Source organism: Harpia harpyja, unplaced genomic scaffold (assembly GCF_026419915.1).
Source record: "Harpia harpyja isolate bHarHar1 unplaced genomic scaffold, bHarHar1 primary haplotype scaffold_52, whole genome shotgun sequence".
Lineage (NCBI taxonomy): Eukaryota > Metazoa > Chordata > Aves > Accipitriformes > Accipitridae > Harpia > Harpia harpyja.
Window position 1 is genome coordinate 715,705 of NW_026293413.1, and position 70,244 is coordinate 785,948.

General features: G+C 51.4%; 1 protein-coding gene and 1 long non-coding RNA gene across 2 annotated transcripts; one reads left to right on the forward strand and one right to left on the reverse strand.

Annotated features, from left to right (window-relative positions):
* Positions 1 to 1,739: 1,739 nt before the first annotated feature.
* LOC128138510 (uncharacterized) lies at positions 1,740 to 3,909 on the forward strand. Its single transcript, XR_008234048.1, has 3 exons — positions 1,740 to 1,917; positions 3,195 to 3,393; positions 3,824 to 3,909. It is a non-coding gene; the product is annotated as an uncharacterized LOC128138510 (long non-coding RNA).
* A 19,755-nt stretch (positions 3,910 to 23,664) lies between these two features.
* LOC128138503 (adenylate cyclase type 10-like) lies at positions 23,665 to 43,598 on the reverse strand. Its single transcript, XM_052779742.1, has 23 exons — positions 43,498 to 43,598; positions 42,848 to 42,978; positions 42,143 to 42,267; positions 38,547 to 38,651; positions 37,387 to 37,425; positions 36,596 to 36,739; positions 35,661 to 35,866; positions 35,130 to 35,223; positions 34,724 to 34,812; positions 33,962 to 34,153; positions 33,726 to 33,847; positions 33,013 to 33,089; positions 32,520 to 32,709; positions 31,556 to 31,608; positions 29,976 to 30,128; positions 29,787 to 29,869; positions 29,062 to 29,628; positions 28,448 to 28,534; positions 27,728 to 28,005; positions 26,973 to 27,109; positions 25,976 to 26,092; positions 24,686 to 24,940; positions 23,665 to 23,987 (listed from the first exon to the last, which is right to left on the reverse strand). Exons 3-23 carry the CDS (start codon positions 42,258 to 42,260, stop codon positions 23,665 to 23,667), a joined length of 3,429 nt encoding a protein of 1,142 aa, XP_052635702.1. The 5' UTR covers positions 42,261 to 42,267; positions 42,848 to 42,978; positions 43,498 to 43,598.
* Positions 43,599 to 70,244: the final 26,646 nt, after the last annotated feature.

The following is a 70,244-nucleotide window of genomic DNA, read 5'->3' on the forward strand; positions in this document are numbered from 1 at the left end:
GCTCGCTGGGAAAAATCAGGCAGGGGCGACCCTGAAAACCCACACACGTACCCAGGCCCGGGATTTGACAACCCGTTCCTTTGCCCATCGCCGCCACGGGATCCAGAAAGCAGTGCCACTGGCCCTGGCATGGTCCTGAGCCATCTCTCCATGGAGGAGTCTTTAACCCAGCCTAGAAAGAAGAAAAATTGACCAGAATTCAGCTGTGCTCAAGTTTTTGCAGGCAGCGCGGTTTTTAAGCTGCCTGGTGCTGCCGTGCCTGGGGAATGTTCAAGAAACAGGGCGGCTGCCTGTACCTGCAGGCAGGCGGTGGAGTGTGTGCAGCAGGAGCCAGTGGTGGTTGGTGCAGCTGTTGAATGGGTTCAGGCTTTAAATGTGTCCAGACTGGTACGCCTGGTTCCTTTTTCCTTGCAGTGTGTATTTAGAGCTTAAACAGTATTCTTTTTAAAAGCAAAAACATCAAGCAAAAAAAAACCAACCCAAAACCAGCTGGGTAATTTTTTACCCCCAGCTGTCCTTTTTTGCCCTCAGTCCTGGCCACTATGCAAGGCAATGCTCACCACCAATATTAGGGCACAGGACTGGGCTTTGGCAGGCAGCACATTCCTCGAGGCTCCCGGTGATGCAGTTCCTGGGGAGTGCTCAAGAAACGGGGGCAGTTGCCCAGAATTGCCATTTTGGGTCTCTCCCCATCGTGCTCTGTCTGGCTCCCTGCCCCCATTTTTTAATTCCTCCCTCTCTCTCTTTAACCCATCACTATTTTCTTCTTTCTCTTTCTTTCTCTGTCTCGCTCCCTGTCTGTATTTCCTCATTCCTCTCTCTCCCGCAGCCTGGCCCCTCATTCCTGCCTGTATCCCCTGCTCAGCTGGCTGGGCCTTCTCTCTTCTCTCTGGGCCTCCGTCCTGCTCCCCATCCCCTTCCGCTCCTCCGCCGTCTCCATCCTGGAGGCCATCGCTGTTCTGTCCTTCTGCCCCTCCTTGTCCTGATCCGCATCCCTCTCTTTCTCACTCTCTCTGGGCTGTTTCCCGTCCTTCCCTTGCTCTCTGTCCCTGCCTCTCCCTTTCTTTCTCTCTTCCCTGCCTTTCTCCTCTCACCCTTCCCCTCCGTCCCACTCTCCTGCTCCCTGTCCCACCTCTCTCTGCCGCTCTGTCCCCCCTTCTTCTCTTTCTCTTTCTCTTTCTCTTTCTCTTTCTCTCTTTCTCTTTCTTCTCGTCCTCGTCCTCCCCCGGGGAGGCGGCCATGGGGCCTGCGGGGGGCGGGGCCGGGCCGGGGATGGTGTCCCTGCAGGGTCAGGCAGCAGGAAGGCGTGCCCCGGGGCATGCTGGGAGCTGTAGTCCTGGGGCCTGCGGGGCTGCCAGGCGGCCATGTAGGTTCCCGGGGCATGCTGGGAGCTGTAGTCCTGGGGCACGGGGCTGCCGGGCGGCCATTTTGGTCTCTGCAGTCGCGGCTGAGGGGAGGGCTGGGGCTGCCCGTGAGGCGAGCGAGGCCCTTGGGCGGGCGTGGGGGTGTCTCCTGCCTGCTGGCTGCCCGGGGGGGGCTCCAAGCTGGAGCCGGGCCCGGCTGAGGGAAGGAGAGAAGGGACAGGGTGAGGGGGGTCGCAGTCCTGGGTTTGCAGGTTTCACGCAGACGCCCTCTTCAGAAAACACAGCCTCTGTGTGGGTCAGCGGTCCCTGCAGAGTTTTATTATTTATAGCCATTTTTATAAATACAGGACTTCGCACAGCAGGCTCACACGGTGCTGTGCTTCTTGTAAACTGAATCGCTTTTATCCCGGCTACAGTCTGGAGGGAGCAAGTGCCAGCCGATAGATTAAGATGGAGATGAAAGCACGCGATACGCTTGCGATGGTGATCCTGCCACAAGGCATGCTGCTTATTGATCTGGGAAGACACTGCAGTGACTCTGTCAGAGGACAAGGTTTTCAGTGCTATTTCTGTATGTGACACCCAAGGGATTTTTTCCCTCTGCGTGTATTTCTGTGCAGGCATGTGCATGAAACGTAGGTGTTTCTCTGTGCCGTAACGGGCACTGATGACAGCTGGGTGGGTGGCAAGGTGTGCAATCACGGCAGAAACTTCCTGCAGCTGCCCTGCCATGTGCTTCAGGATAAAACAGCTCTTCTGGTTGTTTGCTGCCATTGAGAGCTACTGAGGGCATGGGAAGGTATTGGGTTCTTCCTCCCTGCAGTCAGCACTGGTCCTTACTGGGTCGCTTCCCACAGCAGCCAGCGCTGTGCTCCCCTCTCAGTTGTTAGGCAAACAGCTGTAGCAGGAAAGTGTGGCATGTTCCTCTGATTCATGCATTCTCCGCCTTGCACAGCAACACACTTGAAAACACTGAAATGTGCTCTTTTTATTGCCGTTAACATTCAAAAATCTTGTCTTGGTCTGGTCAGCAAGGAATTTGGAAAACATCAGGGTTGCATTTTGAGAATAAAATAGGTTCTCATCCTTCCCCCTCCCCCCGAAACCGTGTAGGATCCAGACCTTCTCCCCCTACCCCCCTATGTGTAGCCTGGCTTTGTTCATTTTGCTGCCTCATACCAAGAATATAGCAAACAACAGAGATGTGTGCTGTGTGCTCCAGGCCAAAGACAGTTTTAAGTGTTCCCAGTTTACTTCGTGCAGCTGTGCAGCATGGCACATTTTGGAAGGCACACTGGGATGATGTATCAGAAGTTGCTGCAAATGAGGTGATACTGGTAGTGGTTTATTTTCAGTGCCTGGTTTGGGAAAGAATATACTCAAATTTTCTAAGATACAGATCTATTAGAGAAAAAGGAGTGCAAGGTAAGAAGCATCATGCTGCCTTTATTGCTAAATGTCTGCTTTCATTTCATTCAAACTAGAAAGTAAACAAAGATTGTACCTGCAACAGAATTTGTTTCCCAGAGTGAGCATTCAAGCACTGGGGAGCAGTTTGCAGGATCAGAACTTCAGCCTGCTCTGGGTGATAAACCCTCAGGAGAGGAAAGAGAAACCCCACTTTTTAAAATACAGCTCTACTTATCTTAAGATTTCTTCGTGTTAGGTTGTGTTGGCGGTCATACTCTAAGCACGTGACGAAACTGTTAAAAAAATCAAGATATTTAATTATTATTTACTGTATTAAGTCCTCTTACAAGCAGTGCACTCCATTGCCCTGTGGATAGTATAATGACTGGCATGACTGGCAATTTTCCTTTTCTTTTCTAGTACAAGGATGCATGTATGAAGGCAAATCAAGGGTACAAGTGGTGCCTCACAGCAAACCAAGCTGCGAAAACGCAGACATCTGCTGTTACAAACAGGAAAAAGCTATGGGCCTTTGCCTCGGACTCTGCAAAAGATTTACCAAGCCTGAGGAAAGTGACAAGAGGTGACGAAATGCCACAGCGTAACTTCGGGATGGCAGGTGAGATTTCCATCCATGTTCCTCAAACGTAGCAGCCTCATTTTGTTTGTGGATGCGGCGTTGGAATCAAACTGCAAGGCCAGTTTCCTTTACTGCACCTGGTACTGTAGTGCAAATACCTTTCATGTCCCAAATTAAGGTGCCAAGACTCTAGTTAAACCTCTGCATAACAACCTCAAATCTTCTTAAGTGCATGATTGCTTTCAAGAGTCAAGTCCAGACATGTGACATATCATAAGCCATACCCCATTTGGGGTCCAGATTTGATTGATGTTTAGTTCAGGCTTATCTGCTGTTAGAGATTTTAATTTTCTAGTCAAAAAGGGAACTGCTGATTATGTGCATTCTTTTTCTCTTTCATAGAGTGTTGTACTATGTTTAGGAATTTGCTATTGACAGAAATAATTTATGGTTGTCTATGAAGTTGGAGGTGTTAACGTTCTTGTGGATGAATGTACCAGTGGAGCTAACTTCTTGTATTTAACTCAAGAGAAGCATAATGATAGCTTGGAGGGGTGGATTCTAACCATTTTAAACATACCCCCCCCCTAAAAAACCTCAAGAAGTGGATTGCCTGAGCAGGTTGAAGGCAGATAATCTCAAACTGATATCCACAAATAGCAGAACTGTAGCAATCATGACCTTGAAATGGAAATATTAATGTTAAATACTGGCAGCTTAGGAGCCTAACAGTCAAGGTAGAAACTAATTTTTAGCCCACCACCCCTTTTTCCTTTTTTTTTTCTTTTCTGCATTTTGATGTTTCTAATTTTATGAGTACTGATGTATTTGAAACTTTGTCATATCCTACCTAGGTTATGTCAAGTGTGTGGCAGATAGGACTTTTCTGCTTAGAGAGATCGTGAGCTGGAGAGTGGAAAATGGTTTTATGGAACAAGTATAAGAGGAGAAGAAGGGATAAAAAGGCTTGTATGCCTTTTTGCCAGTTTAGTGGTATGAAAATTCCTGTAATGAAATTTCTTCTGGCTATGAAGGAAATGTGAAATGGGATCAAAAGAAAGTGTTTCCTGCTACATCGTTATGATATATGGGAGACCAGTTCTAAAAACCTCAAGCCCCTTCATCCCGTTCTGTTTTTGCTATCAGAGGAGTCACTTTTATGCTCCTTCAGGTTTATTGACTTAACAGAGAGAACAAGGAGTAGGTCTTGGTCTAGCTGGCTGCTGTCCCCCACTGCTCCTGCCGGGATATCCAACTGTAGAGCTTCTGAGTAGAGAGTGATTTTGAATCAACACCTGTCAGAACAGAGGACAGAGAACTTAAGAGTTAATGAGAAGCTGATCTAATCCATTGTTTTATCTATAGAGCCATTAATTTCTGAAGAAGGCCCTCTTTTGTGCTACATGTGATTTGAAAATTTATTTATTTATTTATTTATTTATTTATTTATTTTCTGCTGGCTGAGTCAGTGAGCACAGGGGTCTCACTCCAGTCCTCATGCAAGTGAAAGCTGGCTGGTTCATGAGTATAACGATAGCCCATAAAATAACGACAGCCTCTGACAGAGATGTTAGCAGAAGCATCTAAACCATGGCAAGTCTGCCGTGCCAAGTGGATTACTGTTTTGTCAACTATATTCCAGTTTGTGGTAAATATGTGTTGTTGTATTCCTCTCCCCTCGACTTCACGTGAGAGCTCCATTCAGCTCTGACTCTTCTAGCCAGTGCAACGTCTTTTAAAAGCCAGGCTGCATGCTAACTGATGAACTAAAATGTAGCTGAGCAACTGTAGAAATGCCACTGACTGTCTCGCATCTTCAAGGTGGATAGCTTCCTTTGGACAGGGATTATATGATTCCAGAACAATTCCAGGAAATCTGTTTGCTTGTTGGTAGCTGTTAATCCTGTCTTGATTGCTTTTTACATACTAGATGTCATTTTTGAAAATGTAACATAGAGAGAGTGAGATCTTCCTTTCTTTTTCTGAAGTCCCCCACAGGCCATAGCTCTCCTTTATTTTTGGCATTCCGACAGTAACCACCGCACATTTTAAGTTTTGCATATTGACCTACCATTGTGTCAAGAGCCCGAGGTGTGGCACCAGCGTTGGGCTTCTGACCTGCAGACCCACTAGTGGTGTCCTTGCTCATCCAGCTGGGAAGTTGTAATGGAGTACGTTTTTGTCATGACATGGCTCACCTGCAAAGACAACTGCTGTTTGCAGGGGAACGTGACCATTGCAGCGCCTACCGTCACAGCTACAGAGCTAAGTGGGCAACAGCTTTCCTATACAAATGTGCCAGATTCCTGATACTTCCACATTTCTGCATCAGGAGAAAACCAGCTGGGCCAAAAAGCTTTTTAGTGAAGTAAAGGATGGAAAAAAGACGCTTCCCAGCCTAGCCAATATCCTGATAGAGATGCAATTTTTGTTTTTAGAAAGAAGCTTCTTTCTGCACCCGGGTGAAAGGTAGTTGAAACTGGTACCTTCCGGCCTTCATTCTGCTTCGTTCTTCCTCAGTTCTTTCTTTCCTCTGATTGAAAAATTGCAGTGATGAACAAGCCAGCCTGCTGAGTTTCTAACTGGACCAATACTAACAAAGAATGTCATTCCCAAATAGTGAGCTAGTGGTAAGCTTCATCAATAGTAAAAGCTGTTGAGAAAGTAATGAATCAGAATGGGAGACAGTTCTGCAAGTCAAATTCTTGACTATTTTCTAACTACTGTTGATTTAACTGTAAATTGCTTTAAAATAGCACTTAAAATTTGTAATTTTTCATACCAGTAAGTTCTTGGTGCTGTGAGAGAAATGTTGTGCTGAGAAGGCACTATAAACAAACGGCAATGTTTGTGTATATACATTTTGTCTTCCCTTAGATGAAGTTATCTTGTAATTTGAAGCAATAGTGGAAGGATTTTTTGTTTTATTATGATCAGACACCTGTGTGCCAGCCCTCTGCTACAGCTGCAAAATAAGTATTCAAGTTGCTTCAGCACCAATTTAAACTTTCACTTTCCACTTTGCTGTCAATTTTTTTCTTCCTCTTCATTTTTATATTTAAATAAACCGTTTAACTGTTTGCTTACTTGGGAAGAAAACAGTGCTACCCTTGTCCTGTTGTGATAAGCTACGTAGCTGAAGGGCAGCAAGCCGAGACCCCCAAGAAGATATTTAGAAGTGGGGGAAGAAGGGGGCCTACAAGAAAGCCAGAGAGGCACTTTTGACAAGGGCATGTAGTGATAGGACAAGGGGTAATAGCTTTAAACTAGAAGAGGGTAGATTTAGATTAGATATAAGGAAGAAATTCTTCCCTCTGAGGGTGGTGAGGCACTGGAACAGGTTACGCAGAGAAGTTGTGGACGCCCCCTCCCTGGAAGTGTTCAAGGCCAGGTTGGATGGGGCTTTGATCAACCTGGTCTAGTGGAGGGTGTCCCTGTCGATGGCAGGGGGGTTGGACCTAGATGCTCTTGAAGGTTGCTTCCAACCCAACCCATTCTATGATTCCGTGATTCTATGATTCCCTTCTAAGTTCTTCAGCTGGCCAAAACTGAGGAGGGGGAAGAAGAACTACAGGTAGCTAAAGGGAAGGACAGGAGAGCAGCTGGGAGCCAGCAGTGTGATGTGGGCATAAGAAAGTGCTGCACTGCAGGGTGTCAGGCCAAGTATTTTCAGGAAGTGTAGAGAAGAGTTAATGCCACTGAACAGAGCACAGCTCATCTGACGTGGCTGCCCTGCTGGTCCTTCATGTACAAGAAAGATGACTTCCTTCTGGAATAACTGGAGAAGAGAGCTGCAGGGATTGCTGGGACATGGGCAATGGACATGCGTGATGACATCAGGAGTTCTTGATTTGCTAAGGCTAGAAAAACAGGTGGAAGAAGAGTGGGGTGACTCCTGTAAATGCAGGAGAGGGAAATACCATTTAGGGAGAACAGTTTTTAGGCTTAAAGCTGTGCGCACCAGAAAACATGTGTACCACCTGGTCCTGAGTAAATTTAAGCTGTAAACTGGAAGAAAACTCTAAATGCTTAGAAGATTTGGGTTCTGCAACAGCCTTCTGATGGAAGGAAAGCAAGCAGAAAGCAACCAGTCAACCCCTTATTGCTTAATATGGAGTTCAGTAAGTTTATGGTGGGCCTGGAGATCTCTTCCAGTCTCTCCTTCATCCAAATCAACTGCCTCTTCAGGCATTGTCTTTCAGGGTATGTGTTGCCTTTTCACATTTTAATTGCTCTGACGTCCTCTTGTTTGAAGGACTGAACTGTTGCTGATCAAGCATTTTGGTGGCAAAAAGGGCTCTGCTGACAGGATCGCTTCACTTGTGAATTGTGCCTAGGTACTTGCTGACCCGTCCCATTTTCTGTCTCCATTTCTTCAGTCACTTCTTGTGGCTAGATCCTACACTTCTGATAGTACCTTGTCTCTTTGTAGATGCTTAATACCTTTTGTTCCCCTTTTTATTTAAAAGTAAGTTTAAAAACAAAAAACACAACCAGCCCCCCCACCCCTTCTACCTGTTCATCACAGGAACGGAAAAAATGATTCCAATTGAACATTGCGTTTGAAGCCAGATGCTCTTTAGGCTGTATTCTTAAGATAATGAGCCACTCTTCTATCCCTGAGATAGTGGATGAGCTTGGTTTATTCCCATTGCTTTCCTCTGCTTCTGTTTACTGGTGTTTTAAGAGAGTATTGAAAAAACCTACCCTGTGTACGTTAGCGTGAGGTGCTGTCTGAGGGAGAATTTTTGGCAGCATCTGTGGTATTGAATTAAACAGCAGCAGTGAGTGATCCCGTGAACTGGACCTTGATCATCTGTAGTGCTAAATCGTTTGGAGGTTTACAGGTCCAGGTTTGGCCCATGTTGGCTGAAAAGCTCAACAACTTCCTTGGCACTGCTCACAAGTGGGAGTGGGCCAGGGGATTTCCCAGCGGGCATTTTGAATGCAGCTATTCTGCATCCAAATTTTGCATAACAAAATGCAACCAAATGGCCAAGGGTAATTGTGCCAGTTGGCCTCCATTTCAGGGAATGGTCCTGGGCACGTGTAATTTATTGATGCAGAGAGAGGTTTTGTGTAGTTCAGTGAAAGGAAATTGGAAAACGTGAGTGCATGCTTAGTGAGACCTGGGGAAAGTTACTTACCTTTGGTGTCTCATCATTACTGAAGTTGGTGTCTCAGCAATACAGCAAGGATAATGCTTCTCTGTTCTCCCGCTGTGGCTGTTGAGTGAGGCATTTGGGCCACAAACTGTCTCCCTCTCTCTAGATGACACTGTTAAATTGGGCCCCTGCATTGCTTCCAAGGCACTCCCCCAAAGCCAGACAATTAGTCTTCATGATGATGAAGAGCAACCACTGTTCTGAGTGGAAAAGCCACTCTGTGAGTAATGAAGTGCCAGTGTTCATTGCTTTCACTTGTCATTTTCCAAGCTGCTGAGGTGCAGGAAGGCTGGAGGCGAGAAGCTGTCAGCATCAAAGACTTGGAGAAAATACATTTCTATCTCTATTTTACTTTCCTTAATTATATATTGTATTGGCAGGGCAAGAAGTAGGCAGGCAGCTTGCCTGGCCAGTGCCTGTGTGGTTCTGGCGCAGAGGATCAAGCGCTTCATGCTTCAGAGCTGTCAGGCTGGCACTTTTCACCACTAAATGCAGCTCTAAATTAAAGCTAAATGAAAAGGGAAATTTTTCTTCAGAGCTTGATCATTTCATTTTGTTCCATCCTTTTACTTGTTCAGTGGCTAGGGAAAGGAACCACTCCCTTGGTAGGAGCATCCATTGAGTTATAAACATGGGTGATATTAGAGCATCTTTGTGTATATTTATGCATGAGATCATTACAGTTGCTGTTTTAAAGGTATCCATCTCTGTAGTACCTAAACCCTTTGGCAGTAAAACTGTAGATCCACGCAATGGGGTGAGAAGCAGACAAATCCAATGAAATCCTTCAGACAGCTTTGAAAGCCTCTCCCAGAGGGTACAGAAATGGTTATTTGTGATTCTCTTGAATTGCCTTTTATGCACTAGTCTGCAGTCTCACGTCTTTCACTGAACTGTGAAATACAATCTAGTGTTAAGTTTTTGTTGCTAACCCTCTTTTGACATAGCAGTGGGCAAATAAAAGCCCTTCAGAAAAGCCTCAGCCTGTTCTATTGATCCTAGAAAAGACTCACCTTGTGAAAAACTATTCAAGATCACTATTTCACAGATCACCCATTTCCCTGTCTCCTGCGAAGGCAGGTACTGTTCCTTGTACAGGTGTGCTGGGACTCATCTGCATGTTCTTAGGTCCCAGGAGTCTTTCTGCACGCTGGATGAGAAATTTAGCATGTTGAAGTTTGATACTGAAACTGAAACTGAAGAGTTAGGTGATACAAACAGAATTGTTTTCCTGACAGATCTCCTCAAGCACATCACAGCCTGGAGTCCCGGGAGCTGCAAAACAAACCGAGGAGTCTGCATTGTTTCAGTTTGCTGAGGTGTAATGGCTGAAATATGGTGGGGGAGGATGGGGGGGAAGCAAGGCACCAGTAAGAGTTGTCACTGAATGGCTAAGCACCCTATCTGATAAGGGATTCCCATCAGTAGATGTTTACCTTCATGGCAGCATTATGTTGAGAAAATCAGGGGGGACAAGGGGCAGTGACTGGGTGAGATGTTGGCCAGTTCTACCAGCTGTAGCGCACGCAAAGGGCACTGGGCTTGTGAACATTACCTGGCCTTCCATACCAAAGGCCCACTGAAGATGTTTTTTTCCAAATGGCCTTCTAATTTGAATCTAGGAAAACAACAAATAAAAGGCATTCTGAAATGACACTATGCACTGCCTGTGGAAGAGGCGGCAGCAGTGCGAAATGGCAACTGCCCTGGAGGCAGGGATCCTGTGTGTCCTGGTTTCAGCTGGGACAGAGTTAATTGTCTTCCTAGTAGCTGGTACGGTGCTATGTTTTGAGTTCAGTATGCGGAGACTGTTGGTAACACTGATGTTTTCAGTTGTTGCTAAGTAGTGTTTGGACTAATGTCAAGGATTTTTCAGCTTCTCATGCCCAGCTGGAGGGGCACAAGAAGTTGGCACAGGACACAGCCAGGGCAGCTGACCCAAACTGGCCAATGGGGTATGCCATACCATGCAACACCACATCTAGTATAGAAACTGGGGGGAGTGGGGGCGGGGGATCGCCGCTCGGGGACTAGCTGGGTGTCGGTCGGCGGGTGGTGAGCAATTGCACTGCGCATCATTTGTACATTCGAATCCTTTTATTATTACTGTTGTCATTTTATTAGTGTTACCTTTATCATTATTAGTTTCTTCTTTTCTGTTCTATTAAACCGTTCTTATCTCAACCCACGAGTTTTACTTCTTTTCCCGATTTTCTCCCCCATCCCACGGGGGGCGGGGGGGGGAGTGAGTGAGCGGCTGCGTGGTGCTTAGTTGCTGGCTGGGGTTAAACCACGACACTGTGAAAAATAAACTTGCAGGTCAAAGGAAGCTTATCCCAACAGCTGCAAGGATAGGTAGCAGCATTGTTAGGTGGTGACTTCTAAAGCTTATAAATTACCTTTAAGTATGTAAGTTCTCCTCCTTTCCCAGTGTATTGGAAATGTGGAGTTCTTAAAGATTGCTTTGACTAATTTCTTCTCCCATGTGTTTAGTGTGCCTCTAGGAATTGGTTTTCCACACCTATACCCTTCTTGCCCATTTGGGGGAGTCTGGTACTGCTTACAGAACCAGTTAGGCTAAATGGATCTTCAGGGTGTGTCTGAGAAGACTGGGAGTGGGCCGGGTGCTAGCATGGAGGAGCGTAACAAGATGAGAAGATACCCAGTTTGTCATTCATTGTACTTGCAGAGGTTTGACTCCATTCAACATGCTTTCTTCTGTTAAATGTTAAGCTAATTGTGTACTGTGTGTTTTTAACTTGGCTAGGACGGGCCTTTATGTATTTCTTGGGAGGTTCAGTGAAGAAAAAAACGATTTACTGCTTCAGGTGCTATAAAATACCTGAATGCATTACTGCATTTAGTAAGCTAAATTATGGTAAGCAAGTTGCAGTAGGCTGCTGTCAGCAATGTACTGTATTACAGCTGAAACCAGGACACAAAGGAAAAGAGGGAGGGAAACAAAATAGTTATTTAGCCAGTAGGCAAGTAGACCTGTGAAGAAATGTGGAGTGTGCTGTGGTCTGATGTGCCTGGAGACTTTTGGCAGCCGTCCCAGCTCGGTTCTGGTTCTGGCTGTGTGTTCTTCATAGGTTCCCTTCCTCTTTGCCGCCTTTGCGGCAGGGTGAGTAGGAGTGCCTCTTTGTGAAGACAGCGATCCCGCTGAGTAGATTTGTCATTTAAAATGGACACCTTTACTCCCGGAGTACAAGTCTCCTGTCACTCAGAAACAGCTTGTTATATGTAGATGTAGCATGGGATTCTTTCTTCCTTACAGCCTTGGCTAGCCTGTCATTTGTTTGTCTGTCCCAAGGGCTACAGTCATCAATTAAAGCTGTTGAGGATATGGCTAACGAGGCCTGCCCAGTGGCTTGCCACAACGGGTGATGAAAATCTCAGGAGTAAGAATTGTTGGGTCCTGTTGGCGCCCAGGCAAGTGCACTGGTCTTCCAAGACGATGTGACATCCTCGCAAGAAGTTGTTTGTTTTTTTTTTTTCATTTTGGAGTGTTGCAAGTTATGCTCTTGGCTTTCTCATTCTGCTCTGATCTTGCAGATACTTGGTCCTTCTTTTCTCTTTCTCATTAGTACCTTTATGGAAAGCCCTTATATAGGCCAGTGATTTCTGAGCAGTGGGCTGCGTTCCTTAGCGCGGTGGCTGTTGGCAAGCTGTCTGCTCCCACAGGCGGGTTGCTGTCCTCCTCCTTGCCACGCAAGGGAAACGGAGCAGATGGGAGCCCTTGCTCTCTTGGTCTTACTGGATGTGTGTTTGGCAAGCGCGAACAGATGGTGACGACTGCTTCGTTGAGAAGAAACAAGAGTACCTCTTGGATTTACTTAGCTAAACTCTCATCTGTTATTAAACAAAGAAAATGCTTCCGGAGAGTGGAAGCAATAAAATTGCTTGTTTAACCACCTTAAAACCAAAATGAAGCCAAAACCCCCAAACTGTTCACTTTCATCTGCTTTTCTGAGGTTTTTCTCGAAGTGATTTAATCAAAAAAATAATCAGATGCAGCATGCAGCAAGGTAGAACTTTCCTTGCTAATCCAGCAGGTTATTAGCATTTAAGAAAAATGCGTGCTTGAGAATGGTTTTGCTGTGTTCTCACATACTCTCTTTGAGCAGGCAACAGGCAACCCTTTCTATTTATTTCTGTGCTGACTAGAAGGTTTGAATCCAAACCTTTTGGTCAGAATGCCTTGAAGTTGGGCGTGTGAGAGCTAGTCAGTATCTTCTCTTCCAACCTGCCCTTAGGTGAAGCTGTACTCTTCCCAGGTAAAGCCATTACGTAAAGTAGATGAATACCTTTGATGTTTGCCTGTATGCTGAAGTTACAAAATGTCTGTGTTGAAGTGAAACGCCTGTTCTGGGGCGGGGTGTGGGGGGGGAAGTGGCAAAGTACCGTGGCACACGCTTCTTAGGCAAACTAGAAAGTAATATAGTAGATAAAATGCTGACCTGCATTGTAAAAAAAGATAGTAACTTGATCCTAATGATCTCCAAGTTAAACCTCTACATAAGAAGGGGCTCTTTGTGGTTGTTCTTCTGCACGTTCTGATGATTCGGACTGAAACTAGCAGATGATGTTAAGACAGGGAATGAGATCTGTAATCTCCCTGAGAGCGGAAGGTATTGTTTATACTGGGATCACTGCATAAAGGCTATATAGGTCGTACTGGGAGTGCCAGGTCTTACTGGGAGCCAGGAATGACAGTTCCTGGTGTTACTGGGAGCTGGGAACGACAGCTGCTGGGTATACTTGGAGCTGGGAGTGTCATGTACTGGGCATGCTAGGAACTGGGAGTGCTGTGTAAGGGCTATACTGTGAATAGGGAACGGTGGATAATGGTGTTTATTGGAGCTAAGAGTGAGAGATACTGGGTATACTGGGAGTGACAGGTGTTGCTATACTGGGAATACTGGGGCTGAGGAATGATGCCCTGTCTTACTGGCAGCTACTGGGTATACTGGGAAATGGGAGCCAGAGTGGAGAAGGGAGTACTGGGAGTGGAGAGGGACAGGTATTGGGAGAACTGGGTGTACTGGGAGCGAGGGGTAATGGGTATGCCAGTAGGGACAGGTGTTGGCTGTAGTGGGAGCTGGGAACAGCAGGTACTGGTCGTACTGGGGATACTGGAGATACTGTGCCAGGTACTGGGAGTACTGGGAATGGAAGTGACTGGTAATGGCTGTACTAGAGCTGGGACTGTCAGGTACTGCTCATACTGGCAGCACTGGGAATGGAAATGGCAGGTAACGGCCATACTGCGAGCTGGGTATGGCAGGCACTGGTCACACTGGAGATACTGGGAGCATGAGTGACAGCTGACAGCCATGCTGGGAGCACCAGTACTGGTCATACTGGGGGCACTGGAAGTAGCACCCCCAGTTCATACTGGGTTCCTGCTCTACTGGGCCTAGTATGGGACTGCGGGGCAGAGGGACGGGGGGCTCCAGTGCCTCTCAGTAACCATCTGTCCGTTCCCCCCGCTCCCCTGCTCCAGGCCATGGCTCGTGCATAGCCCCTTCCCCTGCACCAGTGCTGGACCTGCCGCCGTGTGAGTGCCCCCGTGCGCAGGGAGGGGGGCGACACACAAGAGGCGTGTGCGGGTGTGCACACATGAGTGCACACATGGGGTTGTGTTGTGGGCATGTCCGTACACATATGTGTGTGCACTGGGCTGGAGCGCATGTGCCGGTGGTGATGTCACGCGTGTGGCTGTGCTGGACACTGCACACGTGTTCACATGCATGTTCACATACACATGGCTTCAGGAGCTGATGCTGACCTGTGTGTAGGGGTAGGTACAGAGCTGCCCATGTGGGGTCGCGTGTGTATGTGTGTGTGCACACACGTGTACACCAGGCTGTATGTGCACACACGTATGCCAGGCTCTGACATGGTGCCACGCACATGTGTGTACACATGTGTAAATGGCAGATGTTAGAACACGCATATGGGTGTCCTTGTGCCTGTGTACACATGTCACAGTGCACATGTGTGTTACAACATGCATTACAACATGTACATGGGAGTACTTGTGCCTGTGCACATTTGCCAGGCTGTACACACACATGTAACAACATGCGTTAAGAGCACACATGTGGGTGTACTCATGCCTGTGTGCACATGCCAGGCTGTACACACATGTAAACAGGCATTACAACATGTATATATGGGTACTTGTCTGTGCACACGTGTCAGGGTGTACATGTGTGTTACAACAGGCGTTACAACATGCAGATGGGTGTAATTGTGCCCACATACACGTTAGGCTGTACACGTGTTACAACATGCACACAGGTGTACCTGTGCCTGTTTACACGTTAGGCTGTGCACGTGTTACAGCAGGTACAGGTGTGCCTGTGCATACGTCAGGGTGCACACATGTATTACAACACACACACTTGTGGCCCTGTGCATGTGTTAGCGTGCACATGTGTTACAACAGGCGTTACACCACGCCCATGGGTGTACCTGTGCCTGTGTGCACACGCATAACACACAGGTGACCACACACAGACATGGGGTCACTGTGTGTGCACACGTGCCTGTTGGTGTGCAAAAACCTGCTGGCCCATGCACACTCGTGGCCATAATGAAAATGATGGGTGGTTCGGCAGAAGTGTTTTCAACATGCACATTTCACTGCCTTAACTACAAAAAGCATTATTAAAGCATGCTTCTGGAACTTTTTTTTTAATAAGCATATAGGCTTCTTTTTTTGTTTTGCGAGCTTTTCCTACTACTTTTTTGTGTCTCCAAACACAAAGGATGAGACACAATGACACTACCAGTAGAAATATCAATAGCTAGAAATCCTGCTCTCTAGTGTCCTCTGTAAGGTTGACCTGAGCAATATGACCTGACTTCTCTTGTCCCGACTACTGTGGTAGTGGGATTGCCCTGTAACAATAAAGCTGTTGATCACAAATAGACTTGGACCATCGGAGTTGGAGGGACAGGGAGACAGAAGTTGGATTTGATCTTTACAAGGTGGTGAATGTCTTCAGCCTCTTGTGAGGGTGTGGTTAAAACTCTAAGCAGACTGAGCATTACTTATTATCTGGCGGTGGCTCTTCTTCAATCTGACGAGTTGGGGATGGCTTTAGAAGCTCTTGAAAATATGTTACATAAGAACATCTCAAATGTGTTTATCCCAATTGGAGAGAAAAAAATCAGCGGGTAATACTAATTCGAAAATAAATACAGTAAAAGACATGGAGAAAAAAAAAATTCTTAACGTGTCCATTAAGTCCAAGAATAAGGCTGAACAAGAGAAAATGTAAGTATTCATACCTTGCCTCTGTGACAAGGTATTTGATTGTCCAATGGCAATCAAAATCTCCCTGGATGGGTGGCTGTGAAGCTGGAGATGACATGCATGTAAATAACCTTATAACAAGCTACCCTTTATAGAATTGTTTTCTCCTGTTCAATTGTCCTGATTTTTAAATTTGTTTGAGGGTTTGTTCCTCACAATGCACATTTTTCTACTTTTGATCTAGGAGAGATGACCCTTGTACCGTATATGCGCGTTAGTAGACTGGCACCAGATTACAGATCTGATGCTGCTATGGGATGAGTAAAGAAGCCAAGCTTTCAGGATGCAGAAGCTCTTAGTGAAATGCTAAAATAGCCAATGATTAACGCCAATGTACCAGTAACCTGTTTTTTTCCTTCCTTATTAATTCAAAAATTGGCATCAGTAAAAGGCTTCCTGAAGTTACTTCAGAAATACTAGTAAAAATGAACTTTCATTTCTAGTTCTAGAAATTATTTAAGCTGTTTAGAAAGTAAAACACTCTTGCATGTTTTAAAGTCTTTTTTCCTCTTTGCAGAGTTCGTTCCCTTAGACTGCTACTGTAATGTTAGAATTCTATTGTGAAAAGAGACTGGGTGTTTTTCATCATGTACCAGACTTTATGGGTCTAGTTGTTTAAAAAAGAGAGATTATGATCATTAATTTAACCTTTGACAAGATGGAAGTAAGAAGACTGAAAAGTGCTTGTGTGTAAACTCTTGTTTTGATTGGGCTGGCAGGAGGAAGGTGAATGGTGCTTAGTGCAATGGATGGTTTTGAAGCAGTGATTACTGGGGACCAAAGCAAAATTAACTGTTTTTTTCATTATTAGATTTTCTAGTATCAATAATGTAGATTTGACTGCATGTTTAAGGTAGTTCTAGGTAACTCTATAGGAGCCGGTATTTTCATGAAGGTATTCAAGATGTTTCCCAAGCTGATAAATAATTTTTACTTTTTCCAGTGATCCTTTGAATATCTCTTTGCTAATACCCAATACAGTACAGGAGGCCACCTACACAACCTCTGCCATCACCTCTTCCAGTCTAACCTGCTCATCCCAGAGCACTAGCCCAGGAACAACAACTTCCTCCTATGAGCAGACTTCTATGCATAGTAGGATAGGGTACCAAAGCTCTGTGGCTCCGTCTGAATCAAGCCCTGTTGCAGTTATGGTGAATGAATTTCAGAAAGACAACCTTGAAAAAGGTGAAATAGTCTTACCCGTGTTCGACTTGTATTACCCTGCTAGGTTAATACTTTTAACCAAGCCAAGTGGTATTGTTGATTCCCAAGCCCACCCTGTTCTTTGGTTTTCTTTTTCCTATTGTGTAGCCATTTTTGGCCCTACTGTATTTGGGATATAAGGGCCTCTGATTTTGGGGGGGTTGACATCTTAAATTGCTGTTGGACCTTTTTTTCTTAGTAACACTTAACATTCTACTTGAGTGTCCTTCCCTGAAGCTGACCTTTTAAAAAAGGACCTATCTCTGTATGTAAATATTAGTTATGGTATTTTGCTGTAACTTGACAGGTTTTCTCCAAAGGTGTATTATTTATTAAATTTATGTGGCACCTTGCAAATGGATCCCAAACTGTTTGTGGCCCTTCCAGCATTACTATTCTGTTGGATATAGACACCAGTGGGAATTAGTTTCATGTTTTATTTTAAAAAGCATAGGGAGAGGTCTAATCTAGGACAGAGAGGATCTCTCTTGGGAGATTCAAAAGCACCTCCTCTCTTTGTGCATGGAATGTATGTTTGTTTGAAGAGAACTTAATTGATTAAATGTTTCAGGAACTTGTGAGAGTCTGTAAGTTTATTTATTTCTGGCCTTTGTTATGTGACGGCTCAGTCACACTTTGTCTTCTGCACTAGCTCCTATGTTCTAGTGAGGATCAAGCGTAGACTATCCACTTCTGTACTCCAGCATTACCCCAAAAACCCCTGGTGCTTCCCAAGTCTTACCTTTCAAGGGAAAAAAAAAATGGGCGTCTCTGTGTAACTTGAATAGTTAAAATGGTGAGTTGCATTAGATCAAAAGCCCAACCACTTCCTATAGGTTAATGCAATTCTTTCTTTCCTAGCGGTGTGAACCTGAAGTTGATGTTCTGTACAGTACATGGGAAGGTCTCCTGCCGATGGGTGTAGCATGGGCAGTGTGGGATTCTGTATGTTGAGGACGCCTTGCACTTGAGACAACTGCTCTGTGGTTTTGTTAAAGGTAGTAAAAAGTTAACGTTCTGCCTTTTTTGTCTTTCACTTTAGAATGAATATAGAATTTTGCATGAAGCGTGTTTGATGTCCAATTCCGTCTGAAAACTTAATACACCTCTAAGATGATTCATTCAATCCTTTCTCCTTCATAACTATGTTTCTGTTTGTTACTTGAATTTACTTCTGTGTTGTCAGTTACCCTCAAACTTCTTGCCAAGGCCAAGACCTCTTGGTTTCTGTTTGCATAGCACCCAATCCAGTGACCTGACTTGGGTCATTTCGCGAGGAAACCAAACCAATAACATGAACAAACTGTGATGCGTAACTTCCAAGCGTATGCCTGACTTTTGTTTGGTGACCATTCTAAAACTGTCTTCACGTGCATTGCCAGTTTGTGATGAGCCACTGGGTAGTGGTCTCTGGTGTGGTATGTAAGCGTAGCCCAGCAGAAGGCAGGGCTCAGGTCTCTTTCTGAGTTCTACTGGTGGGTGAGTGCCTCTAATTTTTTCTATTATTATCTTTGCAGGACAAGAGTTAAGTGTAGAAACAGCTGGGAATGATGTTGGGCAGTAGAGTTGTTCATTGTCTTACTACAGTATAGTGATCCTTTGGAAAAGCACATCTGTCGTAAACAAGTTTTACTCTGTGTAGCCTAAAAAGTAATATTAAAGCTTAACACTTTCTGTTATCTAGGTCAAATAAAAAGTAAGTCAGTATTTGACAAGTCTTTAGCCATTAAAAATGCTTAATGTTGTGCTCAATTGTGGCTTTTTCCTTGTAGCTTCTTCTATTCTACTGTATTACAGGTTTGACCGAGTACTCCAAACCGATAAGTTATATGTACCCTTGTACTCCAGCAATCTCAGTCTCAATCGTCAAAGGTGCTGTGTAGGTTGGAATGAAGAAGCAGAGCTGTAGGTAAAAGGAGGTTTGTACAGTGCCTTGAAAAGTGCAAATGACTTTTGTTTGCAGAAACAAGTACAAGAAATTTTAAAATGAGTGTTGACTTGTGAGCAAAAGCTAGTGATCCAGAAGGTGGGAGGTGAAGTGCAGAAGACTGCAGTTTACTGCAGGTGTAGCAGTGAAAATTATCAATTGACTGAGGTGAAGAGCTCAAGAAGGGAAATAATGATAGTTCTGTTGCTGTTTGAATTTTCCTTAATAGCCAGCTGCATGGTGCCTAGTCGCTGGCTGGGGTTAAACCACGATAGGATGGCAGCCCTGCCCTCTAGTGTAGTGCCTACTCTCTTCAACATGGTATAATCGACAAATGCTATGAAAAAGCAAACCACTCTCTCATCTCAGCTGGATCATTAAAAGCACATTAAACAGGGCAGATTGCAGGACAGGCACCTTCAGGACCCGACTGCCTAGATGTCTCCAGGCAGAGTATGACACATTGACAAGATTCCCCTGAGTCAAACTGTCCAGGTTTTTTTTTTACCCATCTACTTTGCCATCCCTGCTGACTATAATATCCTATCTCAGACACAAGGATATTGTGGGGGATGGTGAGGAAGGCCTTGCTGACTTCCCAGTAAAAGACAACCACTGCTCTGCCTGGCACCAGCAATCCTGAAAAAGTACAGTTTTGGGGTTTTCATCGGGATGTATTTCAAAATGGCAGACCTTTTGTTCAGTATCGAGACAAATGTCTTGGGCTTTGATGGTATTACTTTCACAGACAAATCCTCGTTGGTTTCGTGCAACACAGGCATCAGTATCACCTGTTTGCCACCAATATCAACTGTTTGCCACTTGTTCCTGGTGTATTGGGGCCATACTCTATGTTCTAATGAATGGAGGACAGTTCCGTTGTGATTTAACCCTGACGCCATGATTGGGTATATGGTGTACACTGAAGCACTGTGTGTCGTTAAGACAAAGGCAGTGGCCCTATTGTTGATGGGGTCATAAGTAAAATTGGCTAAATACCACCAGGATTGGAATTCTCTGTTGAATTTAGTTGCATTGTCCCAAATCACTTTTCAAATCTCTGTGGGTAAGATGCTTTCTTCACCTTCTCTTACAATTGCTGCTACTGCAGATTGCGTCCACAGTGGAGCTTGGATACAGCTACGGGCTAGTGAAACGCTGCCTCGGATTGTTTCAAGTGCACCTACACTCAGCTGGTGGTCTTTTTCACTCGTTTTCTCCCACTGACGTAGGGTATCAGACACAATCCATTGACGGGTCCCCAATGCTAATCAAGAGGATCGCAATGGATGTTCAGCAAACCTGGGTGAATGAGTCCCCAATGCTAATCAAGAAGATTGCAATGGATGTTCAGCAAACCTGTGTGAAAGTTTGCAGCTTGCGGCCTAAGGCTTCAGCACATCTAGCTGCTCATGCTAAGTAAGCGAACAGCATTCTAAATCACACGACGCGAGGCGGCATCACCTCAGGGGAAGGGCGGGCGCCACCCCTCGGCAGCCTGACCACCCAGGAGGCCAATCCGAGGCAGCGTCACCTCAGGGGAGGAGACTGAGAGCCCTCCCCACCTATGTCGGCAAAGAGCGATGCGAGAAGAAGGCGGGCTCCGCCGGCGACCAGGCCTGGCTTTGGCATGGTGCACGCAGGCCTGCCCTGGGGCCCAGCAGCCCCCGACCCAGGCCTGGGCCCCCATCGCCCCTTCCACCCCTTCCCCCTCTCTCCCCCCTTCCACCCCACCGCCATGCTCTGGAACCCCCATCTCCATGGGAGCCACCGCCTCACAGACAGTTGGTATCCTGTGGCCGTGCCGCTGGACGGCAGACGTGGGCCACCGGGCTTCTCGCCGCCGTCGCTGCCGGCATCCGACCAATGGTGAGGAGGACGTGTTGGTGAGGCGGCCGGGATGGCGGTGGGGTGGACGAGGATTTGTGGGGGGTGGTGCTTGCCGTGGGGCCGCCCGCCATCACCTCAGCCACATCCTCTCCCTGCAGCCCAAGCGACCCCGCAGCAGCCTGAAGGATGGTGAGGAGGGGAAGGACGTGGCCACCATCCAGCATCTCCTCCCAGAGATGGTGAGTGGAGTAGGGGGCGATGGTGGGGCTGGGGTCTCCCCCTCAAAGGAGGGGGAGTCCCGGGGTTGATGCTCTGCCCCCTCTCTCCCCACAGCTACTGCACGTCATCTCCTTCCTGACGCTGCCTGACCTGCTGAGACTGGGCCAGACCTGCCGCTACCTCCATGAGGTGTGTGACAGCGAGGCCGCCTGGCACCACCTCTGCACCCCTCTCCTCTCTGCTGCCGCCAGCGCCCGGCCCTGCAAGAGGGCCGCCATCCTCAACTGTGAGTCCCCGCCATTGCCAAGGGAGCGGGGGCTGGTGGCACTTTGTCCCGCAGACAATGACAATGTCCCTGCTTCCCCTGCTCCAGACACCAAGGGGCTCTACCTCCAGAGCCTGGGCTGCCGCCGGCAGCGAGCGCAGATGGCCTCCATCCAGACGGCCTCCGCTGCTGCCTGTTAAGATAAGGGAGGGGGTGCCTAGGGGATCCCTGCCATTTTTTAGGGCCCATAGTTTCATTTTTAGGGTCTAAACCCTCTTTTTTTAGGGCAGAAAGCTTCTTTTTAGGCTTCAAAGCGACATTTATAGTGTCCAAAGCCTCATTTTTATTTTCCAATGTATTATTTCTTGTGTCATGGCCAAGCCCTCATTTTGGGCTCCAAAGCCTCAGTTTTGTGATCCAGACCCCTCTTTTGGAGCTCAAAACCTCATTTTTATTGTCCAAAGCCTTATTTTTAGAGTGCAGAGCTTGGATTCTAGGGTTGAAAGCCTCCTTTTTATGGTCCAAACCCTCATTTTTATGGTCAGCAGGTCCCATGCCCAGCTCCCTGCTTGCTGACACTGCAGGGCCATGGGCTTGGGAAGTGGGGGGGCACTGGGCCAGTCCCACAACAGCCATGGGGGCTGGGGTGGGGGCGGGCAGGGCGGGCAGCTGGCTGGGCTGGTGGGGGCCTGTCCCCCAGTGCTCCGTGGCATCAGGTCCAGCTCTCAGAAGTGCTGCGGTGTGCAGGACTGCTGTCTGGGCACAAGGGGCAGCTGCTGGTGTTGGGCCGGGCTCCCTGAACTGTGGAGATGCACCTGTGGAGAGAGGAGGCTGCTGAGGCCCCGCTGCAGCTACAGTGCCAGGTGGGTGTGGGGCAGCGCTGGGTGCACCATGGGGTGCGGGCACCCATCTGCATGTGGGAGCTGTGGGTACAGAGAGCTCTGTGCAGAAAACGGGGTGCCCTCGGGGGGGGGGGCCCTCGGTTGGGGCTCTGCTTGCCTGCCCATGGCTCATCTGCTCTCGGCTCTGACCATCCTGACCTGCCTGCTCTGCACATGCTGGGAAGGAGCCCTGACACCAGCAGGCTGATGGGAACAAAGCTGGGCACAGCACTGCAGGGCCAAGAGAGCCTCCTGTTCGCCTTTCTCAGCGTGCCTGGCAGAGACCAGCACTCGGCTCCCCTGCCCGTCCCTGACCAGACAAGGTGACAGTCTTGGCTCTCTGTTCTGGTGCTCTCCATCCTCTCTTCAGAATATGTATCCAAAGAGATAATGTACCCATGCACAGACAACCCCTCTCACATCTATGCTGAGAACAGTGGCAGTGTTGGGGTGCAGATGGGACAGACTGACTCTCTTTCTCCAAAGCAAGGGCGAGAGCTGGGAAGGTTCCTCACCACGGTCTGAGCTGCTGGGACACCCTGGCCAAGGTGAACCTCTGGGATTTACGGCATCACCTAACAGGGTGATTTCTGCTGGGAGGTTCACTGGCAGGCAGATGTCACGATTGCAGTTCTCACTTTTTATGGCCATATCTGCCTCCGTCTGTTGCTGGGTCTGCTCTTGTCGAGGCAGGGTCACTTTTAACTAACACTTGCCACAGGAGGAAGGGGTTTCACAAAAGAGTGCCCATGAATTGAGAGGCCAGTTAAAACATCTTACAGCAGAAATCTCAGTAGAGTTTGGCTGGTAACTGACTCGGCACTCCAGAATACCCTACCTCTAAATGTTTCATGGCTAATAGCAGCCATCTAATACAGAAGTTTGGCAAAAAAACCTCCCAACAACTCACCGTTGTCTCTTCCTCCACAGACAGATCACACAACACAGTATCATCCCAAACAGCACGGAGCCCAAGACTGCCACGGCGCTGTCCCGATCCAATATCGGGGAGGGTTCTTAAACGATCCCAAGAGCGAGATTAAGACACAAACGAGGTCAGATGCCGTACAACCTTACAAGTTTTATTTCCTATAACAACTGATAATAGCGACAGGACAGGGGGAAGAAGAAAGAAAAAAGTGGCAGGCCTAAGCAAGAAGACAGGAGAGATGCAGCAAGACTAGTTACCACCACCACGAAGCCAGCAACGTCCCGTTGACTCGATCTTGGTGCAGGTGATGGGGGTCCAAGTTCCAGGTTGCAGCAGACAGACGATGATGACAAGTCCCAGTTTCAAGCGCTGATTATCAATCCCTTGCAGTTCCTTTCAGTTCCTTTTTCCAGTCCCTTGCAGTTCCTTTTTCGAGGGAGGAGTACGCAGTTTTTCCGAAGAGTTCAGCCATTCCCACAGAGACTGCTAGCTTCAGGCGGATATGGTGATTTCTTCAGGGCCTTCAGCACGTACTCCCCACAGCAACAGGATGCTGAGGCTAGCAAATGGTCAGCTGTTCTCCTGCGAGCACCAAGGCCTCCCAGCTGTGAGGGTCACCCTGCTCAGCAGGGCCCTGACTGCTCCCTCCCTCCCAGGTTCTGGTGACGGTGAAGCGGTGGAAGGCAACAAAGTCCCCTTGGCCGCAGCTCTTGCATTTGTGCGCGTGCCGCTCCAGGAAGGCGGCGCACTTGCGGTGCAAGGCGACCCGCTGTCTCTCGGGCCACAGCTCGTAGGCAGCCTCCCGTGGCAGTGGGACACAGAAGACCAGCACGCCAGACTGCCGCTCCGTGGTCTTCTTGCTCGGAGAGGGTCTCTCCACACCTGCAGGGCAAAGGGCCTTTGCATCAGCCTGAGCTGGGGCCAGGGCTCAGGGCCGTCCCAGCCGGGGGCATGAAAGTCGTGCCTTGGTGAGCATCCTTAGCAGCAAACCGGTGCTACTGCACACCGAGCCTTGCAGGACAAGGCGAAAGGGCCCGCCTTGCCTTGCTGATGCTAGCACAGCCCTGGGGACACAGTGCTCAGCTGTGCTCCAGACAGGAGCTGGGGATGTTGCCGCCAGCCGAAGCAAGCCCCGGCCAGTGCTTTCTCTCCGCTCTTGGCAAGGCAGTCCCCAGCCTCCTGAGCTTCCCCTGCTGCACCACAGGGGAATCAAAGCTGAACAAAAGCCTCTCAAAGGGCCTGGGGCACTTTGGAGGGCATCTTTGATCTGGATGCCGCAGGCAACTGGGAGAGGATATCGGTGATTCCAGATGCCCTCCCGTGCCTGCGCTACGAGCAGCACTTGAAGGCAGAGGAGCAGAGGCACTTGGGACGGCTGGTGGGAACTTCCCTCCAGCGCAAAGCTAGTGTTCTTTGAGATTGACTTGTAAGATCTTTGAACAAGCCATCCCGAACCGCCATGCCTGCCTGAGCTCCACCCAGCCATTACTGGGGCAGAGGGGGGAAGTGCACCATGCCCTGGGGAGCCCCACCAGGACACAGCTGGGAGCTCCCTTGGCCTCTTTACTGCTACCACTTACCACTCCCTGCCTGCCGAGAGGTGCCTGGCCTCTTGGTAGGATCTCGGACATCTTCTGGCACCTCTGTGGTTTTCAGCCACTTAAGGATGTTGTCGCTCACCAGCATGTCCAACAAGCAATTCATCTTGTGCCTCATGCCATCAGGAAGGATGTGCGACAGCAGCTGGGTGGTAAACACTGGCCCGATGACAGCTGCAAACTTCAAAACCGTCTGCTTCAGTGGCTTTATCCGGTCCAGCTGGGCCAGCGCAATCTCTGTCAAAAAGAAGCAACACCTCTTTCTCTCTTGCCTGTTTCCCATGCTGAGGCTGGAGAGGCTGGAAAGTCTCAACACATGAAACGGGGTCGACTTTGGCCTCTTCTCCTCGGCACCGCACCTGCTGGGCAATTGCAACCCAGGGCAGGCGTCTTCAAAATGGCTCCGCACCTGTTGGAATCGCAGGCCACAAGGCCTGGGGAAGAGCGAGACGCTCAAACAAACACTCGCCCACCTGGGGTGAGGAGGGCAGGATCCAGCAGGTACATGCATCCATGATGCGCCCTACCACATCTGGAGTAGGCTTTTGCCCAACAGCGCGCACAGAAAACAGAGAACCTTCCCCACCGCAGAGGTGGACTCAGAACTCCCCACAGTGGCTCTCTTAACTTGGCCAGACAATACTATGCCTTTCGTTTGGTTTTCGTTGTTTTGGGGGACAGGACGGGACGGGACAAAACAACTTAATAGCAGGAACGCTTTAGCATGACGTTTCTTCAAGGGTCATACAAATGGCTACGGCTAGAGAGGAGGGACAGTCGTTGACAGCTCCCCCATCCAGCTCCCCTGGCTATGGAGGGATTTCCGTGCCAATCCACAGAAAAAAACCAATGGATTTGGTTTGGATTAAGTGCCTTGAGACCACCGTTAGCTGGGGAGCTTAAGAAGAGAATAGCGAGGGCAAAGCCGCGATCACAGCTGAGTCAGCGGCAAGTCAAAGACTTTTCCCAGCAAAGCATTTGTTTCTGTGAGAAAAGGGAGCCGTCCTAGTGTTGCACCAATAGCCTTTTCTCTCCTACCTGCTGCTGGAAAGCAGCCAGCAGGCTCACAGCTGGTCCACGCCCAGGAGGGGAAAATGGCTGCCCGCAACCCCAGGCCTGTTTCTGGTTGCACTGGAGCCACCTTCCCAGCAGAGCCCCCAAGCTGAGAGGGTGACTCTGCAGCACACAAACGCCCAGCCTCCCTCTAGCCAATGCCCCGCCAAGGGGCCCCAGCACAGCCGTGAGCCGGCAGAGCGGCTCTCGGTCCCTCACCTTTCAAGGTGGTGGGCAGCACCGTGTTCTCCGGGTTCACGTCTGGCCTGATGATGCAGACCCTGCCATCATTCCCCGCGCTGGAGCTCGAGGTTGCTGCGAGGGGTGAAGCCTCAACTGCAGAAGCTGGGTGGAGCAAGAGAACACGAATAAGGCAATGTGCAAAGTAACTTGCGGCTTGCAAATGTTTCAAAATTCGCCTGAGAGGGGACAAGTCCCACTTGACATGGTCCAGTGCAAGCGCAGGGACCTGCATGTGCTGAACGTGGTCATTAAGCACAGCAAAACAGTTCCCACTGCAAGCATTTCTTTGCATAGCCCTCCCGGGACAGACAGGTGTTCTGCCTTCAGACCAGCTTTCCCAAACAGCCCCTCAGTCAAAGCTTCTGGAGTGCCTAGGGGGCAACTGAATGCCCCGCGACAGAAAGCAGCAGCATTGCTGCCTTCGACAGGGCTACCTCCACAGCCAGGGAAACTGCCAGGGATCATGCAAAATGCAGCATCAGCCCTGGCTGTTCCCAAGGCCACAGCACTCCGGCTGGCATGGGGCGCTCGGTGGCATTGCCACCGTTTTCTTCCATTACCAGCACCCTTGTGGGGATTTATGGTTTTGAATTCAAGTTTCCCGGGCCCGTCCCTCGCCTCAAGCTGGGGTTTGTTCTCAAGTGAGCTGGTGTTGGGCCAGGGTAAATTCCATGCCCATTAGAACGCCTAAGAAACACCAGAAACACATGTGCTCTGGAACCATTTCCCCTGTTGTTTTAGCCCCCCAACCCCCGCCCCAAGAATTTAGGCCCCTCCAAGCCACCAGAACTCGCTAGCCCCTGCTTTGGCTGTCCCAACAGCAAGGCACGCAGGAGCCCACGCCTCCGCCAGACCACGTTCTGCACCGCTGCAAGATCTGACTCTGCCCAGACCCGCGGGGGAATGATGGGGCAAGACTGTGCTGCGGAGAATGCGCCACAGCAACTCGCTAGTCAGCAGCAAAGGTGCTTACTGATCAGGCTCTCCCAGTTGTCCTCTGCTTTTTCAGCCCGCCTCCGGGTGCGGAGCAAGAGCATGTCGTTGCAAAGAAGGCAGCCCAGCAGCTCCTTGCAGTAATACGGGATCCCCGAGCTTCTTTGGATCAGGAACCTGGACAGGAGCAGACACGGCAGTGACCACCACAAGGGGAGTAAGGTGAAACACGGTTCAGCGGCAAGTCACTTGGGCAATACAGGGTAGCCAGCATCTTTGTCACAGCTGCACCTCGCCTTTGAATGGGACAGTCCTCTGCTGGCTTAGGCTTTTGGGCCCCCCTGAAGCTCCAGCCTTCGCTGAAGTCCATGGGAAAAGAATCGTGGACAACGGCCAAAGTGCAGAGCAGCGAGCCCTGCCTTTCCTCTCCTCAGGAGCCTAGATCCTCTCTGGCAGCAGGGCAGGCCTCTGCCCCAGGGCATCTCCCCCACAGCCTGGCCACCTAGACCAAGGCCTTTTCACAGCCCAGCCACGCCTGGGCTCAGGACTCCTCCTCCCTTCCTCTCTGTGCAGCCGCGAAGGGCTGACACCTCCCACGCTCTGTGTCTCGGCAGTGGCCCACTCTCAGCTCACGCCTGCCAGGACAAGGCATAACGAGCAACCCAGCTCCTAGAGTACTCCCTAGAGTCGGTGATGCTTCTAGTGGCCCTGCGCTCCCTTTCCTGGGGGCTGATTCCCGTCCGTGGTCTGCATAGGTTCAAGCCCTCAGGAAGAGCTCCCCCGCCTCGAACTTACCTCGCTAGATCTGTGCTGTCCACTCTAAGGTTCTGGCAGACTGTCTGCACCACAGCTGAAGGTTTCAGCTCATCCAGACGAAGATAGGTGATTTTCTGGGACGTTGTGTTGTCTGCTGCAGCTTTGCAAAAGCCCTCTGTTCTTGCGTAGCCCGGCGCTAAGCTCATGACCATGAAGTAGGAGACATTTCGGAGCAGGGGTGACATGATACTCCAGGAGGCAGGGTCGATGAAATGGGCATTGTCAATGACGAATATGCCAAATTCTCCTCCAATGGTCTGAAAAAAAGCAGGATGTTCTGAGGGCAATCCAGTGGAATCCCAAGCATCTTGCAGGGGAGGAGATTGAGCCTCTGTCTCTTGAGAGGATGCTCAGAAGTCTCTCCCCAGCCACTTCCCTGCTCAGAAGCTTACTGACTCTTAATTTCTTTGAGATTTTAAGGTCACACCTAACACCACCTGACCTGCAGAAGGAGGCAGCTTGGGCAAGGGAATGCAGAAGCCATTGCTCCTTCTCCAGGGTACACTTGACAAGAGGAAAGTTATGGGGTGTGTTTGTGGGGCTGCGGGGGGGGGGGGGGCGTTCCTCAGGCCCTGAAGGGCGATGGCCCGGGCGTGTGGTCCTCCCACCCGCTCACACTGCTGTGGTGCAGAGCCCGCAGCCAGCAGGCTTGTTTTCCTTCTCTGACCCAGGAGGAAGAAAGGAAGGAGAAATGCTCACCTTCTCTAGCACTTTTGCCCAAGTCGAGTGCAACTCCTTTTTTCTTTCAATTCCACGCATCTCGCGAACCTTGTCCGAAACGGGAAACTGGCCAGAAAAGCAGAGTCAGGGAGGAGCATCGCTCTGGGGCTAGGCACACGAACCCACCAAGCAAGACCGCAGAGCAAACTGCCTCTGCTGGCCTCAGCACCTTACCTCTCCCCAGCACAGGTGCAAGGAGCCACAGTGGGGACTTCACCTGGAGCCTAAAGCAGAGGCCCTCTGCTGAGGATCGCTGGCAGAGCTGGGGCTTGGGGGTGGGCTGAAGAGCTGGTTCTCTGCCTGTAGGACGCTTGGGCTGGCTGGAGCAGACCACTCGCCCAGCACCAGCCTCTCTCCAATGCCACTTCCAAGGTGCTGAACAGGGCACCGGGCACCGCCAGACGCAGCGTGGGACATGAACTCACCCCAGAAAGGGAGCCCCCCAGGGCCCAGGAATGGGAAACCTGTGCTATGACCCCCACGATTCCCACCCCTGAGCTAAGGCACTCCCAGAAGTGCGCCCCCACAACATCAGACCCAGAAAAGCTCACGAGAAGGCCTTCTCCAGGGCCAGAGAGGCCTCTTGCTCTCACCTCGACAAGGAAAATGTCATTGAGGAGGCAAAAGCTGCTCTCTTCAATTGTCCCTCGGAGCTCTGTCTGCAGCGTGTGCTGCCTGGCACCGCACTGTTCACAGTCCTGGAGGCCCAGGGCCCTGGCCATCAGCGTACGGATGGCACAGAAGGACTGCTTCATGTTGACCTCTAGCAGTTCCATGGCAACTACCCTGCCGTGCAAAAGCAAAGGGGACTGAGATCCCCAACAGCCCAAGCCTTCTAAGACAAAAGGGGTGCAGATGCCCTTGGGGGGGGGGGGCTTGTCAGCCACTCGTCTCAAAGTGCTTCCCAGAGGAGGCCAAGCTTTTCGCTCCTCATACGAGAAAGGGCACAGAGGGGCAGTTGCTGCCAAGCCACCGGGAGAGCCGGGTCCAGACTCTTGTGTCTCCCCAGCGCCGGCCCAGGTCTCGCTACGTCCCCCTGCAGAGGAACTCATGGGGCTAAGGGGCAAGGATGGAGCAAGTGGCGGCTTTGCCTTTGGGCTGCAGGCCTTAGCAGCCTGCTTCCCAGACCACAGGAAGGCTTTTCTGCCCCAGTGCTCCTTCTGGGAAACAGGCAGAGGGCAAGCAGGGCTTCCGAGACAGGCCACCCTGCTGTCTGTTGGGTCTGGAGTCAGATGAAAAGCATTGGGCTTGGGCTCTTTCTTTCTCTCTGTGCCTGGCCCAGAAGTGAAGGAGGAAAGGGCATGGCTCAAGAAGCCACCTCCAGCTCCCCAGAGATGTAGAGGCGGGAGCAGAGCATGCAGGTGCTCCTAGGGAGTGTCTCCAGGAGGCTTTCTCGAGAGGCTGCAGTCCAAGGGCCAGGCGCACCGGCAGAGGGGACGGAATGTTCTATGGCTGCCAGGTGATGGGCAGGGGCAGCGTCCCAAAGCTAGAGGTCAAAAACCTGTACCTGTGGCCAGCAGCCTGGCCGAAATAGGCCAGTTCGGTAAGTAAGTGGCTCTTTCCGGAGCCCATCGTCCCTCAAATGCCAGGATGTGCCTTTGTCCTAAGTCCTCGTAGGCTTTCAAGCAGCTGCCAAAGAGGTCAATCTCCTTCTCCCGACCTGTGAAGACAAACAAGAAAACCAGCTGCTGGGTGTGCTGAAAAGCAGAGAGATGTCACTTTGGCTGGCACCCTCCACTGCAGTTCCCTGTCCCGCCACCACTTCCACCAGCCTGCCTACAGCCAGACCTCCTTCCTGCCCTCTCATCCCAGCTTTTTTACCTCTGCCTTCCTCAGAGCGGGAGGGGGCCCGCCTGCCCCACAGCGCAGCTCCTATGCCTTCTTCCCCGTCCCACCACCCTCTGCCCTCCCACAGGCACAGAGGTTCAGCTGGCCCCATGCAACTCCCCGCAGTGATCCAGCACAAGACTGGAAGAGATGATGCGAGTTGCTGCAGCATCTCCTTGCTGTAGCATGAGCCACAGGGCACTTCCTGGTAGCCGAGGCAGCATCTTCAGTGTCTTTTGGCTGGGCTAGAGTGAATTTTCTTCAGTGATAGCTCCTACAGTGCTATGGTTTGGATTTGTGACCAGACACGGGTGTTGCTAACACAACGCTGTTTCGGTTATTGCTGAAGAGTGCTTGCACAGCGTCAAGGCCTTTACCATTTCTGATGCCACCCCGCCAGCGAGCAGGCTGGGGCACACAAGAAGCTGGGAGGGGGCACAGCCACGACAGCTGACCCCAACTGCCCAAAGCCCTATTCCATACCATATGATGCGGTGCTTGGCAAGAAGAGCTAGGGGAAAGAGGGAGGAAGGGGGGACGTTTGGAGTTACGGCGTTTGTCTTCCCAAGTCACCGTTACGCATGATGCAGCCCCGCTTTCCTGGAAATGGCTAGACACCTGCCTGCCAATGGGAAGCAGGGAACGAATGCCTGATTCGACCTTGCATGCTTGCACAGCTTTTGCTTTACCTATTAAGCTGTGTGTGTCTCAGCCCAGCACTGTTCTCACTTTTACCCTTCTGATTCTCTTCCCCATCCCACTGGGGGCAGCGCGTGGCTCTGTGGGGCTGAGCTGCCTCCCGGGGTTAACCTGTAACAGGGCCCAAAACCTCCAGCAAGACACCGCGTGATTAAAGGCACCCCGTGTGTCCTGACGTTTCCATGTCTACACCCAGATGATGCCAAGAAAGGATCTCTGAGGAGTACAAGGGGGAGAACCCACCACCGGAACTCTCCGTCAGTCTGGCAGAAGGCAATCTCTTTCCTGATCCCAAAGACATAGCCCCCAGGTGTGAGCAGCTCCGTAGCTGAAAGGTACCTTCGTACCAGGTCTGGAGCACGGCAAGGCAGCACCAGGCGCCTCACCCTGCTTTCCACCCCAAAGAGATCAACCAAGTAGGGGCCAAGAGAGGCCGCACTTCCTTAGGGCCGCTGCAGGCAACACCATCCCCGGCAAAAGCTTCTCCCTTCCCAGCATGGCACTAGAAGTTACTGAGGGGAAGAAACTGGGCTTCAGAAGAGCAAGGCATTCTCCACCTACCCAGTAAGGGGGCGTACTCTGACCTCTTCTTGGCAAGACCCATGCCAAATATGCTAGAAGCAGGGGAAAAGAAAACACAAGTCAATTAGCTGGTGAGAAGCCAGGGGACACAGAGAAGCAGCCTGGCGTAGAGGGGCAGGATGTGCTCCTCGTGCACCTGCTTTTCTTGCGAGCAGCATGTTTTCCCCTGTATGCACCCCCACCCATAGTTCAAGCTGCACGCTAGGACAGCTTCAAGCATAAAGAAGCCCAACGGCCATGGCAGGACAGGAGAACGTATCAAGAGTCCACCACCAGAGGCCAAACCAAGAGACATCGGAGACATGTGAAAGGAGCCAGGGCGTGCTGTTGGCTAGCACACGCTGGCAAAGAGAAACAAGTGTCTTGGAAAGGAGGACTTGTGTCACTGAATGGGTTGGGATGCCAAGCACCTTAGCACCTTTGGCTCAAGTCCTCCTGTAGTTTCCAAGAGATGGCAATGTTAACATTCAAACCGTCATCCAAAGAGAAGGTCAAATCCTGGCCCAGAGGAAGAGCTGACATTTCAGCAGGAAGACATGAGGAAGAGTGTCCCCATGGTCCACATTTCCCCATGGGAACCAGGCTGGCCCAAAGCTTCCTGCTCGGAAGCAGCCGGGACAAAAACCTCCTTGGGTCAGCATTACCAGGGCACGTGGTGGAGCAAGCACAGTTGAAAGCCATTTGGACAGAGCCTGCAAGGCCAGGTTGTGTCTGCCAAGACAGGCAAACCTTCCCCATCCCTGTGGCTTCGCTCCCGCTCTCTTAGCAGCAGGAGACAGCAGGGGAGAGAGGCAAAAAGCCTCCCGCGCCAGGGCTTCTCACCGTCTCAGCCACAGGCAAGGGAGACCAGCTTGGTCTCTCTCTGCCTAATTCCTCTTTGCTGGCCAAGGCTGCACCCTTGATGCCACAATCCCCTCATCCAGCCCTCTCAGAGGTCACTCACCTCTTCTTGGTGATCCCCACATATTGATAGACAGTGCCAGGATGACTGAGGCCTTTCATCTTTCTCTCCGGCAGCTCCTTGAAGTAGTAAGGGGGCAGCCGAGAGGAGGCGTAGGTCACTGCATCACAGGACACCAGCCCAGGGTAGTGCACCATCATCCGGGCTGCCAAATTCACCTTCTGGCCAATGACTGCCAGAGAGAGAGAGAGCGCGCGTGCGTTGACATCTCCGTGCGACCAGCCCCGTGGCGCCCTTCCAGGCCAATGGCTGCCTCACCTCCAGCACAGGCCAACCCCACAGCGGAATCAGCAGAACCCAGGGGAACAAACGGCCACAGAGCCCATTCTCCTGCCATGGGCCAGGACCCGCACTGCCTGGGCCGCTCCTGACCGGCTGCTGGGAAAGCCCTCTCCCAGCCCGCCTTCCTCTTCCAGAGTCCTATGCTTAAGCAGGCCCATGCCAGCCTCCCGCGCCTCAGACGCACGCCTCCTACCTGTGTATTCATGCCTCAGAGGGTGGCCGGTGACTCCGCAGAACACCGTCCCACTGGTAACTGCAACAGATACCGCCCTGGCACACAGGGAAACAGCGCAGCTTCAGCAGCGCCCCAGGCGCAGTCCTGCCCGCCCAGATTCATCCCTTCCCGCACCTCCCCTCGGCGCTAGCCTGGGCCACCCGCCATCCTGTCTGGCCAGCGTGGGTCTTGGGGACGTGGAGAGCTCAGGGGCGCAACATACCCACGTTGCAAGGGACAAAGGACGGGGTAGAAGGCACGTGGGAAGTTTTGGACGCTTCCCCTGAGGCCACATTCCCTGAGCTGCAACCTGCAGAAGGCCACAGCCCTCTCGTGAGCAAAGAGGGAGGGAAGAAGGCACCCATGATGTCACTGCCTGCGATGGCAGCAACCTGAGATCAGGCGGCTGGACCCCATCCCGTTCGTGGGCCAGTCGCCCAGAAGGGCCTGCCTCTGGCACCAAGGAGCCTCTCGCCCTTGCAAGGGCTCGTTCCAGCACGGTGGCTAGCAGGGTGTGCTTGGAGGGACTCCGCCTGGCTGCCAAGGGCTAAGTCCGGGGCTCGCCTGCCACCTCCCAGGGCACTGGCCTCCTTCCTGCCAGGGACGAGGCAGAGCAAGCTAGAAGACACGTCTCTTTCTGGGAAGCCCCCTTGCACCATCGCAGGCAGCATGCACCCCCACCACACGCTCACTCTGTTTCCATGAGCATCATGGAGCAGGAATTGAAGATCTGACTAGCACTCTGCAAGGCGTGAATGCTCTCGTAGGGCAGCTTTTCTCCGCCGAGGCCAAACACACAGAGGAACACGCAGCCCTGCCAAGGACAGATGCAGCACATCTTGCTACAGTGCCTAAGAGGGAGCCTCTCCCTCTTGCTCACCGCCCACCCTCTCAGGGTGGGGGGAAGCGATTGCTCCCACACACTTACTTTATCAAACAGGACGATTTTGTTGATTTCGCCTTTGTGAGGACAGAGGATTTCCAGCATCATCCTGCTGGCATCGTGGACGGCGGTGTGGATGGCCACTGTGTTGATACCTGCAGTCAACTGCAGTTGGACGAAGAGGCTGGTGACTGGCCGTAGCTCAGAGAAGAGTTCCAGCGGCACTCTGTCATCAAGCTGGAAGACAAGAGCACGATGGCTTCACCAGCCTGCTCTCCCGGGGGCTTACTCCCCATACCAGATACCGAGGGAGAGCAGGCATACTGGCAATAGCAGGTACTACCCGAGGAAGGGCTAAATCCTCCTCTCGGTGCAAATGGCGGGCAGGCTGCCCAGCCTGTGGCAGGCAGATACCGAATCGTTAACGCAAATGACAAAGGAGAGAAAGTTGCTCCGGTAACACCCCATCCTGGGACAAGTATGGACATGAGGGGCGACCCGCAGGGATGCTCTGGGGACTTCAGTGCAACCTCCCCTTTATCCCATTGTCACGACCGCAGCACATCCAGAACCATACCCACAGAAAAGACAGACAGACAGAAGTCTGCCTCCCACCACCCATATCTCTCTGAGAACAACACACGCAATGGTGCAGCACCAGTGCCCCCTGGCTCAGTTTCCCCGCGTTGTCTTCTCAGGGTGCGTTTTCTTCTGTTTGTCTGTTCTCGTGAGAACTCCATCTCTGCAATGCACCACTTCTTCTGCCCTCCAAAAATGCAGCCCCCAGCAGTGGTGGCCTGGACGTACCTTCCTGAGAGCAGCTTCTGATATGTACTTGCTAAGCATGTCGTGCGCATTAGGACCGCTGGGCAGGGGAAGAGCGGGCCTCATGGCACCTGAGGAGAGAAAAAGCAGGTGGTTGCTGGGAGGATGGGACTACGAGGTGTTGGAAAGCAGGGGCTGGCACTGGAAACGGGGGAGAAAGAGTCTTCTGCGTTTGCTCATGTTGCCACCTCCAGATGCTCACGGCAGTGCTGTCCCCTGGAGGGAGAAGGCAGCAGCAGCCACTGCCCCAGCTGATGCACACAAGGGCCAAAAGCATGAGTGCTAACCGAAAGGAGGAAGAGGGCGGGGGTGGTTCCTCTCTGGCCCCTGAAGCAGCCAGGCCCCACCTTTCCAGGCAATCTGCGAACAAGGTGAAGTTGGCACTCACCTTCCCCTTCCAAGCGGCGGCTCCTTGGGTGTTGCACAAGCTTGCGTAAAGCGTCTTGGCATTCTGACCAAGACATCCGATCCATGCCTGTAACCTGAAGACACACGGCGTGAAGGCACTGCCACTGGCCTCCCCAGGAGTCCCAGGGGACAAAGCCCGCCCTCCACCGTCACTGCCCAGAAAAGGGGAGAACAAGCCCACCTGGCTGGATGGGACAGCAGTGCTTCCTCAGAAGCACCGGAGCTGGGCAGGCATCATCCAAGCATCCCCCAGCTGTCAACCACAGCGCCATGACCCACAGAGGATATTGCTGGTGGGGCCAAAACCCTCCCAGTGCCTCCCGACCCCTCAAACCAAGCAAGCCCAGCCCACTGTTACCCCTGAGATGGAAGGACAAGAGCTTCAGCTGCCTACCCACTTCCACAGCTCCAACTCTCTCCACATCCAGCTCCTCAGCCTTCTGACACCTCCCTCCTTCATGTCCAGGTCTGGGTCCTCAAAATGGCTCTACAGGCCATCCCATCCACCTACCTTCACAGCTCTTTTGCCTGCAGGGCGCCTGGTCCTGAGCCGGTGCTGCTCACAGAGCTCCCAGGAGGTGGCCGAGAGGATTACTTCACCTGCGTTCGCAAGCTCTTCGGCCTCACGAACTTCATCCAGGGCCTGGCCACAGATCAAGAAGTACTGCCGCCTCCTGTCTCCGACTAGCAGGAGGTCCATGGGCCCTGCAGAGATCCCTGGTGAGAGAGAGAGGGAGAAGCAGCACTGACACAGGGAAGATTTGGAGCTCTACAGCCCCCAGCATCTCAGCTGTTCAGAACCTAATCTGAAGCCCAGTGGGGAGGGCATTATGGAAGGGGAGGGCATCCTCCATCCTCCATCCTCCTCAGGGGCATACTGACACAGGTCCCTGAAACGGGTGTCTAGAAATAGACAGTGTGTTGAGAGTGCCGGGTGTCTTAGCCAGCTGCCTGCCCAGAAGCCCAGCAGCCTGCCCAGAAGCCCAGCAAACCAGGCGGGCTTGATCACTGCCTGCTCCACCAACATGCAGGCAGGTTGTAGCTGTCTGCTTGAGAACACACGACAGCCTGCCAAAGCCCTTCCCAGAGCCATGTGCAAAGCAGCTCCCCTTTGCTCTTTGTGAGAGGCAGGGGAGAATCCAGCAGGGCAAAGGATGCAGAGCTGCCCCCACCTGAAAAAATGGAAAGATAACTACCTCCCACAGACATCTGTGCTAAATCAGACATTCAAGGACCCTCATACTTGATCTGACGCCCGCTTTGCCTTTAAGCTTCCTCTGCAGTTGCAAACGCACGCAAACCCAGCAGGCCTGGTCTCCCATCCCCACCCAGACTACAGCTGGCCCCTTAAATGCTCACAGGAGATGCTTTCCTTTGGCACTAGCCCCAGTACGGATCCCCCCATTCCCTGCCAGCGAGAAGCACCCCGTGCCACAGCGCCCGTACCTATCTTCAGTCGGACCTTCTGACCCACGCGCGTGTCACGATTCCCATACTTCCTCTGGATCTGCCGGCTACATTGCAGCACCAGGCTGATGGTCTTAGCCAGCTCCCGGGGTGGTGCTCTCCACAGCACCAGCACAGCATCCCCTGGGGAAAGTGAGGGAAAGGTAAAGGCTCTGCTGAGACCTGACTCTCCCCGACCTACGCTCAGCGGCAGGGACAGCAGAAACTGGCCGACGTGCTGAGGAAGATGGGCCTGTGGGAGGGCATCGTCCTGGAGGGCCAAACCCTGGGCACCGGCACACCGCTCCTCTCCCGGGCCAGCCTCAGCGGCCGACAGCCGGCAGCGGTGGCACCCCCTGCCCCGAGCGCTCCTCTGCAGCTGCAGCACACCAGGGCCACCTCCTCCCCTCGCAGCCTGGCAGCCCGAGCTCCGCCATCACCAGGGCCTCCCTGCCCCTCACCACCACCCCGACACACACCTTTGGCTGTGCTTTCTAGGGGGTCTCCTCCTCTCAGTGCTTCCTTGCCCCCACCCCCAGCCCAGGGTCCTACCAGCAGGGGCAGAATGAGGGAGACCACAGCCCTTGCCAAAGCCAAACCGGAGGCAGGCAGGCCCAGGGAGAAAGCGAAGCCTGGAGAAAGGGCACTGCACGGGGGGTGCGTGAGTGGCCAGGAAGCTGGCTCAAGGTGCTGCACAGAGCCTCTTGAGAAGGAGAGCACAGCAAACGGCCGCCACAACGCTTAAATGCCGCAGGTCAGCACACGTGGGCATCGTCGTCCTGCGTACATACCAGCAAACTTAAAGATGTCTCCTCCAAAAATCAGCATCTCTGCAGACAGAGAGAAGGAAAGGAAGAGCCATGTGGGCACCTTCTTCCAGAAGCCACAGAGCAAGCCCCTCTACCCCGAGAGGAGCACCCAGGTGAGGGTGCACCGTGGGGCACAGCTCAGGAAAGCACCGCTCTGGCCTGCCTCCCAGGCTCACAGGGGCCACAGCCCTGGTATGTGCACAGCAGGCAGGGAGGCAGGGCTGCGAGCTGCCACCAGATCTCAGAAAGGTGGAGGCTGGAAGGGACCTCTGGGGTCCATCTGGTCCAACCCTGCTGCTCAAGCAGGGCTGCACAGAGCCAGCTGCCCAGGACGGTGGCTAGATCATTTTTTCATAGCTCTAAGGAGGGAGACTCCACAAGCTGCCTGGGCAACCTCTGCCAGCGCTCAGTCACCCTCACACTCAAAAAGTCTTTCCTGACATACAGAGGGAACGGCCTGTGTTTCAGTGCATGCCTGGGGCATGGCCTCTGCTCCTCACACTGGGCAGCACTGGAAAGAGCCTGGCTCTGTCCTCATTGCACCCTCCCTTCAGGTTTTAGACACATTACTAAGATCACCCCCCAAGCCTTCTCTTCTCTAGGCTAAACAGTCCCGGCTCTCTCAGCTTTTCCTCATAGGAGAGATGCTCCAGACCCTTCATCATTTTTGAGGACTCTCTTGCTTTGCTCTACAGGTGCTGCCAAAGAGGTGGCCACAATGTGCTCACGGTCAGCTTAGAAGGGTCAAGATGTCCCCCGTGAAAAGGGGCTCGTGAGGGTGTCACAGACACACACACACACAGAGACACACACACGTATATCAGCGCCAGCATCCTCAGGTCACTCGCACGCTGGCACTTGCTGGATGCCCCCAGCCTGCTCTGGGCACTAATGCATCACCGAGCCGGGTGTTCATGCCAGAAGCACAGAGGAAGCTGCTGAGAAAGCGGGTGCCTCCTCGGCCACAGTGGGGAGCAGAAAGGACCTGTGCCGGTCTTGATTCACCAGGACACCCTGGCTGCTCTTGCTGTTCCTGCAGCCCTTGCAAGGAGACAGGACCAGGCTGCCCAGCATGTCTACCTCCACCCTCCATGAGCAGCCTCACGGCCCGCTGCCAGACAGTCCCGCGGCACGGCTCTTACCCTCCAAAATGTCACACAGGTAGTCATTGAGGGTTTGCGCCAGCTCATCAGTGCCTCTGTCTGGGCCGCTCCTCTGGATGAATTTCTCTGTCAAAGCAGTGAAACCTCTAACAGGGACACCCAGAAGTCAGGAAATGCCCACGTGGGCCAAAGGACCCGGCAGCCAGTTCCATGCTGCCCGGCCCGAGAACCTGTAGGTCACACCTTCCCACGCGCTGGCTCAGTGCTGGCGGTGGCAGCGGTTGACCGCCCAACATAACCTGTCCCCCTCTCTTTGGGCATCCCAGCAGAAGACCTCAGCAGTGACAAGATGGCCACTCTGTCTGAGGTGCCGGGGCAGGGCTCCAAAGGGCCTAGTGTGTCCCAAAAAGGCTCGTGTCCGTGGTTGCTCCTCCCTGCTCCCCCCACCTGAAATATCCGCAAAGAGCAGCACTCCGTGGACAGTCTGAATGGGATTGTCACTCCTGAGACAGTCCTCAACAATGAGACTGGGGAGGAAAGCTGCTGCTTTCTCCAGCTGTGAGTGGTAATGGTTCCTCTCCCAGGCAGAAGCCATCATCAGCGCCCTGTGGCACACGGGGTACCTCAGGAGAAGATGGCCGTGCCCAGCTGGGAGGACGAGGACCTCACCACACAGTGCGACTTGCACAGTGAGCCCGGGGCCTCTGTGCGGGACAACTGGCCCTCCGCCCTCACGGTGGTGGTCACAATCACCCGGCAGTGACCTCCTCCGTAGGTCATCACTTACTTACCCATCCTCTGTCCTCAAGCAACACAATCAGCTAGCAGCGACATCCTCTGTATGTCATCGCCTGCTGAGCAGCTACCGCCGTGGTCCAGTCTCCCTCCTTGACGCTGAGCCGCTGACTCGGAGGCAGCCAGCGCCACCCCACTTCTTGGAGGACAGTGCCGAAGGGAGGCTTGCGCAGCGACCCGTTGCTGAATTTGCAGCGACCTAACTAAGGCCTTGCACCCTAAGAAAGGGTCTTTGGAGGCTCCAAATGAGGCTTCGTACCCTAAATGAGGAGTTTGGCCCCTAAGATGAGGCTTCGGGCCCTCCAGATGAGCATTTGGACCCTCCAAATTGCAGACTGGATCCTAAAAAGGAGGCTTTGGAAGCTAAAAAATGAGGGTTGGGGCCCGAAAATGAGCCTTCGCACACTGTAAATAAGGCTTTGGCCTCTACAACGGAGCCTTTGGCCCTTCCAAATCAGGCTTTGGGCCTTCAGAATGATGCTCTGGGCCCTCAAAAAGTCTTTGCACCTGAAGAGTGGGGCTTGGAACTGATGAATGAGGCTTGGACCCTAAAAATGAGGCTTTGGACCATAAGAAGGAGGTTTTCAACCCTGGAATCGAAGTTTTGGACTCTAAAACTGAGGCTTTGGGCCCTAAAAGAGGGGTTTGGAGCCTAAAAATGCGGGCTTGGAAACGCAGGATGCAGCTTGGACCCTCAAAGCAACTGGCTGGATCCCAAAGGCTTTGGAGCTTGAAAAAGCAGTTTTGGAAAGCCTAAAAAGGCTGCTTTGGGCTCTAAAAAGGAGACTTTGCCAACTGCAGCAGAGCCTCTGGACCATCAAAATGAGTCTTTGGAGTCTAAATATAGACTTTGGACCCTAATGTGAGGCTTTTATCCCTAAAAGCGAGGCTTTGGGCCATAAAAATGTGGGTTTGCGCCCTAAAAGTGAGGCTTTGGATCCCAAGATGATGGTTTGGAGCTTAAAACTGAGTCTTTGGGCCCTGAAAAAGAGAATATGGGCTCTGTAATTGGTTTTGGACCTTACAACTGATACTGGGGGTGCTAGAAATGAGGGGTTGTACCCTAAAGTTGCAGGTTTGAGCACTTTTGTGAGGCTTTGGGCCTCAAAATTAAGGTTTGGTTCCTAAAAAATACTCTTCAGACCTGAAAATGAAGCTCTGGGCCCTGAAAATTTCAACCATAAAAATGAGGGATCCTAAAAATGCATATTCAGACCCTCCAAATGGGCCTCTGGAAGCAAACAATGAGTTATTAGACCCTCAAAATGAGGCTTTGGAATCTACATATGAGGGTCTGGGCCCTAAAAATGAGGCTTGGGGCTCTAAAAGTGGGGGTTGTACTGTAAAAGGGGGGGTTGGACCTTAAAAATGGGTATTTGGACCCTTGAAATGTGGCTTCAGGACCCTAACGATAAAGGGCTGGATTGTAAAAATGATTCTTTGGACCTTGAAAATGAGGCATTGGGCCCTGAAAATCAGGTTCGGACCCTCAAAATTTGAGTTTAGAGACAAGGTTGTGGACCCCGAAATGAGGCTCTGGAGCTTCTAAATAAAGCTTTGGACCATCAAAATGAGGATTTCTTAACAAAAATAAGAGTTGGGACCCTAAAATGAGTATTTGGACACTCAAAATGAGGCTTTGGGACTTAAAAATGTGTATTTGGGCCTTATAAACGAAGCTTTGAACTCTACAAAGTGGCTTTCAGTCCTAAAAATGAAGGTTTGAAACCTAAAAATGAGGCATACTACCCTAGAAGAGAGATTAAAACCCTAAAAATAAGTCCCTGGGCCCAAAAAGTGAGGCTTTGGACCATAAGAAGGAGCTTTTCAACCCTAGAATCAAAGTTTTGGACTCTAAAACTGAGGCTTTGGGCCCTAAAAGAGGGGTTTGGAGCCTAAAAATGCGGGCTTGGAAACTCAGGATGCAGCTTGGACCCTCAAAGCAACGGGCTGGATCCTAAAAGTGATGCTGCTCTATAAAAATGAGATACCTGCTCCTGTGCATGTGGCACCCCTGGTCCTGGTCCTGGCCCTGCTCCCTCCCTTGCCCCAGCTGCCCCTGGCCCACCTCTCACCTGTTTCTCCTGAGGCCGCTCAGCCTCTGCCCTCTCCGGCAGAGGAATTTGGCCACAGGTGACATCACAAGCATCTGCACAAGCCAGGCTCCTGGGCCTGCCCTGTCGGCAGTGACATAAACACCACCACAAGATCCTAAAAATGAAACTGTGGCTTCTTAAAAAAAGGCCATGGGTAATGAAAGGCAGGTTTGGACCCTCCAAATGAGGATTTCAGCCCTCAAAAGCAGGCTTTGTCACTGCAAAGAATGGGGGAGATGCTACAAATACGCTTTGGACCCTGACAACAAGGTGAACCTATTGGTTCCTCTGTGGCCCCCCGAAATGAAGCTTTGATGCCAAATACAGGGCTTTGAGCACTACATTTGAGGCTCAGAGCTGTGAAAGACGGGTTTGGACTCTCTGAATGAGGGTCAAGGCCTTAAGAATGGGACTTTGCTCCCTAGAAATGGTGCTTTAGAAATGAAAATGAGGCTTTGAACCCTGAAATGAGGTTTGGGGCCCTCAAATGATGCTTTGGTACCAAAACCTAAGGCTTTGCACCCTAAAAATGGGTCTTTGGATGCTCAAAATGAGGCTTTGGGCCCTTAAAATTGCAGACCGAATCCTAAAAATGAGCCTATGGTCCATGAAAAGGAGGATTTTGTCCCTAAAAAAGAGGCTTTGGAAGCTAAAAATGAGGCTTTGGGCCTGAAATGAAGCCTTTGGACTCTCCAAACAGGGCTTGGCACCTTCATAATCAGACTTGAAGAAATCGTTACTCACCGGATTTAGTCCTCATCACGACCATCACTCTTCTTAGCAACAGAGGGGAAAGCTCTGGATGACAAAGGATATCAGGATGCGCTCCAGAAAGAAAAGACCAGTGCAAGAAGATCCCCATCACCTAACTGCAAAGGAATAATTCTAGCTCAGTGAAATGGGTACCCAAAATGAAACACACAGAACAGCATCCATCATTGAAACTCTTTCAGTGTCAGTTTTAACTGCTGCAGATCTGCAGGCAGACAAACTTACTGTCACTGTCACAGGGCCCCAAAAGGAGTAATAATTAGCAAACAGAAACTCTACCCATAGCCCATATCTATCTAGCCTTTCAAGGTAAAACAGCTCAGCCTACAGCTCTGAAGATATAGACCAGTCCACACTTACATCCTGGGTCTACCTGCTCCATGATCTGTCTAGAAACTGAAATCACAATCACCTTTGAAAGAGGAGGGAACCTGGGGGGAAGGGGGTTGAAAGGAAGACATTGGTGGAAAAAAGGAAAAGCGTGGGCACGCAATTCAAAATGGAAGGAGCCAAGTTATCCCAAAGACCAGCTCAGGCCGACTCGCTTTTGCTGGCAAAAAGCTGTGCAGCTTGGAGGAAAAAAAGCAGACTTTGGTGCTGGGATGCACACAAATGTCTGAGTTCAGATCTGAAACAGCAGAAAAACCTTGTCAGGGCTCCTTTCCACCGTCCTCCTACCTGGGTGCATGCTGCAACCTCCTTGTTTCCCTGAAGTCCTCCCAGACTAACAGGGACGTGGCATCTGTCCAGTCCACATGCCATGACGAAGAAACAGTTCTAATCGTGGAGCGGGTAGCAGATAACTGCATCTGCAGAAGCAAAGGGGCAGCCACGCCTCAGCTTCCGAGATGCCCAAAGCTGCCCCAGGAGCCCTCGGTGCCCCAGCATTTGCTTGGCCCTGAAGCCCCAGGCACAGAAGGGAAGGACAGTGGTCAGCCCCTGTGGGGAGAGGGACGGGGCTCCGTCCTTCCTTCTGGCCGCAGGAGGATGCCCTGGGCCACCCCAGGACAGGGTGTCTCTCCTCCTCAGCCCCAGGGGAAGGCGAGGCCTGAGGAAGGCCCTGGGTGCTGGGCTCAGCACGGGCGGCGTGACCGGGGCCAGAGCCCTGTCTCCTGCCGGGTGCCGGCCTGGCCGAGGCCAGCGGCTCCCGTCACGCAGCTCCTCCCGCCCGGGGCTGTGGCTGGAGCCCAGACAGAGCCGCCTTTTGGGGAAGACTTGTCGATCCAGAGCGAATCCAGAGCAGATCCCCTCCTGTCCTCTCATGTCCCCTCCCTGAGGGGGCCCAGACCCCACGAGCAGACCGAGGGAGGGCAGACCTGCGCACACACCTTGCGCTGCTGAGAGAACAGCTCCAGGTGAAATGGCCCCTCTTGCAGGCCGTCTCTCCGCAGGCCCAGTGTCCCGGCTGGCTGAGGAGCAGCTGCCCTGGCGGGGGGCAGCTGGCGCAGGGCAGCTCTGTGAGGAGAGGCCCGGGCTGCCCCGCCCGCCCGGCAACAGCTGCGCCATTGGCCACGGCTGAGCCAATCAGCGGAGCCGGTGTTGGCCTGTCAGTCACTGCCGACCTGGGGCGGGGCCGGAGGGGGCAGAGGCGGAGTGGCCTGAGGAGAAATGGGGGAGAGACGGGGTGGGGCAGCCGGGGCAAGGGGGGGACCAGGGCCAAGGCCAAGGCCAAGGCCAGGCCCAGGGCAGGGGCAGGGGCAGGGGCAGTTCCAGTTCCAGTGGCAGGGGCAGGGGCAGTTCCAGTGGCAGGGGCAGTTGCAGGGGCAGGGGCAGGTGGTCTCACAGTGTGGACGGGCCCGGGGGAGACCTGGAGACCTCATCACCCGTGGGCCCTGCCGTGGCCCAGCTCACCAGCCCTGGGCCCGAGTGCGCAGCCCCAGGAACAACCCCAGCACCAGGGTCAGAGCAGCTCCTGCTGCTGCCCCGAGGGTCGCCAGCCCTGAGCCAGTGTGCAGGTATCTGAGCTGGGATGAGGTGGAAGTGGCGCGCGCAACAAACTTTACAACTCGGAGAGTGAGTTCTAAAGCAGGCGTGTTTATTTCAGCGCTGGGTACACGGGGGATCGCTCCACCTATCGTGCACACCGTAAAGCTCGTTAGTGAAGTTTAAATACATGTGTGATATAAATATTCATCATATTTCCAGGAAACCTTATTCATTACATTTCCGAGAAATAATTAACATATGCAAATGCCCTTGGCGCAGTCGCAGTTGTTGCCTTGGGTGGTCGTCGGGTGTTCTTCGGGGGTCTTACCATCCTCTTCCTTGCTTAAGCGTTCTTTACCCTTTTCAATATTTTGATATTAAACTTCTGTTTTTCCTTTGTTCTTCTTGTATCTTTCATGCCAAGTAATCTTTGACCTCCAAAAGTGCTGTTCTCATGCCAACAAACCACCCCTTATCTTCTTACTTGCATTCTTAGTTTCCCTCGTCCTTGAGTCCATATGTCTGTTTTCCTGTGTTCTCACAAATCTATCTACACATCCTTTAATTACTTCTGAGTTACAGGATGTCTTATCTCGTTAAAGGAAACCATATATTCTGCTTATACCTACTTATTGCTTACAAACTACAAAATATAATTGACATCTGGAATATATCTCAAGTACCATCTATCAGAAGAGCCTGGAAAACAATTCATGGAGAGGAGGCGATGGAAGAAGGTACAGTGTATGTGACACCTGGGATTAACTGGCACCCTCTGTTTCCTATCTGGGTCAGTACTGTACTTGCAGATGTGTTGTCCCACAAGTGGGGGTCGGTACCCAGTGTGCAGTAAGCCAATCTTACACGCAGAGCCGAGAAATTTGTTTCTTTCATGTCTGCGCAGAGATGGGTGCTGGGGGGTAAATCCACAAAGCTGGCACACCACACCAAAGAAGAACAATGTATTTATTCTGTTACAGGGTTAGTAAAAAAACACCTAAATTTACATTCATTGGTTAGTAGTCACCATCTCATCTACTATTGGCCAGTTATATTTAAATTAGCCTCACTTGCTATGTAAACTAGCACGCATCCTCCTTGCAAGTGGGGGGGGGGGGGGCAAGTTCTTCCAGCCTTGAATTGAGTCGGTGGTTGTGATCTCCCCCTGCTGCCTTTACTTTTCCCCTAGTTCATGGTTCTTTGGCGATCATCCCGTGCCTTCTGGAGCAGGATGTTTCCTTTTTGTCAGTGTTTAGTTCCTTCTTCAAGGGTACAGTCCTTAGCAAAGCATGCGTAATTTATACAAAATAATCAGGCTTGCGTGGTGAAGCTGTGGAGTAATTGTCCTCCTTAAAGGACAATGTATCATGTTTAACCCTGAATTGAGCAGTACCACCGTGGCTAGGCGGTAACTCAAACGCATGACCGCACATGGACTGAGCCCCAGTTGAGAGCAGAAATTGTTGTTACTAATCCTGAGTGACAGAGGGCTGTTGCTGCTCTCTCTTCCCTGGTGTGAGCCGAGTGCGTGACTGCCCTGCCTGCTCCTGCCTCGGTGCTTTGGGAACTGGGGTGAAGAGGAAAGAGAGACTCGTGTAGTTACGGGATCTCTTGAGGTGTCCTGGGTTTGCTTTGCTAATCACTTGTGTAACGTTTCCTGGGCTATTCGCTAGATACGTGCATAGAGAGGCAAATTAGGCCATGAACTGGCTTTCCAATTAAAGGTTTCCTCTTACAATAAAACATGCTTCCATTTTCTCATGGGTAACAGCCTGAAAGATAGAAGCTGAAGCAGCATGTGCCTCTTGTGCAAATAGGTGACAACAGATGGTTGTATTCAGTTGATCCTTAGTTCCTGTGTAGGAAGATTGTACATTAATTTAATCTTTGTGTATAGGCAGGGCCTTGCTAATGTCACTAGGTAGGCGGCAAGTAGGTGGATGTCCAGTTTTCCGCATATTTGTGACTGATCTTTGTTGCTTCTTTTGATGAGGAAAGTCTTGCTACGTATTCCCAAGGAATGAAAGAATTTCAAAGAACTGATGAAGAAAGAGCTGCCAATCAAGATGGGAGTGTTAGGTTTCAAATTTTCTCAACTGTGTTCTACCCAAAAGCCTGGTCTTAAACAATCAAAATGAGCTGGACCACTGGGTATTTGTCATCCCTGTGCAATTCTGTATCGCTACGGACTTTACCGGCCATGGTGGTGGACTCCGGACCTGTCCTGTAGTGAGGTCAAAGAGGGTATTCAGAAAAAAAAAAGGGTACTTTTCCGAAACGCTTACAAGACAGAAGGCAACAGCTGCTGTAGACAGGTGGGAATACACAGGAATGGGCAGTCTCACTCAAAATGAGGAACAGCGATCTGGGTACAGCTGTAGTGTAACAGTTTTCATGGCCTTGAGCAGCACAGCAGGAATTTTCAGGCAGCATGGCCAGGGTAGGGGTGTGTGAACAGCTCCTCCCAAGCGTGGAGATGGGCAGGGGAGAGATCAGTGCTGTTCGTGTTGGCGCGCAGCAGGGGACAGTTGGTGGAGGCTGCTCTCAGGACATATAATTAAGAGCTGTCATCTTGGTACTCAGTGGGAAATAACACGTTCCCAAAATAACAAGACATGACTTTCTGAAGTAGCCATTTTTCTAGGAGCTGCATCAGAGCTAAGGCAGATGAGAGAGTCTTGCCTGCTGTTAGTCACTGAAGCTGATGACAAGTCACCCAGCAGTTTTGGCAAGGACAGAACAAGATCGATACGTATGTGGCTGTGTGCTAATTGCCTTCAGGTTTTGCAGGTTGTAGGTTTGGCAGGACCAATTGTGTCGTTAACGTGATGGTAACAGCAAAACCTGTAGGCATCTGTGTGGGGTATTTTGGATTTTATACGATTTGCAAGAGTACTTGAACAGTTTAATGTTATGCTGAGGTACGGTAGCTATAGTGCAATCAGAAGAAAGTGGAGGGAAGGAAGATGAGGATGGCAAAGATGTTCAAAAGCGTTAGAATCTTTGACAGCGGAAACGTGTCATTAACAGTTTATATGAACAGTTTTCCTTCAATGTACTGTTCTTTTCCAAGATTTACAGAGGACGTTTTGCCATTCCCATATCAGAACTCAGTGATTTTCCGTTAAAGCTCTCCACTGAGATATAAAAAAATAAAAGAAAAAAGACCGATGTGTCCTGGAAAGAAGAGTAATTAGAATCATAGAATAGAATCATAGAATCATAGAATCATTTAGGTTGGAAAAGACCTTCAAGATCATCGAGTCCAACCATTAACCATGCCCCCTAAACCATGCCCTGGAGTACCCTGTCCACTCGCTTTTTGAATACCTCCAGGGATGGTGACTCAACCACTTCCCTGGGCAGCCCATTCCAATGTTTGACAACCCTCTCAGTAAAAAAATTTTTCCTAATATCTAACCTAAACCTCCCTTGCCTCAACTTGAGGCCATTTCCTCTTGTCCTATCTCCAAACACCTGACAGAAGAGACCAACACCCACCTCACTACAACCCCCTTTCAGGTAGTTGTAGAGAGCGATAAGGTCTCCCCTCAGCCGCCTCTTTTCTAGACTGAACAATCCCAGATCCCTCAGCCGCTCCTCATAAGACTTGTGCTCCAGGCCCCTCACCAACTTGGTTGCCCTTCTCTGGACACGCTCCAGCACCTCAACGTCTTTCCCGTAGTGAGGGGCCCAAAACTGAACACAGTACTCGAGGTGCGGCCTCACCAGTGCCGAGTACAGGGGAACAACCACCTCCCTGTTCCTGCTGGCCACACTGTTCCTGATACAGGCCAGGATGCGATTGGCCTTCTTGGCCACCTGGGCACACTGCTGGCTCATATTCAGCCGGCTGTCAACCAGCACCCCCAGGTCTTTTTCTGCTGGGCAGATTTCCAGCCACTCTTCCCCAAGCCTGTAGTGCTGCATGGGGTTGCCGTGACCGAAGTGCAGGACCCGGCACTTGGCCTTGTCGAACTTCATACAATTGGCCTCAGCCCATTGATCCAGGCTGTCCAGATCTCTTTGTAGAGCCTCCCTACCCTCAAGCAGATCGACCCTGCCTCCCGACTTGGTGTCGTCTGCAAACTTGCTGAGGGTGCACTCGATCCCCTCATCCAAATTATCGATAAAGATATTAAACAGAACAGGGCCCAACACCGAGCCCTGGAGAACACCACTTGTGACCCGCCGCCAACTGGATTTCACCCCATTCACCACTACCCTCTGGGCTCGGCCATCCAGCAAGTTTTTCACGCAGTGAATAGTGCACTTATCCAGGCCATGAGACGCCAGCTTCTCAAGGAGTATGCCATGAGAGACAGTGTCAAAGGCCTTGCTGAAGTCTAGCAAAATAACATCGACAGCCTTTCCCTCATCCACTAGGCGGGTCACCTGGTCATAGAAGGAGATCAGGTTGGTCAAGCAGGACCTGCCTTTCGTAAACCCATGCTGACTGGGCCTGATCCCCCTCTTATCCTGGACTTGACATGTGAGTGCTTTCAAAAGAAACCGTTCCATAATCTTTCCCGGTACCGAGATCAGGCTGACAGGTCTGTAGATCCCCGGATCCTCCCTCCGACCCTTCTTATAAATGGGAGTCACATTGGCATCTTGCTGGGCACAGAGGTGAGACTGACTGGCCTGTAGTTCCCCAGGTCTTCCTTTTTTCCCTTTTTAAAAATGGGGGTTATGTTTCCCCTTCTCCAGTCAGTGGGAACTTCCCCGGACTGCTGCAACTTCTCAAATATGATGGATAGTGGCTTAGCCACTTCATCTGCCAGTTCCCTCAGGACCTGTGGATGCATCTCATCAATTCCCGTGGACTTGTGCACCTCCAAGTTCCTTAGATGGCCTTGATCCTGATCTTCTCCTACTGTGGGTGGTTCTTCATTCTCCCAGGCCCTGGCTTTGCCTTCTGTGACTTGGGTGGTGTGGCTGGAGCACTTGCTGGGGAAGACTGAGGCAAAAAAGTTGTTGAGTACCTCAGCCTTCTCCATGTCCTGGGTAACATGCTCTCCCATTGCCTTCCAGAGAGGTCCCACATTTTCCCTGGTCTTCCTTTTATCACCTGCATACCTGCAGAAGCTTTCCTTATTGCCCTTGACGTCCCTTTCTGGATTTCATTCTGGCAGGGCTTTAGCTTTCCTAACCTGATGCCTGGCTGCTCAGACAATTTCTCTGTATTCCTCCCAGGCTACCTGTCCTTGCTTCCACCTTCTGTAGGCTTCCCTTTTGTGTTTGAGTTTGTTCAGGAGCTCCTTGTTCATCCATGCAGGCCTCCTGGCATTTTTGCCTGACTTCCTCTTTGTTGGGATGCATGGCTCCTGAGCTTGGAGGAGTTGATCCTCAACTATTAAGCAGCTTTCGTGGGCCCCTCTTCCCTCCAGGGCTTTATCCCATGCTACTCTACCAAGCAGATCCCTGAAGAGGCCAAAGCCTGCTCTCCTGAAGTCCAGGGTAGCCAGCTTGCTGTGCACCCTCCTCGCTGCCTTAAGGATCTTGAACTCCACCATTTCATGGTCACCGCAGCCAAGGCTGCCCTTGAGCTTCACATTCCCCACCAGCCCCTCCTTGTTGGTGAGAACGAGGTCCAGCATAGCACCTCTCCTCATTGGCTCCTCTATCACTTGGAGAAGGCAGTTATCATCAATGCATTCCAGGAACCTCCTGGATTGCTTATGCCCTGCTGTGTTGTCCCTCCAACAGATAGCAGGGTGGTTGAAGTCCCCCATGAGGACCGGGGCTTGTAAACGTGAGGCTGCTCCTATCTGTCTATCGAGGGCCTCATCTGCTCAGTCTTCCTGGTTGGGCGGCATGTAGCAGACCCCCACAAGAATGTCACCTGTCCCTCCCCTCCCTTTATTCCTTACCCATAAGCTCTTGGTCGATTCCTCATCCATCCCCAGGTGGAGCTCCATGCACTTCAGCTGGTCATCGACAGAGGGGGACACGCTCTCCATGTGTCCCCCACCTCCCCTTCCTAAGGAGCCTCTATCCATCCATTCCAACACTGCAGTCATAGGTGCCATCCCACCATGTCTCCATGATGCCAGTAAGATGTTGTGTTGTGATAAAGTGTTCTGTCACATCCATCAGTTTCTCCTGCCACGTCCCATAGGTTCCCATGTCACATACAGGGGGCTTCACCCCAGGGCAGGGCCTCACCAGGGGCCCAGTCATCTCTCTGCTGCCTTCCCATCTGGTGTCCCTGATGATGTCATGATGCCTGCCTGCTCCCGGCCAATTAAATTGTTGTCATTAGGTGACTTCACATGCAAAAGCCCAGCCATGTTGCCTTTGCCTACATCTACCCCTCTCCACTGCATGAACTGTCATCTGTGTCTCCCTGGGGTATGTGATGCGCTTGATGACATCACAGTATCTGCCTGCCTGCCACAAGTCACTCAGGTTACTGCAAAAGAAATGGCCTCACACCCCATCTCACAGCCATGCCATCTTCACCTTCCTCTGCATCTCCCCTCTCCCAAGATCTCAAGATGCTGGGTGGGTTTTCCAACACTCCAGGTGACATCACTGGGCCTGACTCAGCACCTGGCCAATTGGGTTGTTTCCAAAGAAGTGACCTCAAAATCCAACTCCCACCTACCATGCCTCTCCTTGCATCATCCTCTTCTGGCAACAGGAGTCACCTCCCAGACAACCTCCCACAACCCTTCCCCTTTACCTGCCTCTCCTCTCCCCTCCCCAGCACTCTCGTTTCTGCTGGGCAGGCAGCAACGCGCTCCCCCAGCCCACGGGGACTGCAGAGCCCTGGTGGGACAGCTGGAGTGGTGGGAGGGCAGCCATAGGTGCCAAGGGCTCCTCAGGAAGGCAGGTGGAGGGTGAGGAGGTGGAGGGGAGCTCTGTGCAAAGGGGAGGCTGGCGTGCACAGAGCCTTGCCTTGGAGGAAGCCTCATGGTCACAGGTCCTCGATGACATGGCGAGTTGAAGCACCCCAGAGTCTGCTGGGAGGGCAGCAGGGCTGGGCGCAAGCAAGCCAGGAGATTCCTGCAGGGTGTGGAAGACAGCATTTTGACACAGACACTCAACGAGCTGTCTAGGGCTGGACTCTTCCTGACAGACAGGGTGGATCTGGCTGGGGATGGGAAGGAGAAGGGCAGCCATGGCTGCTACCACCATGAGATGGTGGAGAAGTAGGACAACTAGGAGAATGACAGTGTGGGACTGCAGGAGAGCTGATTTCCATTAGCTGAGGATCTGCTTGGACTGTCCTGGAGGACAAAGGGGCTGTGAGTCCCTCCTGGGTCTTCAGGAACGATGTCCTCAAAGCCCAGGAAGACCCCAGCCAGCTGCACAGGGATTTGAGCAGGGCCTGGGAAGAGGTCAGCATGGATGAACAGGGACCCCTCGACTTAGGAGGTCCAACAGCAGAAGGAAGTGCAGGGAGGCTGGAGGGGGAACAGCCTGCCCAGGAGGCAGACAGACACCTGGCCTGTGGGCGCAGGGATGGAGCCAGCAAAGCCAGAGCTCAGCGGTGGCTGGAAATGGCCATGCATGGGGAGGGCACACAGAAGGGCTTCTCTAAATGTGTTGTCAGCACAGGGAAGGCAGCTGAGGCAACCCTGGTCCCAGTGGCCAGTGGGGCAGGGGACAGAGTGACAAAGGCAGTATAAATACAGAAATTCCTCAGAACCAAGATTCTCCCTTGAGAGTCCTGTCACACAGCGGGACTGTGACCGAGCTGCCAGAGCACTCAGGCCTTACACCAACCCAGGGGCACAGAAGGAGAGTGTGGGAGTGGAAAGAGAGCAGCTCTGGAAAGACCAAGCGCTGGTGCTGCCTGGCAGTGCTGCCGTGCTGAGACTCTTTTCCCCTTCCCCTCTGCACACAGGCACTGCCCTGCTACTTCACCAGGTTCTCAGAGGACGGATCTCTGGCAAACAAGTAGCTGCAGAGTGTTTTATTGTGTTGAATAATAGAGAGAGAACTGTGCCTCGTTTAAACAGCTCTAGGTCAAATTCTAGAGGTAGACATTGAATTAGAAGTGGGATGAATCATAAAATTTCATTGTGCACAAAATGATCACAACAAAAAAAAAGAACCCCTGCCACCCCAACCAAGAACACGAGAAGGCAGGCTGGGTGTGTAATGAAATACATTATGAATGCTCTGCAGAAGAAAACAGGCAGTTAATTGCTTCTGAAAGGCACCCGTTCATTATTTTCCACAGGGCATCCTTGAGCTCCTGGTTCCTCATGCTGTAGAGGAGGGGGTTCACTGCTGGAGGCACCACAGCGTACAGAACTGCCACCACCAGATCGAGGGATGGGGAGGAGATAGAGGGGGGCTTCAGGTAGGCAAACACTGCAGTGCTGATAAACAAGGAGACCACGTCCAGGTGAGGGAGGCACGTGGAAAAGGCTTTGTGGCGTCCCTGCTCAGAGGGGATCCTCAGGACCGCCCTGAAGATCTGCACGTAGGAGAAAAGAATGAAAACAAAACAACCAAATGCCAAACAGGCACTAAGCACAAGAAGGCCAACTTCCCTGAGGTAGGAGCGTGAGCAGGAAAGCTTGAGGATCTGGGGGATTTCACAGAAGAACTGGTCCACAGCATTGCCCTTGCAGAGTGGTAGTGAAAATGTATTGGCAGTGTGCAGCACAGCATTGAGAAACCCACTGGCCCAGGCAGCTGCTGCCATGCGGACACAAGCTCTGCTGCCCAGGAGGGTCCCGTAGTGCAGGGGTTTGCAGATGGCAACGTAGCGGTCATAGGCCATGATGGTGAGGAGAGAATATTCCGCTGCGATCAAGCAGAGAAAGAAAAACAGCTGTCCAGCACATCCCCTGTAGGAGATGGCCCTGCTGTCCCACAGGGAATTGGCCATGGATTTGGGGACAGTGGTGGAGATGGAGCCCAAGTCGAGGAGGGAGAGGTTGAGGAGGAAGAAGTACATGGGGGTGCGGAGGTGGTGGTCGCAGGCTACAGTGGTGATGATGAGGCCATTGCCCAGGAGGGCAGCCAGGTAGATGCCCAGGAAGAGCCAGAAGTGCAAGAGCTGCAGCTGCGGTGTGTCTGCAAATGCCAGGAGGAGGAACTCAGTGATGGAGCTGCTGTTGGACATCAGCTTCTTCTGGGCATGGGGCACTGTTCAAGAGGGAAAGACGGTGACAAGTTAGAAGAGACTTCTCTGAGCTACACCTAACATATTTCTCATAGAAACCCCACTGAATCTGCCTCTCCTATTTCAGAAAGACCTTTGACAGGTGCCTTTCGTGAGCTGTGATTGATGCTGGCTGAGGGTACCACTGGAGCAGTGGGCTCTGCTGTGAGCTCTGGGGGAGTCAGTCCTGCCCTACAGGAAGAAGTAAATTGGGACATGGGGTGATATCAGATTAAATCCACTCATTATATCGAATAGTATTTCAACACTGTCGCTTCCAATTCAACTAACAGCAGAAAACATCCAAGGGGATATTTTTTTGTGTGTTTTGTTCTGGTTTCCCACCCTCACTTAAGGAGTGCTTTTGGCAGGGAAAGAAGCAAATGTTGTAAAGATGGGGTGTCCGGAAAGGAGAGTTTTGTCATTTGTATCACTGGGAGCCTGGGGATGAGGAGGGGATGGGGACACTTAACTCCCTTGGACAATTCTGCATGGCAAGACCCCCAGGCTCGGTCTGTGAAGTGCACCTGAATCCTACCTCCCACCCCAGTCCAGTGATAAGAACAAGAGGAGTAGAGAGAGGAGGAAGTAAATGGACAAATGCCACAGAGCTGCTGTTGATGGAGGCAGGACAGGGAGAGATGGTAGGGTATTTGATAATTCCGTCTCTTCAGGGCTGAGGCCACCGAGAAGGTGACTGAGTCCCCATGGCCGTAAGGGCAGAGGATCTGCTGGGTGGGACAAAAGACCACAGGTTTTCTCCAGTGATGGCAGGGAGCTGCCTGAATCTCCCCTCCCATGGCATTGCTGGGAGCAGCTCCCTCTCACTCCCTGCCCCTGTCTCTGCTGCCTGGAGCTGTCCCTGTCAGCAGCTGCTTCTCCGTCCCCTTGTCTCATCCCTGTCCCTGCTCAGAGACCCCATCCCACCCACTGTGTGCTCAGCTCTGCCCCGCAGACCCCTCCTGGCAGCCGGGCACTGCCCAGGGGCATCTCTGTGTGTGCAGGGGCTAAGGAGCACCTCAGACAAGGGCTAAGGAGCACCTCAGACACGTCCTAAGGACAACTGGGGTCTCAGTGGCTAATCCAGAGGGGACAAATAAATTTTAATGTCACACTGCCCACCCGCCCACCAAGATGATAAAAATTCAAAGAAAGACTCCTTACCTTTCAGGAGAATGCTGCCTTGACGTTATTCTTGAATGTCCCCTTGGAAATGCCCAGGGCTGAGCTGGAGCTGTGAGCAAACCTGACCCACGCAGCACCGTCTCGACAGCAGAAGCACGCTGCTCTGCCCTTCCAGGGATCGTTTCTTTCATCCACACCTTCTCCCCACACTGCCATGGGCAGTTCCATACGCAGGCTGAGTGCTGACCCTGGCAGGCAGCAAAGTCCCTGCTCCACCACTCAGCCCCTGAAACACCAGGACCCTGCTCTGAAGGACAGCCCTGGGTACCCCTGGATGCACACCCGGCTTCACAGCCCTGCAGATGGTGCCAGGAGAAGGCAGCCCTCATGCCCTGTCCCTCTGACTGCGCAGCAGGGAAGCCCTGCTCTGGAGCACATCCTTCTCCTCTACACCAGAGAAACAAAGAATCCTCCTGCCAGATCCCATACACTGTCAGCTGTGCCAGTGTTCGGAGATCCCTGCAGGAACTGAAGCTCTATTGCCCTGCACCCACAGACTTACCATGCAGAGGGCTGTGAAGATTTCTCCCCCAGTGAGCTCTCAGCATCCTCCCGCTCCACACTGCCTTTAAGCTCTCTCTGCCTTGCAGGTCTCCTCTCGATGCCTGCAGGCAGTGCCCCCAGCCCTGCTCCTGGGCAGAGCTGTCTCTCTGCAGCGCTGCCCGCTTGCCAGGAGTTCCCTCTGTCCCAGGAGCCCAGCCCAGCTCAGCAGCAGAGGACCAGCCCAAGGCAGCACTTTCTCTGCCCCCTCTGGGCTCCCTCCAGGTGTCCCTGGGGCTGCAGGGGAACCTGCTGGGAAACAGGCTGAAGCAATCACTGATGTTCCCTCCCTCACCTGGGGAGAGACACTGCTTTCCAGCAGGGTCATTGCTCTGCTGAGAGACAGACTTAGGTCCAAGAGTCAACTTTTCTGAGAATCATAGAATTATTGAGGTTGGAAAAGACCCTTGAGATCATCAAGCCCAACCGTGAACCTAACACTAGCAAGTCCACCAGTAAACCGTGTCCCTAAACACCGTGTCTTTTAAATACCTCCAAGGAGGGTGACTCAAGCATTTCCCTGGGCAGCCTCTTTCTTGTGCCATCATTGGGCAGGACACGGAGACAGTGACAGGCAGGGATCTCCTTTAGCCCTGCTGAGAGAAGGGAGCCAGCTGAGTCCATGGAGGCATCTCATGCTGGGATTGTAGTCCTGGGGCTGGAAGGGGACTCAGCTCCCTCCCATGCCCACCACAAACCCACAGGAGGTGGGATTCCTCTTGCCTCAGTGCAGGTCTGCATTAAATAGGCACCTGCATGTCAGCTCCTTGTCTCAGCTCCCATGCTAAGTAATGGTGATGGAGGCCAGGAGTGAGGTGTTCAGATGCAAATGTCTGGTGACATTGGAGGTGCCAGAGGTGGTCAAAGAGATGTGCAGATAATAGAGACAGATCGAAGTTATGTGCAGGCTGACTGGTGTAGAGACAGGACAATATCTGAGTTCCACTTCCTAGCAGCACCTGAGAATTTCCTTTGGCCAACTAAAATGACAGCTGGTGCCCAAATTAAGGGCAATGGAACCTGTCCCTCCTCATGATGTTCAGGGTGGACTATAGAGGTATTCCTCTGACGGAATGGAGTCATGTGCCATAGGGAGAGATCGTCGTCATCGTTTTGTATTTACTAGGTCTTGGCTGACAATATTGGCAGTTGTGTCATGTTCAGCCCCACCTTGGGTTACAGAATTCAGAGTCGCTACTCAATTCAAGGTTCAGATCCAGGCCCACAGATCTACTGGAGTTGCCAGTCTGGCCTGGGAATCACAGGTCCTAGAGGAAAAGCAATTCTCTATCAGGGAGGGTGTGTGACAGACACCCCAGATGGCATCTCGGAGAGTATGATTTGGTGCCTTTGTGCCATTGACGGTTGCCATCAGTCAGAGGCACCAGTCCTCAGATGCCATCAGAGATGCAAATTCCATCCCTTCTTCTACCCATTAGCTGCAGGCATTGCGTGATCACAAAGCATGTCACACTGGGGTCCTTCCTCACTCCCTTGATGATCCAACCATGGAACAGACCAAGCATTTGAACAATGTTCCCGGGTACATCTTGCCTTCAAAGACAGGATCCTCCAAGCACAGCCATGGTTCATACCAAAACTCAGCTGAAAGTCAAAAGGCAATTCAAGGGCACCAAGATGAGCTGTTGCTACATCAGGAACAGTTAAAGAAGAAAGAGAGATACTATGGGACCACTAACACATTAAGTAAGAGTAGGTGTAGCTAGATCTGACATATGCTATGTCCTCTTTGCCTCAGTGACCACCAGCAAGGTCTCCCAGGCCTTTGTGCTTTGAGGCAGGACTCTGGAAGGGAAAGGGGAACAACCAGTGGTGGATGAGGATCATGCCAGGGCTTACCTAGCAAACCACACCCTTACCAGTCCATGGGACCAGAGGGGCTGCAATCGAGGGTACTGAGAGTGTTTTTCAGCAGAAAGTGTCGGTCTGTTCTGATCCCAGTAAGGCAGGCACTCAGACTCTGTGAGGCATCATTTAGAATGTTCTTCCTTAGGTCTGGCACTCTAAGGGGAGAATTGTACAGATAATCTTTTGTCCCTTTAGATGGCTGGAACCCCAGGAGGTGTAGCATGGAGGTAGAAGCATGAGGAGGGTGGATGCCCCCTGTATGAAGGGGAAGCTTGGATTTATGGAGGTCCTCCATGTGACGTGCAACAGGTTGGGTTAGCTTTTGTCACTGAGGATCAGAGGAGTCAGTAAGAGTGACATTGTGCTGGCAGTTACAAACTAGCTGATGATGGGAGAGGAAACAGAAAAGGTCTTTTGTCAGCAGCCAAGGAATTCTCCAGGTTAATGAGCAGGTGCCTATGGGGGACTGGAAGTGCCCTGGCATTCACTGGCCAGGCAAAGCAACAGGGTGCCAACAGCCTGAAGGACTTTGGGACAAATTCTTAACAGAGCTGCTAGGTTGGCCAATGATGGTGATGCTCACCTGGACCTGACCCTGGCCCACAAGGAAAAGCTGGTCAGGATGTGATCACCAGCACCAGCCTTGGCTTCATGACCATGAAACAGTGGGGTCTCAGACACCAAAGGGCAGTGAGGGAGGCCAGCAGCAGGGAACAGACCCTGGACTCCAGAGGAGAAGTCTTCAACTTACTTGGGAGACTGATCCAGGTGGTGCCATGGGAAGCAGCTCTGAAGGGTGCTTCAGCTCTTCCTCTCCTTCACTACCCACACTTTCCTGGAATGCAGGCAACATCCATGAGCCTGGAGAATGCATGAACCTCCTGGAGTGAGGTCTCATTACTGCAGGGGAAGTGAGAACCTTTTGGGAGACTCGTGCGAGTGCAGCGAGAGACCGGGATGTGCGTAGTAGAGAGTGTGTTACAGGCCAGAAGAGGACCCGAAGGATCAAGTGGCAGTCATGCTACTGTGGAATAGTTCAAGTTGTGATTTTTAGGGCAGCAGCAGCAGGAGGAATGGCAGTGCAGTGCTGGGAAATGGATCCAATTTGGGGATGCAAACAAGTCTGGGACTGGGACATCGCAGGTGATTGAGGACTGTCAGCAGGGCTATGAAGGAGGCTGGACGGGTTGTGCGGAACTCACAGGCATTGCCAAATCCCCAGAACACCACAGCTTTGTGTTTAAAGCAACAAAATCTACCACCAAGTTGTACACACACCCGCACTCACACTGACTCTAGGTAGAGCCCTGAGCAATGCATGAGGGAAAGGACCTCTTTTACCAGGCCCTGGGGGTCAGGGCTTGGCCACTCTGATGATTAACAAACACCAAGGGCTTACATGTGATCAGAGCCACCAGCATATTGCCTTTGCCACCTGCAACTCTTGTCTCCAAGATTTAGCATATTTTGCTCCCAGGGACCGACACATTGACTGGTCATTCCCTTGATGGCTTTGTCAGTGTTGGCCCTCAGTGGGGCCTCCACCGCCCTCAGAAACTTGGGGTTTTCTTCTGCCTTCCACTTTGTCAGAGGCTTGTTCCTGCTTGCAGTATCTGCAGTTCAGGAACTTCGCACCAGAGGGCTCCTTAACGTGCAAAACACCCTAACAAGCCATGTCTCTGTGCATAACTTTCCCTAACTCTTCAAGTCTTCTGTGGCTCATTGGAGAAATTTCAGGAGTATAGCCGAGCAGACAAGATTGAAATGTTAAGTAACAAAAAAATCAGGATGTCTTCTGTTTCCAGTTTTCTGTCTTGCCGCTTACAGAACACGTAATCTCAGCCTTCTCCAATTCATATTGATCCACAGCATCTGCGGATGATGTCTCAACATGGAGGAAACGGTAAGATTGTTTCTGTCAGACAATGTATGGGACATCGTTGTCCTGTGCCCCATCGTCATCATTGGTCCCTCACCACCACCTCCATCCATCATTTCTCTCAGTGGTCACCTGCACTTGCATCATGATTTCTCAGATCCAAGCTTTTCCCACTAAAGGCTGTAGCTGAATGATTCACCTCTTCTGCACAGATTCCCACTGGCTTTATTTGGAGAGCCAGCTGCACACAATCACAGAATAATGTTGCTTACCTGCCATTATTAAAAAAAATTAGCAAAAAACCCAATGCATTAAAAAATAATGTATGAAGTCCACGTTTCCTCCACGGAAGTCCACTTTCCGCTGGGGGTCACCTTAGTGGAACACTTTCAGTGAGATACTCAGGAGAACAGGTACAAACACAATGGAGGAGTTGGCTCAAGAGACCATCAAGCAGACTACTGGAAGACAAGGCAAGCTTTAAAGCACCTGAAGCTCTGAGCAGCACCTGGGTAGCTGAGAGGTGTTTGAATGGGTAGAGACCAATGAGAGGAGGAAAGCTGGATGGACACTGGGAAATGCAGATGTCCAGGCAGTCTGCTGGAATGACTTCTTGAGAAATGGTCAGTTCAAGCAGGACATGTGGAAACCCATGAGAGAGTGGTAAGAGTCAATACACAGGATACTAGGCAGAGCCGTGTCACGGGTGTAATGGGGAAGATCAGGCTATCTTCTCCTGAGCATAGTACATGGGCTGGAAATTTCCACCTTGACATCATGGGAAAACATTGTCTGTGAAGGAACAGTGTTTGATGCATTTCAGCTGATGAAAAATGTGCTCATTTTTTCTTTAAGAGTGGAGAAGAGTTCCTGAGCTTTGCAGGCAGGGCACAGCTGTGCTTGTCCATTCAGGCCCAGAAGGTTCTCCCCATGCCAAGGCCAAAGCTGGGCAACTGGAGGGCAGTTCCTTCAGTTTATGCATGCTCTTTGCCAGGGATGGGATTCATCCTGCCTAGTTTTGATGGTGAGACTAAGTCACCCAAATGGCATTATTTCCAGGAACACGGCCATATATCAAACACACCTTATGTGGGGCAATGACCCGGAGACACTGCAGCTGTAAGCTCCATCCCCATCAGGCAGATCTTGTCCTGGGACCAGATCTCTCACTTCCTGCTTGGTAATGGTGCTCCCCAACCATCTGCAATACAAATGTGGGTACCAAATGAGCTCCACCCCGAGGTTTGCACAAGCTCTTGGGACTCACAAAGTGCAGACGTGCCTCGGGGAGGTCTTCCCCTCACCAAAATGTTTCCTCAACTGGTAGTTTGGGGTCCATGAATGTGGAATGGAGAGACATGGTCAATACCCAGGGAAGAAAGGGAAGGTGCTGCTGAGAAACACGGCTGCTGCCTGGTGCAGGCCCAGGGAATCACCCTTGGCGGATGCAGGTGTTGCTAAGGAAGCTGTCCCAAACAAGGTACCTTGCCCCCAGAGCATGGGGTACCTTGCACCCAAGGACCCATCCTTTTCCTTTGGCTTTTTCCAGGAAGTTCTCAATCCAGACCATTGGCATTCCCCATTGCTCTCCCATGCTGCTTGGTTTTCTATATTGATGTCATCACCCATTCATCTAGAAGCCTCATTTAGATGGTCTTGCTCATTTTGTGGGAATTGTCCTCTAGGTCTAAGACATCCTTAACAGCATTTCACAGAATGACAGAATGGTTGAGGTTAGGAGGGACCTCTGGGGTCATCTGGTCCAAACCCCTCCTCAGGCAGGGCCACCTAGAGCTGCTCGCCCAGGACAATGTTCACATGGCTTTTGAATAGCTCCAAGGATGGAGACTCCACAACTCTCTGGATAACCTGTGCCAGTGCTTAGTCACCCTCACAGTCTAAAAGTGTTTCCTGATGTTCAGAGGGGACCTCCTGAGTTTCACTTTGTGCCCATGGCCTCTTGTCCTGTCACTGGGCACCACTGAAAAGAGCCTGGCTCGATCTTCTTTGCACCCTCCCTTCAGGTATTTTTACAGACTGATTAGATCCCCCTGAGCCTTCCCTTCTCCAGGCTGAACAGTCCCAGCTCTCGCAGACTTTCCTGCCAGGAGAGACGCTCTAGTCCCTTCATCATTATCTTAGTGGCCTTTCGTTGGACTCTCTGGGCGGCCCAGAACTGACCACAGTGCTCCAGGTGCGGCCTCACCAGTGCTGAGTAAAGGGGAAGGATCCCCCCCACCAGCCTGCTGGCAACACTCCTCCTAATGCAACCCAGGATACCCTCAGCCTTCTTCGCGGCAAGGGCACATTGCTGGCTCATGGTCAACTTGGTGCCCACCAGCACATTTTCTGCAAAACTCTATTCCAGCTTTGCAGGTAGCTAGGTTGCCCCCAGCACAGAGTGGTGCCTGGAGTTATTGCCCCCCTCCCAGGGGCAGGACTTTACACTTTCGCTGGTTGAATTTCATGAGGTTCCTGTCTCCCCATTTCTGTTTGGCCCTTCCTCTGTTTCTAAGCAATAACATTAGCTCACAACCCTACCCCTAAATGGCACCACTCACCCTGTTGGGAATCCACTACCCTAATCCCTTACCTCAAGCCTTACCTCTGAGCTAAATCTTACTCTTACCCTGTGAACGTTACCCTATCGCTCCTGCCAATCCCCCACCCTTAGAGCTAGCATTAAAAAGTTGGCCTTAAGCCTAGCCCTCACCCCTGCCCTGAAGAACCCCTAATCCACAAAGTGAGCCCACACCCTAAACACTAACCAGACAGCCAAAGCAGAACACCAGACCATCACCCTAAACCTTTGCCTAATCCCTAACCCTGAAAGGTGAGCTCTAATCCCTAAACCCTAACCTGAACACTTAACACCTGAAGCCCTCATTCCCATGCTTTAAGCCCCTCACCTTGAACCCCTCTCCTACCCTAACTTAGGCTGTTTGGTCCCTGGGGGCAGGGCAGGGATGGTGAGTTCCCAAAGCAGAGCCATGGCATTGGAACAGGAATGTGAGGTGACCTTTATCTGATCAGATCCTAGGCCACAAGGAAGAGATGGGTGGGAATGCTGTGATGAGGTCAGCTGTGCCTCAGGATGTCATGGGCCAGCAGGAGACACATGGCTGGGAAGGTGGCTGTGAGGGCACCTCTGCTGGCATCCCTGACAGGCCCGCAGCAGACTTGTGTGTTGTTTTGCATCAGGAGGTGCCTTTGATCATTGTGCAGCAAGCTGTGCAGATCCCACCCATGTAAGGGTTATCCCGGTTTGGTCCTGGGAGCTCTTTCAGTGTTTTCTTACAAGAAAACAATTCTTGTCATCTTTCCTACTGTCCCAGAAGGGGATGTTTGTTTCTGCAGTTTTAGATGCAGGTAAGGACATGCAGGTGGCCTAATTGCTGGTACCAGCTGGGAGCTTCCTGCAGGTTTCTCTGCTACAATCAAGTTTATCCTGCATTGAGATATGCTTAGCACAACACAGCCTGAAGGCCAAGCTGTATGTGGAGCACAGCCCAGCCCAGGCCTGGTTCTGCTCATGTTTACTGTTACATGGATCACTAACTCCTCCAGGTACCATGGTCTTCTGGTCAGGACCCCTGAGCTGCCTGATGAAGGTCAGCTCCTCCCTTGGATCTTTTGAAGCACAAAAGGAAGAAAGCTCTGAGCACCCTGGTCTGACCCCAGAGCTCACCCTGCTGTGTCCTGCAGTTACTTAAGTTGTGATCTTGTTAGAGGCACCATGACTCAGGATAAGCATCAGCACACGTACTTTAAAAGCTGGACTGTTGGAGGTTCAGTCAGAGGGACCTGGCCACACTGAGGGATTTGGCCAACAGAAACCTGGAGTTTTAGAAGGAAAAGCTACAGAACGACTCCATGCAGCAGCTAAAGAGTGCCCTGGGGAGAAGAGCCTGGGCACCATGATGGATTCCATAGGGGCCAGTGGGCCTCATATTTCAAAAGAAAAGCAGATAAAGTGGAGGTGGCCCAAGGAGGTCTGCCAAATTGGGGTACGGACCTAGCGCACGAGCTGTGAGGAGAGTCTCTGCCTCTCTATCCTGCTGAAATGGAGGCATGGGTAACCCTATTAACAACCTGGAGAGATGACAGAGCCAAGCTCTCTGCAGTGGCCAATGATATGACAGAGGTAACAGCCACAAACTGCCTCTTGGCAGCGTTAGGCTGAGCCTTAGGAAAAATAAAAAGGACTAGGAGGAGCATTGCTGTGATCTTTACTTCTGGAGCTCTTCAGGTTTCAGGTCCACAAAGTCACAGCCAGCCTGGAGGCTGGACTAGAGAAGCCCAGCAGTCTCTTCCCCACTAACCCTTCCATGAGCCTTTGACTTAACACACACCCTACGAGAAGAGATTAAGGTGGAGGTGAAGGTCTCTGCATCACAGGACATTTGAGAGTGTAGGGGAGCTCCAGAGGTCTCGAGTCCAACGCCCAGCTCAAAGTGGGGCCCGCTCTGAGGTCAGGTCCGGTTGCTCAGTAAAAGTCAGCATCCACAGAGAGAGTTTACACGTGATGCAGGCATCGAGGCCACCATTACCGAAATGGAGATGATGCATTTGACCACCTCGCCGAACAGAGCTATCGCTCTGCCATGTCTCCTGAGGTTCCTGGGAGCATGCACCTTCTTGTGCAGAGGAGTGTGACTCTTATGCAGGTTTCCTGGAATATCTCCAGACCACGGGGTGCTTTAGGCTGTAAACAGAATTGAAAGAAAGCCTCTGACTGGGTACTATCAACTTGCTAAAAGAGAGGGAGGTGGAAGAATCTCAGAGCTCCCAGGTTCCCGCTGAAGATTTAAAGCCTCTGAGATAGGAACAGAAGATAACACTTTTGACCTAGCATAGCCTTGAGATCATTTCACAAGTGATGGTTCTGCTCCACCATTTCAGTCATTGGCACCCAGAAGCCTCACCTGCTTTTCCTTCCTCTCCTCCCCAAACCTGAGCAAGTGATGGGAAGAAAGGAAGCAGAAAGGCCCTAGGCCTCTGTGAATCAGCTGGGGTCTGGCACCTGGAGGGCGATGGTGTCATTTCATTGTACACTCCATAAAGGATCAAGCTGGGGAGTGAGTCTGCAAGTCCGAATCAACAAGGTCCATGGACAGGCAAGGCTGTGTCTGTGGCTGTGTCTGGAGACTCCTACACCTGCAGCATAGATCAAGCTGGGGCTGAAACTCAGGCCTGGGCTTCAATGGTCTCCCTGGCCCACAGACAGAGGTGTGGGTGGAGGCCCGATGTGAGGCTGGTCAGGGACATGAAGGCCTATGGATATGCTCAGGGCCCTGACACTGCCTCCATGGCATCCCACCTGCCAGTGCCCTCAACAGGCCAGGTTCATTCCCTCATATCCAGGGTCTGTGCTCTGCTAGTCTCCTTCCCCAAGCCCCTGGGGATCTGAGAGACCACAATTTCATGGTTGCTACAGGCAAGGCTGACACCGTTCTTCACATCCCTGACCAGCTCATCCTCTTTTGGGAGTACCAGGTGCAGGCGAGCATCAGACTGGGTGGCCCGTGTTGCAGCTGTGCTAAGAACTTTCCACAAACACCACAAGAAACCTCCTGGGCTGCTTACATCTTGCTGTCTCACTTGACCAGTGAATACCAGGGAGACTGAGTCCCCCATCAGAGCCAGGCTCTGTGATCCACAGATTTCCCCAGGTCATTGGAAGAAGACATTGTTCACTCCTCACCCTCATTGTATGCCCTGTATCTCTGTCCTGCATCTGGCTGGGATGGAGTTAATTCTCTTCATAGCAGATCATATGGTGATCTGCTTTGGAGTTGTTACTAACCCTGGTCTGTCCAGCCACTGTCCATTGACAGTAGCCAGTTCTCCAGGGAAAGCGTGTGATGCAAGTCCCAGGTGGCCAGTGCAGGAGCTGGTGGGCTTGGGGAGGTGAGGAGCAAGGTTGTCCATATGGACCTCAAAGGACTGCTTTTCCTTCCTTTCCAGAGCTCCATAGGAGACAGCCTGGATCAATATTCATTGGAGAGTGCTGCTATGCCTCCTTCAGTAGATCCCCAAATTAGAAAAAAATTAGAAAAAAGGAAGCAATGAGGCTCCAGTGGCATGAGGACAACGTGTCTCCCTGCAGCCTTTGGTGGCAGAGGCATTAGCCATAGCCAAGGGGACCAAGGCCTCAGTTCTGTCAGGGACTTCCAGCCTTGCCAGCACCCCTGGACATCTCTACCACAGGCTCTCCTACACTTCCACACGCCTATGCCTGTGTCTCTTCATGCTTTAGACACCCAACCTGCTCCTCCCGCACCTTCCTATCTGTACTGATGCGTCTCTGTCCTCACCGGCAGCTGTTCCTTGAAACAGACACTGTTCCTCATCCAGACTACCTCTGGGTGACCTGTTGCACCACAACACTACCCTTGGAGTGACATTTCATTTTTACTCATGTCCAGTCTGGACCTCGCAAAGTGCAGGTTTTGCTGGTTTTCCTTTCTCATGCTCTTTCCCCCGTGCCACCACCTCTGAAAGCAACTTTCAAGCTATCATGGACTACATGATACTACGCTCCCCAAATCTTCTGATTGACTAGGCCTAAGAAGCCCAGGTCTCCCAGCCTCTCCACACATGGCCCCTAGCACCATCTTGGCAGACCTCCTCTGGATCATAGAATCATAGAATTGTTTAGGTTGGAAAAAGACCTTCAAGATCATCGAGGCCAACCATCATCCATGCCCACTAAACCATGTTCTGAAGTGCTTTGTCTACGTGCTTTTTGAATACCTCCAGGGATGGTGACTCAACCACTTCCCTGGGCAGCCTATTCCAATGTCTGACAACCCTCTCAGTAAAGAAATTTTTCCTAATATCCAACCCAAATCTCCCTTGCCGCAACTTGAGGCCATTTCCTCTCGTCCTATCACCAGCCACCTGACAGAAGAGACCAGCACCCACCTCACTACAAACCCCCTTCAGGTAGTTGTAGAGAGCGATGAGGTCTCCCCTCAGCCTCCTCTTCTCCAGACTAAACAGCCCCAGCTCCCTCAGCCGCTCCTCAGAAGGCTTATGCTCCAGGCCCCTCACCAACTTGGTTGCCCTTCTCTGGACACGTTCCAGCACATCAATGTCTTCCCTGTAGTGAGGAGCCCAAAATGAAACACAGTACTCAAGGTGCGGCCTCGCCAGTGCCGAATACAGGGGAGCAATCACCTCCCCGCTTCTGCTGGCCACACTATTTCTGAGACAGGCCAGGATGCTGTTGGCCTTCGTGGCCACCTGGGCACACTGCTGGCTCATATTCAGCCGGCTGTCAACCAGCACCCCCAGGTCTTTTTCTGCTGGGCAGCTTTCCAGCCACTCTTCCCCAAGCCTGTAGCACTGCATGGGGTTGCTGTGACCCAAGTGCAGGGCCCGGCACTTGGCCTTGTTAAACTTCATACGATTGGCCTCAGCCCATCGATCCAGCCTGTCCAGATCCCTCTGTAGAGCCTTCCTACCCTCCAGCAGATCAACCCATCCTCCCAACTTGGTGTCGTCTGCAAACTTGCTGAGGGCGCACTCGATCCCCTTATCCAAATCATCGATAAAGATATTAAACAGAACAGACCCCAACACCGAGCCCTGAGGAACACCACTTGTGACCCGCCGCCAGTCATATTTAATCCCATTCACCACAACCCTCTGGGCTCGGCCATCCAGCCAGTTTTTCACCCAGCAAAGAGTACACTTGTCCAAGCCATGAGATGCCAGCTTCTCAGGGAGTATGCCATGAGAGACAGTGTCCAAGGCCTTGCTGAAGTCCAGGTAGACAACACCCACAGCCTTTCCCTCATCCACTAGGTGCGTCACCTGGTCATAGAAGGAGATCAGGTTGGTCAAGCAGGACCTGCCTTTTGTAAACCCATGCTGACTGGGCCTGATCCCCTGATAGCCCTGGACTTGCCATGTGAGCGCTCTCAAGACAAACTGTTCCATAATCTTCCCTGGTACCGAGGTCAGGCTGACAGGTCTGTAGTTCCCCGCATCCTCCCTCCGACCCTTCTTATAAATGGGAGTCACATTGGCAAGCCTCCAGTCCTCTGGGACCTCCCCTGGTGACCAGGATTGCTGATAGATGATGGAGAGTGGCTTGGCAAGCACCTCCACCAGTTCCCTCAGTACTCTCGGATGGATCCCATCTGGTCCCATAGATTTGTGAGTGTCCAGATAGCATAGTAGGTCACTATTTCCTCCTGGATTAAGGGGGGTATGTTCTGCTCTTCATCCTTGCCTTCCAGCTCAGGGGGCAGAGTACCCTGAGGATAACTGATCTCCCTATTAAAGACTGAGGCAAAGAAGGCATTAGGTACCTCAGCCTTTTCCTCATCTCTGGTGGCTACATTCCCTTCTGCATCCATTAAAGGATAGATATTCTCCTTGGGATTCTTTTTACTGTTAGCATATTTGTAAAAACATTTTTTGTTGTCCCTTATGACAGTGGCCAGATTGAGTTCTAGCTGAGCTTTTGCCTTTCTAATTTCCTCTCTGCATGAGCTAACAAGATCCCCGTACTCCTCCCAAGTTTCCCGCCCTTTCCTCCAGAGATGATAAACTCTTCTTTTTTTCTTGAGTCCTAGCAAAAGCTCCCTGTTCAGCCAGGCCGTTCATCTCCAGTGTCTTGCCATTCCTCCAGAATGGGGATCTCCACACTGGGACACACTGTTCCAGAGGTGGCCACACCAGTGCTGAGTGAAAACGGACGACAACTCCCCTTGTCTGGCTGGCCAAGCTCCTCCCAGTGCAGCCCAATATGCACATAGCCATGTTCCTCTTTATCACCAGCATTGGCTGCTATGGCATCCCTCGTAACGCTCAGGCCCTTTTCTTTGAGGTTGCTCTTCATCCCATCATGTCTGAGCCTGCCTTGATGAGTGTTGACGTGGAAGTCACGGACACTGCACACAATCAATATGATCAAGCAGCTGCCACTTTATTGCCAAGATAGCTCGGTTTATATGTTCATTCTAGTTACTGTTCACGCATAAGCAAATTAGAGATTGGTTAGCATGAGCTGTCCACGCGCCTAGTTACACCTCATGATTGGTTATAACAACACTGTACACGCGCATAAACATAAGGCATAATTGGTTGCATTAACTAAAACATGCGAAACTTGTCTCAGTCTAATTGGTCAAGATAAGCTGCCGAATTGAGGTTCTTTGTGCCAAGTTCCCTTTATCGTGGAATGCGCACCTGTGTTCTTCTAATTGGCATCTTTCTTTTTTTTGTCGTCTTGTTTATTCTGTTCAAGGCCTTCTAAAGGGGTCTGGAATGCTCTTACTACCGTTAGCTAAATATGTGTCCACAAGCAAAGCGTCCTTGAAGCCTGCTGCCTACAAAACATCCTTGGCTCACAAATTGATCAATTCTATCGAGTCTGGATTGTTCACTATGTGCCCATTACTTTCCAAGTATCCCACAAAGGACCACACTGCGAAGAGTCACCTGAGGAGGGTCAGGTAGCGGACAAGTGAGGAAGACTACGGAAGACCGCCAGAGACCTTCAGTGCGCCTGCGTAAAGGACATTTGCATATGCTAATACTTTCCCGGAAAACTAATGAATATGTATAACATTTCTTGGAAATCCGGTGAATACGTACGTAGAACATGTACTTAACCTGCACAATTGGGCCCGACGGTGCGCACGATAGGTGGAACGATCCCCCCCTGTGCACCCAGCGCTGCCAATAAAGAATACCTACTTAATAGTTAATCAGGCTATTGAGTTAGTTGCTTTGAATCACTATCGTGCACACCAATTCTTTCAATGGTTGGGATTAGATACAAAAGGGATATACATATTCATGATTTTTCCTGGAAGTAATTAACATATTCGTCTGAATTCCGGGAACTCGTCGATATATGTAAATGCCCTCGGCGCAGGCACGCTCGAGATCTTTGGTGGTCTTCAGGGGCCCTCTGGTGGTCTTCGATAGTCTTCCTCGCTTGTCCGCTAGTACACCCTCTTCTAGTAATTCTGCGCAGTGGGACGCTTTACATGTTTTGATACAGCTTATCCTGAAGAACGTTCGCTAGTAACTCTAATATCTATCTTGTCTTGATTTTCATTCGTTTAACACAAACCACAGTGACGCTTTTAAGCTCAATTATCTAAAAGGGCCTAAGGTTCTCATCTTCCCAGGGAATTGCAAGGTCGACCAAAAGCAATTTCCTCTGGTATCTTACACATTTTGCAACATACAGGTTTTCTTGTCCACTGCTAGTCAGCATAACAAGGACACCGTTCTTCTCGCAACGCAAGATGTAAAGCATCTTGCATCAGCGCGATACACAAAGTTTTGGTAAAAGTGTTATCGTTGTTTCCAGTAACAGTCCGTCTTGTCCACGCTTCACAAGCTGCAGATCCAAGCCGGAGCGGGAGACTTGCGCCGGCGTTTCTCCACGACCTTCCCCTTCCCCAGGTGATTGTGGTTGGGGTGGTGGGCGAGCCCAGCGGTATATCAACCACAAGATGCCTTTTTCTGTTTGTTGTTTTTCGTGGGATCGGTCAGATCCTGCCGTACCACGAGGTCTCTTGGTGGTGCGTTTCCCTCCCGGCTCTTGCAGCTGCTGCGCGGGCTTTCTGCGGAGGATTTGAGTTAAATTGGCAGAAGTGAGAAGACCAAAAGGGGTGGCAGCCATAGCTTTTGAGCGATGTGGTGCTTCCGAGGAGGACGCTGCTGTGGAAGAGGTCGGCGTTGGCCCGTGGGACTGGTAGTGCTCGGTTTGTGCAGGTGATGGAGAGGAACCTGGTGATAGCAGCGACATCTTAAATAGCTGGGGCAGACTTTGTGGAGGACGGAACCTGACCCGCAGCCCTCTGAAAGCAAAGTTGAGGGGCAAAAGATATGGGGGGGGGACGGACATGGAGCGGAGAGAGGTTGCGAATTCGGGCAGGCAGGGGTTGGGGATGAAGTCAGTGCGGTGGAGAGGGATCTTCAAGTTCGGCCGTGTTTGGGCGCAGATGGAGGGCGTGGGGTCTCTCTGTCCTGGTTTCAGCTGGGATAGAGTTAATTGTCTTCCTAGTAGCTGGTACGGTGCCATGTTTCGGGTTCAGTATGTGAAGAATGTTGATAACACTGATGTTTTCAGTTGTTGCTAAGTAATGTTTGGTCTAAAGTCAAGGATTTTTCAGCTTCTCATGCCCAGCCAGCGAGAAAGCTGGAGGGGCACAAGAAGTTGGCACAGGACAGAGCCAGGGCAGCTGGCCCAAACTGGCCAACAGAGTATTCCATACCATGGGACGTCATGCCCAGTATATCAACTGGGGGGAGTCGGTGTGCGGGGATCGCCGCTCGGGGACTGGCTGGGTGTCGATCGGCGGGCGGTGAGCAGTTGCACTGCGCATCATTTGTACATTCCAATCCTTTTATTAGTGTTCTCATAGTCATTATTAGTTTCTTCTTTCTTGTTCTATGAAACCGTTGTTATCTCAACCCACGAGTTTTACTCCTTTTCCCGATTTTCTCCCCCATCCCACTGGGTGGGTGGGGAGCGAGCGAGCGGCCGTGTGGTCCTTAGTTGCTGGCTGGGGTTA

Bases quoted from the DNA above. Each gene is read 5' to 3' on its own strand.
- LOC128138503 (XM_052779742.1), bottom strand. From the start codon at position 42,260: ATGGGGATCTTCTTGCACTGGTCTTTTCTTTCTGGAGCGCATCCTGAT. The intron at 28,535-29,061 runs GTGAGAGCAAGA...TTTTCTGGCCAG, and splicing joins ATGACATTTTCCTTGTCGAG to TTTCCCGTTTCGGACAAGGT. The intron at 24,941-25,975 runs GTGAGGGACCGA...TCTTTTTGACAG, and splicing joins GCTGCCCACCACCTTGAAAG to AGATTGCGCTGGCCCAGCTG.